The sequence below is a fragment of the Anolis carolinensis genome, chromosome 1 (assembly GCF_035594765.1).
Source record: "Anolis carolinensis isolate JA03-04 chromosome 1, rAnoCar3.1.pri, whole genome shotgun sequence".
Classification (NCBI taxonomy): domain Eukaryota; kingdom Metazoa; phylum Chordata; class Lepidosauria; order Squamata; family Dactyloidae; genus Anolis; species Anolis carolinensis.
Genome location: NC_085841.1, coordinates 2233819 through 2292565, shown reverse-complemented (window position 1 = coordinate 2292565; position 58747 = coordinate 2233819). Strand labels below are relative to the sequence as shown.

The 58747-nt window shown below is 42.1% G+C and overlaps 1 protein-coding gene and 1 long non-coding RNA gene across 3 annotated transcripts; both read left to right on the top strand.

Moving 5' to 3' along the window:
• The first annotated feature begins 7722 nt into the window (after nucleotides 1–7722).
• LOC103281302 (oocyte zinc finger protein XlCOF6) lies at nucleotides 7723–29306 on the top strand. Its single transcript, XM_062968775.1, has 3 exons — nucleotides 7723–12788; nucleotides 20175–22331; nucleotides 26541–29306. Exon 3 carries the CDS (start codon nucleotides 26596–26598, stop codon nucleotides 28414–28416), a length of 1821 nt encoding a protein of 606 aa, XP_062824845.1. The 5' UTR covers nucleotides 7723–12788; nucleotides 20175–22331; nucleotides 26541–26595; the 3' UTR covers nucleotides 28417–29306.
• LOC100555632 (zinc finger protein 239) lies at nucleotides 28432–57114 on the top strand. 2 transcript variants are annotated; one of them, XR_010002282.1, is made up of 3 exons: nucleotides 28432–28620; nucleotides 33416–33685; nucleotides 55803–57114. It is a non-coding gene; the product is annotated as a zinc finger protein 239 (long non-coding RNA). The 2 variants fall into 2 exon arrangements; XR_010002283.1 differs by lacking the exon at nucleotides 55803–57114 and adding an exon at nucleotides 34002–34534 and having other exon boundaries at nucleotides 28493–28620.
• Nucleotides 57115–58747: the final 1633 nt, after the last annotated feature.

The window sequence follows — 58747 nt, the reverse complement described above, 5'->3', positions numbered from 1 at the left end:
TCCTCAGAGGTTATCATTCCTCACAACCTCTGAGGATGCCTGCCATAGATGCGGGCAAAATGTCAGGAGAGAATACTTCTGGAACATGGCCACACAGCCCGAAAGACATACAACAACCCTATGATCCCGGCCATGAAAGCCTTCGACAACATATATCACTATTATTTTATGTTCTTGAGTACTATGTTTTATTTGATTTATGTCGTTTTGTTTGTTTATTTATTTATTTCCAACATTTATATCCCGCCCTTCTTACCCGAAGGGACTCGGGGCACTTGCACTTTATAGCATTGAATGGTTGCCACCATTTGTTATGAACCTCTCTGAATCCCCACAGGTAGATAGGGCGGGATATAAATAAAGTTTTATTATAATATTATAGATACGTTTCATATAATCGGTCTTGTATAAACGATGTGTTGTTGAAGGCTTTCATGGCCGGAATTGCAGGGTCGTTGTGTGTTTTCCGGGTTGTATGGCCATGTTCCAGAAGTTTTCTCTCCTGATGTTTCACCCACATCTATGGCAGGCATCCTCTGAGGTTGTGAAGTATGGAGAAACGAAGCAAGGAAGGTTTATATATCTGTGGAAAGTCCAGGGTGGGGGAAAGAACTCTTGTCAGTTGGAGGCCATTGTGAATGTTGTAATGAATCACTTTGATTATCATTGAATAGCCTAGCAGGCTTAATCTCCTGGCTTCTTCCTCCCTGGGGGAATCCTTTGTTCAGAGTTGTTATCTGCTTCTGATTGATTCATGTCTGGAATTCCTCTGTTTTAGAGTGTTGTTCCTTAATTCCTGTTTTAATTTTTGAGTTTTTAAATACCAGTAGCCAGATTTTGTTCATTTTCATGATTTCCTCTTTTCTGTTGAAATTTTCCACATGTGGGTGGATTTCAGTGGCCTCTCTGTATAGTCTGACATAATAGTTGTGAGAGTGGTCCAGCATTTCTGTGTTCTTAATATACTGTGTCCAGGTTGGTTCATTAAGTGCTCTGCTATGGCTGAATTCTCTGGTTTAGTTAGTCTGCAGTGCAGCCAGCTGCTCCTCAGAGGGATCCATCCGTGGTCCCTTCTCTGGACCCCTTCCATCTTGTCCAGCTCTTTTTTGAACTGTTTTGCCCAGAACTGGACACAAGGTTATTTTGGGTGAGGTCCGACCACAAGTGGGGAACCATTGATCTATCCTATGCATCTATCCTTTGCATCTATCCAATAACAACAACAACAACAACAACTTTATTTCTATATCCCACCACCATCTCTGCGCAGGGACTCGGGGCAGCTTACATGGGGCGAGGCTCCAATCAACACAATTAAAATAGGTAAACAAAAGATATAATATACAAAGCAACAGTATAAAATAGATAAAAACAGGAATACAATGTAAAACAGGAATATCCATCTATCCTAGAGAGAGAGTCTTCTTGGTGGTGGCTCCCCAGCTTTGGAATGCCCTCTAAAGAGATTAGGCATTTATTTATCGTGTCAGAATAGAACCGAGGGTACAAATTATAATGTACTAGCTGTGCCCGGCCACGCGTTGCTGTGGCGAAGTATGGTGGTATGGGAAATAAAGTATTGAGGAATTAGTGGTAGTTAAGGTCAAGGGTAAAGGTTTTCCCCAGACATTAAGTCCAGTCGTGTCTTACTCTGGAGGTTGGTGCTCATCTCCATTTCTAAGCCGAAGAGCCGGTGTTGTCCATAGACTCCTCCAAGGTCATGTGGGATGACTACATGGAGCGGCGATACCTTCCCGCCGGAGCAGTACCTATTGATGCACTCACATTTGCATGTTTTCGAACTTCTGGGTTGGCAGAAGCTGGAGCTAACAGTGGGGGCTCTCTCCGCTCCCCCAATTCAAACCTGTGGCCTTTCAGTCCAGAAGTTCAGCAGCTCAGCGCTTTAACACGCTGCGCCATCAGGGGATATTATTTCCTAAAGGTTGTGAATATACAATATTTCTGATTGGTTTTTTTTGTTTGTTGGAGGCAAGTATGAATGCTGCAATTAGGAAAAATGATTAGGATGTAATGGCCTTGCAGCTTTAAAGCCTGGCTGTTTCCTCCCTGAGTGAATTTTTTTGTTGGGAGGTGTTTGCTGGCCCTGATTGTTTCCTGTCTGGAATTCCCTTGTTTTCAGAGTGGTGTTGTTTGCGATATTTTATGTGCTTCTACTGTCTGTGGCCCTGAGAAAACAGAGGATTTTCCAGACTTTGATGATGGGAATACTTTGTTGGGAGGTGTTAGCTGACCCTGATTGTTTCCTGTCTGGAATACCCTTGTTTTCAGAGTGATGTTGTTTGCGATATTTTATGTGCTTCTACTGTCTGTGGCCCTGAGAAAACAGGAGTTGCCAGACTTTGATGATGGGAATACTTTGTTGGGAGGTGTTAGCTGGCCCTGATTGTTTCCTGTGTGGAATTCCCCTGTTTATTTACTGTCCTGGTTTTAGAGATTATGTTGTTCTGCATTATTCTATCCCAGTAATTATTTCATATTAAAGAAGAATCTCACTTATCCAACATTCGCTTATACAGTGTTCTGGATTATCCAACGCAGTCTGCCTTTTCATAATCAATGCTTTTGTAGTCAGTGTTTTAAATTCATTGTGATATTTTAGTGGTAAATTTGTAAATACAGTACAGTAGAGTCTCACTTATCCAACATAAACGGGCCGGCAGAACGTTGTATAAGCGAATATGTTGGATAATGAGGAATTAAGGATAACCCTATTAAACATCAAATTAAGTTATGATTTTACAAATTAAGCACCAAAACATCATGTTAGACAACAAATTTGTCAGAAAAAGTAGTTCAGTACACAGTAATGCTATATAGTAATTACTGTATTTATGAATTTAGCACCAAAATATCACGATATATTGAAAGCATTGACTACAAAAATGTGTTGGATAATCCAGAATGTTGGATAAGCGAGTGTTGGATAAGTGAGACTCTACTGTAAATACTACAGAGCATTACTGCGCATGGAACTACTTTTTCTGTCAAATTTGTTGTATAATATGATGTTTTGGTGCTTAATTTGTATAACGATTACCCAATTTGATGTTTAATTGGCTTTTCCTGAATCCCTTCTTATTATCCAACATATTCACTTATCCTGCCGGCCTGTTTACGTTGGATAAGTGAGACTCTACTGTATATTGATAATCTTAAATTATCTGCTTAGAACTGGATTATCTGAGGCCCCTTCTTCACAGCTGTATAAAATGCACACTGAAGTGGATTATATGGCAGTGTGGAGTCCAGATAATCCAAAGCAGATAATAAAAGATTATAAATGGGTTATATAGCTGTGTAGAAGGGCCTTGGGTCTACACTGCCATATAATCCAGTGCAAATTAGATAATCTGTGGAAGAAGCCTCAGTGAGGCCTAAATCTGCCTGTCCCCTAACTGAAACCTGGCTGTCCCTTGGTTGCTAGGCAACGAAGTGGGCAGAGATTAGCCCTCTAAACTGGCAGCAATTGGATAAAAAAAATTATTGCTCTCCCTCTAATTAGGACTTTATTTTTCTTTTCTTTTTGTTGTATCAACCTTGAGGCGTGGATGATGGGTTGTGTTGTCAAATTTTGAGGTTGGGGGGCCTGTACTTTTGTTGTTTTGTGAATTGCCGTGATGCCATCACTCTTTTATATATATAGATTTGAATACAAGTTAAAAAAAAAAACCCATGCCATTATACCAAATGTCTTTTGCCCAGTAGTTGGCCACTTGGAGTGCTTCTGGTGTGGCAGGGTTCACGCTGCATTGGAGCCAGTGGTCTGTCGTTTGCTCTTCTCCACACTCACATATTGTGAACTCCACTTTGTGGCCCCATTTCCTAAGGTTGGCTTTGCATCTCGAGATGCCAGAGCGGAACCTGTTCAGCACTTTCCAAGTTGCCCAGCCTTCTGTGTGCCCAGGAGGGAGTTTCTCATCCAGCGTCAATCAATGATTGAGGTTTTGGGTCTTAGCCTGCCACATTTGGATTTTATTGCTGAGGTGTTACTGCGAATATCTTGTAGTTCATAGAAAACTATTTCTTGATTTAAGGCTGATATCTGAACAGAGGATGGGCCTTGGTCCTTTCATTGCTGGCTGCTACTTCCTGGCTGATGTCAGGTGGTTCAATACTCGCTAAACAGTGGTGTAGGGCATAGACATCCTGTGATAATATGGCATGGCTCATTCAGAGCCACATTCACTGTTTTAACGTGGTGAGTTGTGTTCCACACTGGGCATGCGTATTCAGCAGCAGAGTAGCCAAGCGCAAGGGCATATGTCTTCGCTGTCTCTGGTTTTGACCCTCAGCTTTCGTATAATGTTATTTATCGCATCCACTTTTTGCTTGATAGTCAAGCAGTGCTTCTTGTAAGTCAGAGCACGGTCCAGGGTAACTCCCAAGTATTTTGGTGTGCTCAGTGTGCTGCAATGTTCCAGTGGGATTCCTTCCTAGGTGATCCTCAAGAGCTTGAGATGCTTGTCTGTTCTTAAGGTGGAAAGCACACATCTGCGTTTTAGATGGATTAGGGATCAGCTGGTTTTCCCTGTAATAGGCAGTAAGAGCACCTAAAGCTTCAGAGAGCTTCTGTTCAACCAGATCAAAGCTCCCCGTGTGGGCGGTAATGGCACGATCGTCAGCATAGATGAAATCCTGTCCCTTCTGGTAGTGACTGGTCATTTGTGTAAATGTTAAACATTGATGGAGCAAGCATGCTCCCCTGAGGCAGGCCGTTCTTCTGTTTTCACCATAGCCCCCACTCTCCAAGCCTTTTGTTCTAGCCTAAAAACATGGCTTTTTAAACGGGCATTTGACCATGAGTAGACGATAATGGTGGCATGGGAGGACTGATTGCTCACTCCGGCATTTTAGCTAGTTTATTGAAGACAGACAATTTCATCTGCGGCCAGTAGCCTGCATCCAATCCCTGGGCTTTAGTTTGCCCATGCCTGATCTATCCTATCCTGTCTCTCTGCCTGTCTCTTATCTGTTTATCCTATCTGTCTATGCTATCCATCTATTCTATCCATTTATCCTATCCATCTATCAAAAGACAACCTGGCAAAATGGCCCTACCTAGAAGAATCCTCCACCTGGTGTACCTGTGGAGCAGAACAAACAACTCCTGCTTCTTCCAGGGGGTTGGACTGAATGGCCCGTGAGGTCTCTTCCAACTCTACGATTCTATGATTCCAACTCTGCCCACCATGCCCTGCCTCATGCACAGAAGAAGAAAATGTTAACGCTATAGACAATGTGGCTGCTGTTGCCCGTATTTGGTCTAAAATTATTTAGCTGCTCTCTTTATTTTATCAATTTTATATCTATTTATGTATGCAATGCTTTTAACATGTAATAAAAAAATCTATCTGTCTATTCTATCCATCTATCCAGGTTGCTAACTAGGGAGTGGACAACACCCCTATTAAAACAGCTCCACTGGTTGCTGATAAGTTTCCGGTCCCAATTCAAAGTGCAGGTTGTGACCTACGAAGCCCTAAACGGTTTGGGCCCTACCTACCTTTACTACCTTTAAGATTTGCCGGGGAGTGAACTCAGCACTTTACTCCGGCCCCAGCACTCTTGGCACAAACCCATGCCCAGCCTTCTCCAGTTTCTGATCTTGCCCAATCTGGTTGTTGATATTTGTTTTGATTCATTTTAATGGTTGTTTTTACATTCTGCTGTTTTAAATTGTTTAAAAACAATGTGTGCATTAAATGTGTTATTAAATGTATTTTTAGTTCGTAAACTTTCTTGTGCTGGGTTTGGTCCTGCTTGTAAGCCGCCCTGAGTCCCTTTGGGGAGATGGTAGCGGGATATAAAAATAAAGTTATTATTATTTATCCGTCTATCCTGTCCTATCAGTCCATCCATCCTATCTATCCATCTACCCTATCTATCCTATCCTATAATGTATCCATCCATCCTATCTATCCATCCATCCACCCTCTCCATCCATCCTGTGCATCTATCCTATTTAACCTAGTTACCTCTCCTATCATATCCACCTATTCTATCTATCTATCCCATCCATCTTTCCTATTTACCTATCCTTTATTTATTTCGTGTCAAAAACATTGCATAATAAATGTTTAAAAGTGGTAAGATAAAGGAATCACAAACAGCTAAATAGTTTTGGACCAAAAGCAGGCAACAGCAATCGCTGTTACCTATCCTATCCTATCTATCTATGTTTGTTTATTTATTTATTTATTTACAGCATTTATATTCTGCCCTTCTTTCTCACCCCGAAGGGGACTCAGGGCGGATCACAATACACATAGAAGGCAAACATTCAATGCCTTTTAACATAGAAGAAAGACAGACAAACGCAGCTCCAAGCTGGCCTCGAACTCATGACCTCTTGGTCATAGTGATTTGTTGCAGCTGGCTGCAACTGACTGCTTATCAGCCTGCGCCATAGCCCGGGCTATGTTATCTATCTATCCTATTCATCTATCACATATTTTATCATTGCTTGTATTTTGATTTTGCTGTAAGCCGCCCCGAGTCCCCTTCGGGGGAAATGGAGGCGGGATATAAATAAACATTATTATTATTATTATTATTATTATTATTATTATTATTACTGTATTATCTATCCCAGGGGTCCCCAAACTAAGGCCCGGGGGCCGGATGTGGCCCTCCAAGGTCATTTACCTGGCCCCCGCCCTCATTTATAATAGAATATTTTTATATCATTTTAAATAATATAATATATTGTATATACATATAATATTAATAATAATATTATGTTATACAATATAATACTAATAATAATACCATATAATAATATTAATTATATGTTATATATTACATATACAGTAGAGTCTCACTTATCCAACACTTGCTTATCCAACGTTCTGGATTATCCAACACATTTTTGTAGTCAATGTTTTCAATATATCGTGATATTTTGGTGCTAAATTCGTAAATACAGTAATTACTACATAGCATTACTGCGTATTGAACTACTTTTTCTACCAAATTTGTTGTCTAACATGATGTTTTGGTGCTTCATTTGTAAAATCATAACCTAATTTGATGTTTAATAGGTTTTTCCTTAATGCCTCCTTATTATCCAACATATTCGTTTATCCAACATTCTGCTGGTCCGTTTATGTTGAATAAGTGAGACTCTACTGTAATATTACAGTATAGTGGTATAGTTCAATATAGTAATATATAATGCTAATATTGTGATATGCTAATAATATATTGTATGTACATACAGTTGATCTGGAGTGAGAAGGTGAGAAGGGCAGGATATAAATGTAATAAATAATGTAGTAAATGAATAAATAAATAATTTTAGACTTAGGCTCGCCCAAAGTCTGAAATGACTTGAAGTCACACAACAACAACAATCCTAATTAACTTGACTATCCCATTGGCCAGAAGCAGGCCCACATTTCCCATTGAAATCTTGATAGGTTTATGTTGTTTACTATTATTTTCATTTTTAAATATTGTATTGTTCTTTTGTTGTTGTTGTTTTGCACTACAAATAAGACATGTACAGTGTGCATCAGAATTTGTTTGTATTTTTTTTTCAAATGATAATCCGGCCCCTCCACAGTCTGAAGGATTGTGGACCGGCCCTCGGCTTAAAAAGTTTGAGGACCCCTGATCTATCCTATCCACCTAGCCTGTCCATCTATCCTTTCTATCCATCTATGCGATCCATCCTATCTGTCTATTATATCTATCCTATTTATCATATCCATCTATCCCAAACAATAATAACAACACCTTATCCATCTATCCATCTATCTTATATGTTATGGTTGAGCCTTCTGGCTCCGGTACTACGAGACATGGTCGTAAGACTCCTCGAGAGTCAGACTCTTTTGAGGAGCGTGAAAGGAAGCGGCTCCGGGACTTATTTGCAGAACCAACAGATGAAGACTCATTTGAGGGTTTTACTGAGGGAATGGAGGAAGAGATGGTTAGCTCAGAGGAGGATGACATGGAGTGGACTCGTGTGAGGGAGGATTTGGGTGTCACCGGCAATGATAGCATGGGAGGCGATTGGCAGGTTGCAGAATCAGACCCATGGACGGGCTGGAGGGATGGAGCGGGATCCACAGCTGGGGATGCTGTGGGGCGTAGTCAAAGGTGTTTTAGCTCTGATGAGGATGATGAGGAGGCACCTGGAATTAGGATAGCAGCTGACAGCGATGAGGAGTTATGAACTGGGATAAAATGGGGTTTAGGATCAATGGCTAATTGCGTTGGGCAAGGTAATCTGGACGAACGCTTGGGCTCTTGTTGGGGAACTTCCTGAAGACGGGTGTGATTCGTTGCTGGATACGTAAGTTACCAAGGACACTGGGCATAGACGGCGGGAGGTACTGTGTGGGGTTTTTCTGTGCAACTTGTGTTTAATCTTGATAGCTTGGACCTCCGTCGTCTTTTTGACGGACATTAATTACCTACTCTGGACTGACGCTGGACTGACTGACTGACTACGACCCTGGACTATCCCTTCTGTGGCTATCGGTGGAACCTGTGGACGTCTGCACTTGGCTTTCGACCTTGGACCGGATTGAGACCCATGCTGACCGTCGTTACCCTGATTGATGTGCCTGGACCCGGATTTCGCTTGTTGCACGGAGGAGTAAACAGCCGGAGTTACTCATCTGTAGCTTTTGAGTAGCAGAGAGGAATCTGCTGCCAGCTTTTGTGTTCATTTTGACCTCTGCTTTCCACCTTTTGTTTGTTTAAATTGTTAAGCTGAAGTAAGCACTTTTTCTTTAACCCGGATTAAATTCCTGTTTAATCCGGTTAATTCTTTGGAACCGTTTTAATTTAAACGGAGCTGTTTTTTGTTACTTTTCACATCAAAGGCAAGTGTTTGCCTAGTCTTTTGTTTTCTACGGGCATTTCTCAGTTCTGTAACTTTAATAAACTGTGTTGTACCCTATTTGGTGGCGTTCTGTCTATGACATTATACATCTATCTTTTGCTGGGACTTTTAAGTATGTCATTTCTAAGTGAGTGTAAGTAATTGTAAGAATCAGACCCAAGTATGCTGTAGGTAATAAAAATCAAGTTTCAAGTTTATTCGATGCTTAGTGTTATGGTTGAGCCTTCTGGCTCCGGTACTACGAGACGTGGTCGTAAGACTCCTCGAGAGTCAGACTCTTTTGAGGAGCGTGAAAGGAAACGGCTCCGGGACTTATTTGCAGAACCAACAGATGAAGACTCATTTGAGGGTTTTACTGAGGGAATGGAGGAAGAGATGGTTAGCTCAGAGGAGGATGATATGGAGTGGACTCGTGTGAGGGAGGATTTGGGTGTCACCGGCAATGATAGCATGGGAGGCGATTGGCAGGTTGCAGAATCAGACCCATGGACGGGCTGGAGGGATGGAGCGGGATCCACAGCTGGGGATGCTGTGGGGCGTAGTCAAAGGTGTTTTAGCTCTGATGAGGATGAGGATGAGGAGGCACCTGGAATTAGGATAGCAGCTGACAGCGATGAGGAGTTATGAACTGGGATAAAATGGGGTTTAGGATCAATGGCTAATTGCGTTGGGCAAGGTAATCTGGACGAACGCTTGGGCTCTTGTTGGGGAACTTCCTGAAGACGGGTGTGATTCGTTGCTGGATACGTAAGTTACCAAGGACACTGGGCATAGACGGCGGGAGGAACTGTGTGGGGTTTTTCTGTGCAACTTGTGTTTAATCTTGATAGCTTGGACCTCCGTCGTCTTTTTGATGGACATTAATTACCTACTCTGGACTGACTGACTGACTACGACCCTGGACTATCCCTTCTGTGGCTATCGGTGGAACCTGTGGACGTCTGCACTTGGCTTTCGACCTTGGACCGGATTGAGACCCATGCTGACCGTCGTTACCCTGATTGATGTGCCTGGACCCGGATTTCGCTCGTTGCACGGAGGAGTAAACAGCCGGAGTTACTCATCTGTAGCTTTTGAGTAGCAGAGAGGAATCTGCTGCCAGCTTTTGTGTTCATTTTGACCTCTGCTTTCCACCTTTTGTTTAAATTGTTAAGCTGAAGTAAGCACTTTTGTTTTAACCCGGATTAAATTCCTGTTTAATCCGGTTAATTCTTTGGAACCGTTTTAATTCAAACGGTGCTGTTTTTTGTTACTTTTCACACCAAAGACAAGTGTTTGCCTAGTCTTTTGTTTTCTATGGGCATTTCTCAGTTCTGTAACTTTAATAAACTGTGTTGTATCCTATTTGGTGGCATTCTGTCTATGACACTTAGACAATAGGTCTTTCACATGCAAGGCAAACAAACAAATACATGAAGACCAGAATTATTAAATACAATATAAAACACAGCAAGACTAATTTCTGATATTGCAGCCGATTGTGCTGGAGATGCTTTTAACTAATAGTAATGAAAATCAATCCACCTGGTTCGTCTAATGCAATGAGCAGCCAAAGTTGAGTAGTTGTAGAACTACTAAAGAAGTGCAAGGTTTCTATGTTGTTTGAGGGTTGGTTCTGGAGGTTCTGTGTTTGTTGGAGGCGTGTGCTTACGCTGCAAAGTTCCAGAAGAAGGAGGAGGAAGAAGGAGAAGAAAGCTTTTGCAAGCAAGAAGGCTTCAACTGCTTGGGAGTTGCTGGCAGAAAGGTTGGAGAAGAGTTCCTATATTGTAAATATTCCTTTGTATACAGTCCTTTTCTACTACAAAGACATTTGGTGTATGTCGTCTACTTAAACCAGTGAGAGAGAGCTTCTTCTGAGAAGGGTGTGTTTCTATTGCCTCATACAGATCCCTTGTAATTACATGGTGACGTCTATCACATCTATCCTATCTACCTATTTTATCCATCTGTCCGTCCGTCCTATCCAACCATCTTTCCTTTCTACCTATCCTGTCCTATCCACTACCATATATCTATCCATCCATCTATCTATATCATTTATCTATCTAATCTATGTGCCCTATCTAGCCTATATATCTGTCTATCCTATCCAATCCATCCTATCTATCCTATCATCTATCCTATCTATCCATCCTGTGCATCTATCCCATCTAACCTACTTATCTCTCCTATCCTATCCACCTATTCTATTAATCTATCCCATCCATCTTTCCTATCTACTTACCCTATGTACCTATCTTATCCATCTATCCTATCCACTTATCCTGTCCTGTCTGTCCCATCCTGTCCCATAATAACACCCTTTCCCATCTGTCCCATCCAACAATAACAACACTCTATCTATCCCATCCGTCCCATCTATCCCGTCCAATAATAACACCCTATCCATCTATCCCAAACAATAACACCCTATCCTATCGCATCCAATCACAACACCATATCCATCTATGCCATGCATCCCATCCAATAATAACACCCTATCCATCCCATCCATCTAATAACACCCTATCCATCAGTCCCATACAATAATAACACCATATCCGTCTATCCCATCCATCCCATCCAATAATAACACCCTATCAGTCTATCCCAAACAATAACACCGTATCCATCTATGCCATGCATCCCATCCAATAATAACACCCTATCAATCTATCCCATCCAATAATAACACCCTATCAGTCTATTCCAAACAATAACACCATATCCGTCTATCCCATCCATCCCATCCAATAATAACACCCTATCAGTCTATCCCAAACAATAACACCGTATCCATCTATGCCATGCATCCCATCCAATAATAACACCCTGTCAATCTATCCCATCCAATAATAACACCCTATCAGTCTATTCCAAACAATAACACCATATCCGTCTATCCCATCCATCCCATCCAATAATAACACCCTATCCATCTATCCCAAACAATAACACCGTATCCTATCGCATCCAATCACAACACCATATCCATCTATGCCATGCATCCCATCCAATAATAACACCCTATCCATCCCATCCATCTAATAACACCCTATCCATCTGTCCCATACAATAACACCATATCCGTCTATCCCATCCATCCCATCCAATAATAACACCCTATCAGTCTATCCCAAACAATAACACCGTATCCATCTATACCATGCATCCCATCCAATAATAACACCCTATCAATCTATCCCATCCAATAATAACACCCTATCAGTCTATTCCAAACAATAACACCCTATCCATCTATCCCATCCATCCCATCCAATAATGACACCCTATCCATCTATCTTATACATTTATCTATTGTTGAAACTTAAGTATGTCATTTCTTAAGTGAATGTAAGTAATTGTAAGAATCAGACCCAAGCATGCTATAGGTAATGAAAATCAATTCACCTGGTTCGTCTAATGCAATTAGTAGCCCAGGTGGAGTAGTTGTAGAACTACTAAAGGAGTGAAAGGTTTCTATGTTGTTTGAGGGTTGGTTCTGTGTTTGCTGGAGGAGTGTGCTTATGCTGCAAAGTTCCTGAAGAAGAAGGAGGAGGAGGAGGAGGAGGAGAAGAAAGCTTTTGCAAGCAGGAAGGCTTACACCTGCTTGGGAGTTGCTGGCAGAAAGGTTGGAGAATTGTCCCTGTATTGTAAATATTCCTTTGTATACAGTCCTTTTCCTACTACAAAGACATTTGGTGCGTGTCTACTCCTTAAACCAGAGGGAGAGCTTCTTCTGAGAAGGGTGCGTTTCTATTGCCGCATACAGAACCCTTTTAATTGCATGGTGACGTCTATTCTATCTATCCTAGGCATACTCTGAGGCCCCGCCCCCTTTGCGCCAGTGAGTTGCTACGTCACTCAGGCCCCGCCCCCTTCGTCGCCGCCATTTCTGTGAAGAAGAAAAGAAGGAAGGAAGAAGAACGACAAGGTGAGGGTTTTGAGCGGGGTCTCTCGTCGCTTTTCCCTTTCTCTCTCTCCCCCTCCGCTTGCGCTGGTTTCCATCCGGGACCCAAAGGGATTTCTGGCCCTCTTGGCTTCCTTGGTGCTGCAGGCAGATCAAACGGGAGGAGGGAGTGAGGCCTTTCTTTCCCTCAGCCGCGGCCTCCTCGTTCCTGAGAGATTTCCTTCCTGGAGACCAGACCTCGAGAGACAGACCCAGGCGCCTCTGGAGTCTTCTTGCAGAGGCCGCATTCAACTTCCCGTCTAATTTTGAGCACGGATTTTAAACCTTCATGGTTAAGGGATCGTCCTGTTGTTCTAGGTCAGTGGTTCCCAAACTTATCAGGCCTGCCGCCCCCTTTCCAGAAAAAAATCTGACTCAGCGCCACCTAGAAAGGGGGTGTAGCTTAGAGGGGATGGGCGTGGTTCCTGCTCAAGATACAGGGCTGTGAGGAGAGGTGGGCGGGGCCACAAATGGACTGGGATGGGCGGAGTTATGAGCTCTGAGGTAGGGCTGAGCTTTTATCCCTGTCCTGTGGCACCTGCCAGGACATAGGGGGCGGGGCTAAAAGAGGGGCGGGGCCTCTTCCCAAGTGCCTGATGGGGCTAAACCTCTGAACCTGGCCGGAATCGTGAAGCTGGAAAAATGTTAAAAATGCCTCTGAGTCTGTCCAATGTATGTTGTTTGTCTGTTGGCATTGAATGTTTGCCATATATGTGTTCATTGTAATCCGCCCTGAGTCCCCTTCGAGGTGAGAAGGGCGGAATATAAATACTGTAAATAAATAAAAATATATCCCGCCCCTGTGTTCTAACAAGTGCCTCAGGGGAGGTATATAGAGGCTCAGCCCTGTCTTGTGCTCTTGGGAAGAGCCCTGTCCCTTCCCCTAGCCCCGCCCTTTAGTCCTACCATAAAAGGCCTCTCAGGAGAGGTATAGAGGCTCAGCCCTGTCTCGGGCTCTTGGAAGGAGGTCCCGCCCTCAGTGCCCCAACAAGCAACTCAGGAGAGGTATAGATTCTCAGCCCTGTCTTGGGCTCTTGAGAAGAAACCACGCCCACTCCTTTAGCTCCGCCCCCTGTGTGTCCTAACAGGCACCTCAGGTGCTCAGCCCTGTCTCCGGCACTTGGGAAGAGGCCTGCCCCTCCTCTGGCCCCGCCCCCATGTCCTCATAGGTGCCTTCACCGCCCCACTGGATCGCCCCAGCGCCCACTGGGGGCGGTAGCGTCCACTTTCGGAATTTTTTTTTTTGTCAGGAGCAACCGGAGTTGCTTCTGGAGTGAGAGAATTGGCCGTCTGCAAGGACGTTGCCCAGGGGGACGCCTGGATGTTTTGATATTTTACCATCCTTGTGGGAGGCTTCTCTCATGTCCCCGCATGGAGCTGGAGCTGATAGAGGGAGCTCATCCGCGCTCTCCCCGGGTGGGATTCGAACCTGGCAGCCTTCAGGTCAGCAACCCAACCTTCAAGTCACAAGGCTTTTATCCCCTAGGCCACCGGAGGCTCCACTTTGGGAATCACTGTTATAGGTCCTTTGCTGCACTTTATTCCATTCCTCAGTTGAATGTAGATTCTGGCTCACGCCTTCCCAAGCACCTTATCTGGATAACAGTTCTGGGTATCTACCTCTCCTGTAGTTTATGTACCTTCCCTGGCCCCGTTTATTTTTAGGAGGCTACCCAGGTTTTTATCTAAGTATGTTCTATTGCGAAGGTGATTTTAATATGTTTTAGTGATTTGTTTTTTATTGTTGTGTTGTTTTATATTGTTTGTATTCTCCTGATCCTATGTAAGCTGCCCCGAGGTCCTTCGGGCAGATGGAGGCGGGGTATAAAAATAAAATAGTTATTATTATTATTGTGTTTTACTCTCTGTTCCGTGTATTTTAATATGTATTTTATAGAAACGCGTTTTTGTATTTGTCTTTTATAGAACTACATTTTGATATGTATACATTTGTCGAGTTTTTATAATATTTATAATGCTTTAATTATGCTGTCACCCACCTCAAGGCCCAAGGAGAGGCGAGCAACAAATCCAGTTATTTCTTGTGCCAAATAAGTTTTATTTTGTTTTTAAAACAAAGAAAAAATAACTCAAACAGTCAAAAAAAGGGGAAAGAAGGGAAAGGCGGGGATCATGAAAGGCTCTAGTATGTAAGTTAAGGAGCCATTCCCAGAGGTGGTGCTGGGAGTCTCCTGTTCAAATTTATTTATTTACAGTATTCAAACCCCTGGCAGTTGTCCTGTCAGGTTCCTCAGGATTCCGTTTTGTCCTCCATACTGTTTAACATATACATAAACCCCCTGGGAAGAGTCATCACGCACACACATACACACACACACACACACTGGCTTGGGTACCCGGCGATGCCCGGGTTATTTGAAAAGGTCCTTATTTGTTTTTTAGTGTTAGGTAATATTAGTTTGGTCATATGTTATGCTATTTCTTAGGAAAAAAACTCAGTCTTTGCTTTTATTTTTTTATTAATGTTCCTATTAGAAAATGCTTAAGGATGTGGGTGAAGCCTTGGTTATTTATTTATCATATCATAAGCAAACCGAGGTTGCAGTTGTAATGTATTCAGAAACAAAGAATTAAAACTTGGTGTTATACAAAACCAGACCAGAAGGTGGCCACTTGGGGTGCCTCTGGTGTTGTTATAAGAAAGTCCTCCATTATGCATGTGGCAGGGCTCAGGCTGCATTGTAATAGGTGGTCTGTGGTTTGCTCTTTTCCACACTTGCATGTCGTGGACTCCACTTTGTGGCCCCATTTCTTAAGGTTGGCCCAGCATCTCATGATGCGCAGTCTGTCCAGCGCCTTCCAAGTTGCCCAGTCTTCTGTGTGCCCAGGGGGGAGTCTCTTATCCGATCTCAGCCATGGCTTGAGGTTTTGAGTTTTAGCTTGCCACTTTTGGACTCTCGCTTGCTGAGGTGTTCCTGCGAGTATCTCTGTAATTCTAGTAAACTATGATTTAAGGCATTGGCGTGCTGGCTGATATCCGAATGGGTGATGAACCAGAGATGTCACTACCTTGGTCCTTTCATTATTTGCTGCTACTTGCCAGTGGATGTCAGGTGGCGCAATTCCGGCTAAACAGTATAATTTCTCCAGTGGTGTGGGGCATAGACATCCTGTGAGAATGAGGCATGTCTCACTAAGAGCCATGCCCACTGTTTCAACATGGCGAGATATATTCCACACTGGGCATGAGTATTGAGCAGCAGAGTGGCAAAGTGCAAGGGCAGATGTCTTCATTGTGTCCGGTTGTGATCCCTAGGTTGTGCAAGTCAGCTTTTGTATGATATTGTTTCTAGCACCCATTTTGGCTTGATATTCAAGCAATCCTTTTTCTAAGTCAGAGCCCGGACCAGGGTACTCCCTAGTATTTTGGTGTGCTGCACTTTTCTAGTGGGATTCCTTCCCAGGTAATCCTAAGATTAAGGTGAAAAGCACACGTCTGTGTTTTAGATGGATTAGGAATCAGCTGATTTTTCCTGTAATAGGCAGTAAGAGCACTGAAAACTTCGGAGAGCTTCTGTTCAACCCTTTCAAAGCTCTCTGCTTGGGCGGTGATGGAACGATCGTCAGCATAGATGGAACTCTATTCGTTCTGGCAGTGGCTGATCATTTATGTAAATGTTAAACATTGATGGAATGAGCATGCTCCCCTGAGGCAGGCTGTTCTTCTGTTTTGCCATCTGCTTCTCTGGCCCCGGAATTCAACAAAAAAGCTCCTGTGATATAGCAGATTTCCTAAGAAGCAGGTGAGGTGGTCGTCTTTTGCGATATTATAACTTTTTCTCGGGAGAAGGCGATGATTTACATTGTTATAAACTGCTGACAGGTCTATAAAGGCAGCTGTAATCTGCTGCTTTTCAAAACCATCTTCTATGTCAATGTATGGGATTATTGTTTCAGTATTGTTCGTTTTTCTATTTTTGTGCCTGTTCTCATTATTTTCTTTTTAATTTGCTGACTCCAACCTTGAAAAATTCATAAAGATTAATTAGAAAGTCAAAATAAAAGCAAGGTGCCACTCTCCCAGCATCCCAGGTATAGAACATTGGCTTTTGGAAACCCAGCATTCATTAATAATAATAAGAAGAAAACTTTATTTATACCCCGCCACCATCTCCCCGCGGGGACTCGGGTGGCTTACATGGGGCAGCGGCCCAAACAACGTAAGGACAAAATATAAGCAACATAATACAAATCACAATATAAAAAAGATAAAGCAGTAATATAATATATCAATTAAAACAACAATACAGGATAAAAAATTACATTTAAAACACATAAATGGTAAGACCGTAATAAATACAGGATAGATTATTAAAAACCCTCTGGGGCTGACTAATTAATGACTGTATCTCCGAAGGCCTGCCAAAACATCCAAGTCTTCATTTATTTCCTGAAGGAAGGTAGAGATTCATTTATTCGATCTTTTTTCCCTCCCCCTCACAGCTTTCCCCTTTCATTTTCCTTCCTTCCCTCATTTTTCTTTCTTCCCTATCCCTCTCTTTCTTCTCCTTTCCTTTCCTTCTTTTTCCCCTTCCTTCCTTCAGTCCTCCCTCCCTCCCTCCTCTCATACTCATGTCACCATTCTTTCCCATTGACATCACAGAGGGCCACTTAACCTGGCTACAGCCTTGGCCACAAATGGACAAACATGCAGACGTACTTTGATTTTTATGTCTGTAAATATATGCTAGTTTTCTGCTCCATGTACAAACAAATCTACAACCTGCTTTCAATTAATTCCTACTTCAAGAAGCTGTCTGTTTAATTGCCTTAGGAAGGGGTGGCCCCAGTGGGGTATGCTGGGAGCGACAGTCTAAAAAGGCTTCCTTTGGAAGATCTGGCCTGCAGTGGCCAAGTACAGCTGGTGGGAACGAGGGACGGTGCCTTCTTGGTGGTAGGTCCCTGGCTGGGGAACACCCACCCTAGAGACATCTGACAAGCCCCAACCCTTCTGGCCTTCAGAAAAGCTGTAAAAACATGGTTGTGTGCCCAAGCTTTTAATGAGTAAATGTCAAAGTCGACACAGTCCGATTTAAGGCTGAAGCATGATGTTTTTGGACAAATGGATCTAATTACATATGTTTTTAAATTTTATAATGTATTTTAATAGTTTTATTAATCGATTGTATGTATTGTTTTGATTTATTACTGTGTTTTAGGCATTAAATTTTGCCAATTGTTGTAAGCCGCCCCGAGTCCCCTCGGGTGAGAAGGGTGGGGTATAAATGCTGGAAATAAATAAATAAATAAAAGGGAGAAAAGGGGGGTCTTTTCATCTTGGATGGTTTTTCTTGGGCTGGAACCAATCTGGGGCTCTTGGTGGCCTCCCATCCAAGTCCGCATCATAATATAATCCCATATTTGGTAGTGCCAGTCCACCTCTATCTTTTGAGTCTTGCAAATATTTCATTTTAATTATAGGTTTGACATTTTGTTATTTATTTATTCCAGTATTTGAAGAGTTCTTCTTTCGAGACAGTTGTTATTGTTGAAATAAATTCAACATTTTAGGCATTACATTCAGTTTAATTGTTGATATTCTTCCCAATAGGGACAAGTCTAGTTTATTCCATTTTTGTGAGTTTTTTTGTATTCCTTTCCATGCTTGCTCATAATGATTTTTTAAATACAGTAGAGTCTCACTTATCCAACACTCGCTTATCCAATGTTCTGGATTATCCAACGCATTTCTGTAGTCAATGTTTTCAATATATCATGATATTTTGGTGTGAAATTAGTAAATACAGTAATTACTACATACCATTACTGTGTATTGAACTACTTTTTCTGCCAGATTTGTTGTATAACATGATGTTTTGGTGCTTAATTTGTAAAATCATAACCTAATTTGATGTTTAGTAGGCTTCTCCTTACTCTCTCCTTATTATCCAACATATTCGCTTATCCAACGTTCTGCCGGCCCATTTATGTTGGATAAGTGAGACTCTACTGTAGTTCTGAATTATTGTTCGTCAAGTGGATTCCTAGATATTTTACTTGGATGTTTTACTGTTTACAGACTTGGCATTTAGCACTGTGTCTTTGTAGTGGTTCCCCAAATGATCGTAGAGACTATTATTCTGGATCTGCATGGTCTTTCTTCCAGAAGTGGACAAACATTTCCAGATGAAAAGGAGTCCCAATGTGTTAGAAATGACAACCTTCATCAAGGCATCTCTAGCAATCTGTTTGTTTATAATCTTGTTGCTTACTGTTTACTGTATGTATGTTCTGGTGTGCTGCTTCCTTTACTCTATGGTTTTCTGAGAAGTTATAAAAGGGGTTACAGACCACATACACATTCTCTCTCTCTCTTTCTCTTTCCTTTTGACTATGTGACCTGTTGATGGCTGTTTTTGTTACAAGAGAGATGCCCTGGCTGGCTCATCCAGTAACAGCCACTGATTAAGGTCCTGGGTTTTAGCCTGCCACTTTTGGACTCTCCCTTGCTTAGGTGTTCCTGCAAGTATCTCTGTAGATCTTAGGAAGCTGTTTCTTGATTTAAGAAACATGGCATGCTGGCTGATATCTGAATGGGATGGGCCAGAGATGTCAATGCCTTGGTCCTTTCATTACTAGTTAGCACTTCCCGATGGATGTCAGGTGGTGAAATACCGGCTAAACAGTATAATTTCTCCAGCAGTGTTGGGCATAGACATCCTGTGATAATGCGGCATGTCTCATTAAGAGCCACATCCACTGTTTCAACGTGGGGAGATATATTCCACACTGGGCATGCATATTCAGCAGTGTATGGTGAACATATGAAAGTTGTGAGTAAACAAAATGTTATTTCCATCGAAGTCTACTTCATTTTTGTCTGTTGAGTGCATGATATGAGACAAGTTGTTTTATAGGAAAGTACGTTTTTGGGCACTGAATAAAAACACTTCTAAAGCTCTGTTGTTTTTATACACTGGTAAATGTCTGTTTTTGACTGCTTTCTCTTCAAGACTGAAGCAAGTTGGACTGAGTGGCCCCTGGGGTTGCTTCTATTATTATTATTATTATTATTATTATTATTATTATTGCAAAGATTGAGTGGCCTCTGGGGTTTTCCAGTGAAATACTGTTAAGTTTATGTTGGTTAAAATTGTTAATTTTAAATATTGTTCTATCTTTTTTTTTTTACTAAAAACAAAATATGTGTAGTGTGCATAGGAATTTGTTCATGGTTTTTTCAATTAGTTTACACAAACATTCTCCATCCATCTGCCAGTGCCACAGATGAGGAGGCAGGGTCATGCTATTTTGATTTGCAACATGACCCATGAAGGCAAAGGGGGGAAATCCTGGAGGTAAAGAAGGTTTCTCATTTTCATTATTGATTTTTGCTTCTTTTTTGACCAGGGAGATGAGGAGTTTATCTTTGGGTGCGGGAAGGAAACCAATAATATAGGAAGAAGAAATCCTCTCAAGGTGATGATCTTGTTGAATTCTTGACCTAACTTAAAGATTTAAAAAAGGAAAAAAAAGAGTCAAGGCTCTGTCTTGCAATTCAACACCCATATCACTGTTGACATGAAGGGGAAAGCATCTAAATGCCTGGAGTGTGGAGAGAGTTTCACTGGGAGGAATCATCTGCAGCAACATGAAAGGACTCACACTGGAGAGGAACCCTATACATGCCTGGAATGTGAACAGAGATTTTCTTATAGTTCAAGTGTACATAGACATCAATGGACTAACATTGGGGAGAAAGCCTATGAATGCCTGGAGTGTGGACAGAGCTTTGGTCATAGCTCGAGTTTATGTTCACATCAAAGGACTCACACTGAGAAAAACCCCTATAAATGCCTGGAGTGTATACAGAGCTTAACTCAGAACGCAAATCTATGTTCGCATCAAACAACTCACACTGGGGAGAAACCCTACAAATGCCTGGAGTGTGGAGAGAGCTTCACTAAGAGTTCAGGCCTACGTTCACATACAAGGACTCACACTGGGGAAAAACCCTACAAATGCTTGGAGTGTGGAAAGAGCTTTGCTAAGAGTGACAATCTACGTTCACATCAAAGGACTCACAGTAAGGAGAAACCCTATACATGTCTGGAATGTGGAAAGAGCTTCACTAAGAATGTCAATCTATGTTCGCATCAAAGGACTCACACTGGGGAGAAGCCCTATACATGCCTGGAGTGTGGACATAGCTTCACTCAGAGTTCAAGTCTACATGCACATCATAGAATTCACACTGGGGAGAAACCCTATATATGCCTGGAGTGTGGAAAGAGCTTCAATCATATTTCAGGTCTACGTTCACATCAAAGGACTCACACTGGAGAGGAACTCTATAAATGCTTGGAGTGTGGACAGAGCTTCACTCATAATAGAAGTCTACGTTCACATCAAAGGACTCACACTGGAGACTTAACCCTAGAAATGCATGGAGTGTGGGAAAAGCTTTTCTGAGAGTTCAAATCTACATATACTGTACATAGAATTCACATTGTAAAGAACAGTGGTATTTGAGACTCTCTAACATAGAGCTTTCCAAACTTTTCATGTTGGTGACACACTTTTGCAACATAGTAATTCAGTTTAACTAGCAAACCAGAGGTTAAACCCCTTATAAGATTTTGAATTTCTATAAATAATATAATAATATATAGTGATTCATATCAAATAATCTTTACTGTATAAACAATGTATGTGCCATTTCCTCTAGCTGATCCGTGTGCTTAATCACAAACATCATTATCAACAAATTTTATTTTCTTAATTACAGATGTATGTATTTTGTGGTAATGTGCAAATAACAAAAGTTATAACAGTACCCCAGTGAAGTATATTATGCTTGGGAATCTGGTGTGTCCTCTGGATGGCTTTGAGCTGAGCTTTGATGGTTGTCTGTTGGGAGGGCTTTGACTGTGCCTTCCTATCTGGCTGAAGGGGGTTGGACTGGATGCCCTTTGGAGATCTCTTCCAATGGAGGCAGAGGAGGAATCGTTTTACATGCAACGTGCCTGTGTACTACAACCAACGCACTAGTGTGTCATGACACACAGTTTGGAATGCTCTGATCTAATACATGCGAAGGCAATGCTTATTAATGCTGAAAAATGAGAGCACATTGTTGTGATATTTTTATCATGTTGTGATGCTTTTGCAGAAAGGCCCGGAAATATTGGGATCAAATGCATATGATGCTGGATGGTTATTGATAAGGTTAGATTTACAATGAGAAAGATGCCAAGAGTATATGATAACTTCATCAAGCATTGTCTATCCTCAAAGATGGGAGGAAGTCGTTATCCCACACAAGAAGAATGACTGATCAAAATCCGCAAGCTCTCAGAAATTGACAAGGTGACTTTGCCAATTAAAAAGAAATCTTTGAGCAACTTCAAGAAATATTGGGATTTATTTATTACTTTTCACAACAACAACAGGTGCGGTTGGCAGGGACGAGAGACGGGGTCTTCTCAGTGGTGGCCCTGCGGCTGTGGAACTCGCTCCCCAGTGACATCAGAATAACCCCCTCGCTCTAAAGCTTCAGGAAAAATCGTAAGACCTGGCTATTTAAGCAAGCTTTTGAGGATTAATATGACCCATAAATATGATGGAGAACAGTGGAGCAATTGATTCAGTGTTTACAAAGCTCAGTTGGTGCTTGGGACTTCTTTATCACTTTTTCACTACAACAACAAAAACAACAGGGGCAAATGTCAGTTGTCAGATTTATGAATTTTAAAGGAGTGTTACCAAAAGCAGAAGTGTACTTACATAGGATTATCTAATGGGAGTAGAATAATAAGGGATACAATCAACTCAGTGTGAAGTTCTTAGAATTAGACCCAGGTCTGTTTCTGTTTGCTTGTTAATATACTTTATGTATCTATATAGGGTTGTTTTATTGCTGTGTTTTTTCTGATTTATTTTTGTAGTTTTTTGTGGTAACCACTCGGTGAGCTGTACAATTATATATATAATATATATATACTAGCTTTGCCCGGCCACGCGTTGCTGTGGCTTATGGGAATCCTTTGTTGCCCAGGTGGAATAGCAGTGAATAGCCTTGCAGTCGCAAAGCCTGGCCATTTTCTGGAGTAGCTGGAGCTTTTTGTTGTATGAACGTAGAGGCATGGATGAGCGGTTGTGCTGCCAAGTTTAGTGTTTCTGGGATGTGTAGTTTTGTTGTTTTGTCCTAGGCCAAAATTTCATTACCCTTTTATATATATAGATATATAAATACACACACACACACACACACACACGTGTGTGTGTGTGTGTGTGTGTGTGTGTGTGTACGTGTATGTGTGTGTATATATATATATATATATATATATATATATATATATATATATAAAGGGTAATGAAATTTTGGCCTAGGACAAAACAACAAAACTACACATCCCAGAAACACTAAACTTGGCAGCACAACCGCTCATCCATGCCTCTACGTTCATACAACAAAAAGCTCCAGCTACTCCAGAAAATGGCCACACTGTGTGTGTGTGTATTGTTCTCCTTTTCTTAATAAAAAAACAGTTTCTGTGTAAAGGGATTTTAGAAGGGTCTAAATGTCAGAGACTCAACAGGCTGATAAAGCTGAGGTTTAATACATCATTCAGAATCCTGCCGCTCCCGGGGTTTGAACCTGCGACCTTTCGGTCTGCAAGTTCAGCAGCTCAGTGCTTTAACACACTTCGCCACCGGGGTTCCTTTTCCCCAATAAGCCTGCACCAATTCACATGACCACCACACATGGAAGAAGGCCCCTTTGTTTTACACCTCCAACAGAATCCCAATTGCAAATTATCTATTTTGGCAAGGAAAGCTGGGGTTGTATGGCACCTGTAGAACATTTTATATAAATTGTCGCTAATTGAAACCACAACTGAAAATTTGAAACCTTTGTTCCACAGGAATTACCATTTATCTAGATCTTTTGCCCATGAAATCATGGAGGTTTTTACTCAGTTGTCTTCTAGGTTATAGCACAAGATATATTTATACAATCTGGTTATTCAACCTTCCCCCCCCCCCTTTTTTTTTCTAATAGAGTTTCAAGTTCAGATTTTTTTGATGCAACCTCCCCCCTTTGTTATTTTTTAACGTTTTGCATAATTGGTGATATCGGAACCCGTCTTTAATGCCCAGTCCGTCTTTCCCCCTCGGTGCCCATTGGCCGTTGAGTCTGATAAGAAATTCACCATATGTCCTTATTTCATCCTTGGATGTGGATTTCGCAATGGCTTCTACTGGTTCTATGCCTAACTTGTACCTGTTCCAGACATCTGTAAGGCTTCCTCTAATTATATGTTTGTTAAAATAATAATAATAATAATAATAAAACTTTATGTATACCCCGCCACCATCTCCCCAACGGGGACTCGGGGCGGCTAACATGGGGCCACGCCCAGAACAGTACAATATAATAAAATATGAAAACAGTATACCATAGCACAATTAAAAGCAATACAATAGATGATAATAAACATTACATCACAAAATCAGAAAACAGTAAAACAGGGCAGGCCGCATGGACACAAGGATAAAACTCAGAGTGAGAGGAACAGAGGAGTACTCCACTGTGGACAGGGACAAAATCCTTATTTAGTCTCTCTCCTTTGTACCAGAGGTATGCGTGCCACCCAAAGCTTAGTCCGTATCCTTCTAAATTAAGTAAATGTACTTTCTTTAGTTGTATCCAATCTCTAAGCTAGCTCATACAAGCGGCTTCGTAGTAGGTTTTTAAGTCTGATAAATTTAGTCGCCCCTCTCTCTTTGGCATCAATTAAGTTCTTGTATGCAATTCTAGCCTTTTTCCCTGTCCAAACAAATTTCATTATGTCCCTTTTCCATAATTAAAGGTTTTGGTACCTTTAATGATGGGTATATTCTGAAATAAAAAAATCATTTTGGGGAGTATCATCATCTTGATTATTGCTCTCATGCCCAGCCATGTTAATGGTAGCTTCTGCCAATGAACCACGTTTTTTCTAATTTCAGACCACACCTTTTCATAGTTGTCTTGGAATAAGTTAATGTTTTTGCTCGTAATCGTGATACCTTTAGGACTACCATACATTCAGCTGCCTCTTTTAATTTCCTAATCATGTTGGCATTTATATTTTTTTAAAATAAATTTGGATTTATCTTTGTTTATTTTAAATCCCAATACCTCATCGTACAATTTGACTACCTCTAATATTTTTGGAATGCTCTGTCTTTGAGTTGGATAGAATACAAACCATATCTGCATATGTTTGAGTTTTGATTTCCTGGCCCCTTACTTTGAATCCTTTAATTTGCTTGGTCTCTCTGATTCCCAAAAATAAATCGCAATGGCAAAAGTGGACAACCTTGTCTGGTCCCTTTCTGTATATCTACAGTCTTGGTCAATTGTCCATTTATTTTTAGCTTAGCATTTTGCATAGAGTATATTGCCCCCACTGCTTTCTTAAAACGGTAACACACCTCGTACGATTCTAAAACTTTCTCCAAGTAACCCCATCTAACATAATCAAAGGCTTTTTCCGCATCCAGGAAGAATAATACCAGATCTTTATTGGAGTCACTCTCTGCTACCTCCAGCACATTCAAAAGTATTTTGATATTCTGACTCTAATGTCTGTATGGTAGGAATCCTGCTTGGTCCTTTTGAATAATCTTTGCTAGCATTTATTTGCCAGAATAGTGAAAAAGGTCTGCATTTTTTCCATCTATCAGATTTGAAAATGCAATGTGACTCCATGTCCAAAGATTTCTTGCAGTTCCGTGGGAAACTTTTCCTTTAAAAAGGGCTCTACAGTTTTTAAAGTTTTGCCCATGCTTTGTGAGGTATTTGTGAGGGGGTTTCTATGGGAGGATTGCTCAGAGTAGATGCCTGTTCTTCTCTGGGTCAGGATTTAATGTGCTAGTCAATGCAAATACATTGCTAGGAAGGACCCTGTATAAAAAGCCTGTGTTTCTCTAGCTCGCCTTAACCTGTTGAAAATCGTTCCCTGAACAAAGGACGAGAAAGGAATGGGTCAAGTGGGCAAAGGTCAAAGAGGCTGGCATGGGGAAAAGACATTGTGGATGGTGCTGTGCTTGTCTTTGCATCCAAGGGCGTGAATGGCCCAAAGCGAACTTTGTTCAACAGAGACTCGTTGTCAACCTTCCAAGAAGACTCAATGTGGTTTTGAATTAGATGGGTTGGGAGGCAGGGTCATGGTTAGCTTTAGGATTCCTTTGGAGAAAGACAGGAATTTTGGTGGCAGCAGGCATCTAATTTGGGATGCTCAGGAAGCAGACCTTGGACCCACGTGGGATATGGGATAGAAGGCGTCCCAGTAGTCTTTGTGTCCCTCAGCATTTAGCACATTCCAGTAGTTCAGGGAATCCCATTATCCAATGGTGATGCCCTTCAATTTAGGAAATAATTGTTTCTTTTTACCTGCCTGCCTGCCTGCCTTCTGTTCCTTCAGCCATATTTGTGTTCAACCCAATGAAATCAATGTGATACTCCAGTATTAGAAGGAGTTCTCCTTTCCTCCTGTCATTCATTCTTTTCTTCTTCCCTCCTTTCTTCTTTCTTTCTGGATTAATTCCCTACTTTTTAAAGAATTAGTGATTGCCTTTGCTTGTATCTGTGTTTGTGCTTGAGGCCTTGATGTCTACACTTCATGATATTTTATTTTCCAATATGAACCATGAAATGGGGTAAATCTTGGAGGTAAAGAAGATTTCTGGCTTTCATTATTGATTTCTTGCTTCTTTCTTGACCAGGAAATGAGGATTCTGTGGAGCCACCTCTTGGATGCAGTAAGGAAACAAACAATATATGAAGAAGAAATCCTGTCAAGATGGCGATCTTGCTGAGTTCTTGACCTCACTTACAGAGAAGAAAGAAAAAAAGAAGAGCCAATTATCTGTATTGGAATTCAACACCCATATCACTGTTGACATGACTGAGAAAGCATCTAAATTTCTGGAGTGTGAAAAGAGTTTTACTCAGAATGTGAATCTATGTTCACATGAAAGGACACACACTGGGGAGAAACCCTATACGTGCCTGGAGTGTGGAAAGTGCTTCACTCAAAATGGACACTTACGTTCGCATCAAAGGATTCACACTGGGGAGAAACCCTATACATGCCTGGAGTGTGGAAAGAGTTTCACTGCAAGTGGACATCTACGTTCACATGAAAGGACTCACACTGGGGAGAAACCCTATACATGCCTGTTGTGTGGACAGAGCTTCACTCAGAGTGCAAATCTACGTAGACATCAAAAGACTCACACTGGTGAGAAACCCTATACATGCCTGGAATGTGGAAAGCGCTTCACTGAGTGTGGAAATCTACGTTCACATCAAAGGATTCACACTGGGGAGAAGCCCTATATGTGCCTGCAGTGTGGACAGAGCTTCACTAATCATTCGAGTCTACGTTTGCATCAAAGGACCCACACCGGGGAGAAACCGTATAAATGCGTAGAGTGTGGAAAGAGCTTCACTCAGAGTGCAGATCTACGTTCACATCAAAGAATCCACACTGGAGAGAAACCCTTTACATGCCTGGAGTGTGGACAAAGCTTCACTCATCATTCGAGTCTACATTCGCATCAAAGGAGCCACACTGGGGAGAAACCCTACACATGCCTGGAGTGTGGGAAAAGCTTTACTAAGAGTACAAATCTACATTTTCATCAAAGGACTCACACTGGTGAGAAACCCTATACATGCCTGGAGTGTGGAAAGACATTCACCCGTAGTGGATATCTGTGTTCGCATCAAAGGACTCACACTGGGGAAAAACCCTATAAATGCTTGGAGTGTGGACAGAACTTCACTAAGAATATAAATCTACGTTTGCATGAAAGGACCCACACTGGAGAGAAACCCTATACATGCCTGGAGTGTGGACAGAGCTTTAGTTGTATTTCAGGTTTACATTCCCATCAGATGACTCACACTGGGGAAAAACCTTATGAATGTCTGGAGTGTGGAAAGTGCTTCACTCAAAGTGCAAATCTACATAGACATCAATGGACTCACATTCGGGAGAAATCCTATGCATGCTTGGAATGTGGACAGAGCTTCACTCAAATTTCAGCTCTACGTTCACATCAAACGATTCACACTGGGGAGAAACCCTATAAATGCTTGGAGTGTGGACAGAGCTTTACTAATCATTCGAGTTTACGTTTGCATCAAAGGACCCACACTGGGGAGAAACCCTATACATGCCTAGAGTGTGGAAAGAGCTTCACTCAAAGTGCACACCTGCATAGACATCAATGGACTCACACTCGCCAGAAACCTTATGTATGCCTGGAGTGTGGACAGAGCTTCACTCAGAATTCAGGCCTACGTTCACATCAAAGGACTCACACTGGTGAGAAACCCTTTACATGCCTGGAGTGTGGAAAGACCTTCACTCAGCGTGCAAACTTACATAGACATCAAAGGATTCACACTGGGGAGAAACCTTATGCATGCCTGGAGTGTGGACAGAGCTTCATTCAGAATTCAGATCTACATTCACATCAAAGGACTCACACTGGGGAGAAACCTTATGCATGCCTGGAGTGTGGAAAGAGCTTCACTCAGAGTGCAAATCTACATAGACATCAACGGACGCACACTGTAGAAAAATCCTAACAAAGCTTGGAGTGTGGACAGAGCTTCAGTAAGAGTGTAAATCTGTGTTCGCATCAAAGGACCCACACTGGGGAGAAACCCTATACATGCCTGGAGTGTGGACAGAAAAATGGAAATATACATAGACATCAAAGGACTCACACTTGGGAGAAGCCCTAGAAATAGCCTTGCAGCTTCAAAACCTGGATGCAATTACACTATGATGTATGTATCCCCTAGTAATTTGTTTGTATATGATTTTGAAAGTATTATACAGTGTGCAATACTTTGTTCTCAGAGCACATGCAGTAGAGTCTCACTTATCCAACATAAACGGGCCGGCAGAACGTTGGATAAGCGAATATGTTGGATGGGGGGTTAAAGAAAAGCCTATTAAACATCAAATTACATTATGATTTTACAAATTAAGCACCAAAACATCATAGACTGTTACCTGTCCAACACCATAGTCATTGGCAGCCTTCTGCATCATCTCTCCTTTATCCAATCTCTTGATTGGCTCAAGTTTTTGTTCCATTGATACAACAATCTTCTTTCTTTTAGTTGCCAAAAGGACATGCATAGATTGGTGGCGGGAGGGGTCTACCACTTGTTTGGAAGCGTGGCTGCACTTGTGTTATTGTCGGGTGTGTTGTTGTTTTTCTAGGCAGCAAAACAAATGATGTTTTTAGTTGTTTGTAATTTGTGTAGTTCTTTGATTTCATTAAAATATAAGTGATCGTCTCTGCAATGTGAAAAGAACAGAATGTGCTGTCATTGTATACTGTAAATAGAAGTGATTTGATCATGTTCACATTACACTCCTGGAGGGTGGCATTTCCCTATTCCCGTTTAGGGCCTCTGGAAGTGTAAGGAGTCCGATATGGAGAAATAAAGCAGCATTAACTCAACAGTTTTGTGAGCATACTGTAGTTTTAATCTCATCTGCTTTCCCGCTGCCCTGGGGTACTTGAGTGCTTAGGATATGAATGCCTGACCATAAAGTAGAACCAAAATAAAGGACAGGTATTATTTCTCTAAAAGGGAGAGAAGCAATATTATGTGAACACCAGAGTGGGAACAGCTATCCCTTCCTATAAGATGAATGCAATAATGTTTTGTAGCTCATTCCCTTCCCCCATGCCAGAAATAACACTGAAATACCTAATTCCTCTTGTTCCTATCTTTCTTTCTTACTTATTTACTTACTTCCTCCTCTCTTTTAGGCAGCATCTCAAAGGGACAAACTGAGTATGCTCAGAAACTTCTCAGGTCTCGCGTTAATACAGAGCGAGGCTGAGATTTCCAGGAGAGGAGGATTTCTTCCAACAAATAATGCGGGGGGAGGGATGGTGGGCGGGCCTCAGATCTGTACTGTGGTGAGAAATTTACTCAGATTGTGGAGAACATACTAAGTTGCATGGAAGTGTGGTAAAGGTAAGGAATTCATCCGTTTAATAAAAAAATTGAACTCTACTGAGCTTTACTGAGCAAAACATTTTCATCAATTTCATTGCCTTAATTGTGATCAAGTCCTCAGACTGACTGTGCTGGGCCCTCTTCACCAATGCTGCCATATGAACTTCTCTGGTCTGATCCTCCTTAAGAGTGACGGGCTTTGGCGCAGGCTGTTGAGCAAGCCTGCTGCAATAAATCACTCTGACCATGAGGTCATGAGTTTGAGGCCAGCCCGTGGCGGGGTGAGCACCCGTCAATTAAAAATTAAAAAATAGCCCCTGTTCGTTGCTGACCTAGCAACCCAAAAGATAGTTGCATCTATCAAGTAGGAGATAAGGTACCACTTATGAAAAAAAAAGTGGGGAGGCAAGTTTAACTAATTTACGACTTGGAATGAGGAAGTGCCGTCAGAGTGGATGATGAAGCAGCTGCTCCCCCCTGTGGCCAGAATCGAACATCCCCTCAGGAGAAGGTTAAATTGCCTCTGCGTCTGTCTGTTTCTGTTTGATGTGTTCATGGGCATTGAATGTTTGCCCTATGTGTGTATAATGTGATCCGCCCTGAGTCCCCTTCGAGGTGAGAAGGGCGGAATATAAATACTGTAAATAAATAAATACAGTAGAGTCTCACTAATCCAAGCCTCGCTTATCTAAGTCTCTGGATAATCCAAGCCATTTTTGTAGTCAATGTTTTCAATATATCGTAATATTTTGGTGCTAAATTCATAAATACAGTAATTACAACATAACATTACTGTGTATTGAACTACTTTTTCTGTCAAATTTGTTGTATAACATGATGTTTTGGTGCTTAATTTGTAAAATCATAACCTAATTTGATGTTTAATAGGCTTTTCCTTAATCCCTCCTTATTATCCAAGATATTCGCTTATCCAAGCTTCTGCCGGCCCGTTTAGCTTGGATAAGTGAGACTCTACTGTAAATAAAACTGACCACTAGCTCCCCATGGTCTCCATTTATGACCAAGGGCTATGTATCTGGTCTGTGCCTTTTATAGTCCACTATGAGCTGCTGGGTCTTATTGATGTTAAGAACCAGATTATTGTCCCTGCACCACGAGAGCAGCCGGTCCACCTTATCCAGATAGGCAGGCTCTTCCCTTCAGAGACAAACCCCACCATGGTTGTATCATCTGTTAATTTGGCAATGATATTACTATGCTGAATTGGAGTACAATCATATGAGTACAAAGTATAAAGCACAGGACTCCACGCACAGCCCTGTGGCGTCCCAGTGTTGAGAGTGAGATTAACTGAAGAAGTATGATGACCTGACTTAACCCACTGGGAAGGTCCAGACAAGAACAGATTGAATCCAAGATCCAGGAACAGATTGAATCCAAGCTCTGTAAGTTTAGACACCAGCCTTTATGGGACGATTGTGTTAAAAACGGAAGTAAAGTCTGCAAAAAGCAACCTCATATAATAATAAGTTTATTTATATCCCGCCTCCATCTCCCCCGAAGGGGACTCGGGGCGGCTTACAGCAAAATCAAAATACAAGCAATGATAAAATATAAAACATCAAAGGACAAAAACAAAAACCAATAAAAATATACACAATAAGTTAAAAAACACAACACAGAATTAAAACATCAGGTTAAAAACAATGAGGTTGCAATAGTGGATAAGCAAAGTACGGTGCACATTATGGGTAACAAATTCATAAATAGATAAAAGTGCATTAGAATTATTTAAGATCACATTAGGGTACGGTAGGGAGGAGTCCTGAGTAATACCACTCAATCAGGAATCGGGAAGAGCGACCAGTGCAAAAGGTCGAGGAGCATAATAATGGTGATGGAAAAAAGATGATCTTAACCAAAGGCCTGGGTGAAAAGACAAGTTTTCAGGCTCTTCCGAAATGCCATCAAGGTGGCATTTCCACTGTCGTTCCAGGTGGGTCCGAGCAGGGTGGAGGGTGATGGCAATGGCATCCTCTATCCATCTGTTGCCTCTATATACAAACTGATGTTTGCCCAATGTGTGTGGAAGGCAAGAAATTATATGCCTGCAGACCAGTTTTTCGAGGCACTTCATGATGATGGAAGTCAGTGCCACTGGTCTGTAGTTCTGAAAATTATCGGTAGGGATACCGGAACAGTAATGGAGGCCTTCAAACAAGATCCTTAATCCCTCCTTATTATCCAAGGTATTCGCTTATCCAAGCTTCTGCTGGCCCGTTTAGCTTGGATAAGTGAGACTCTACTGTATATTGTTACATTATTACTACATTATTCTATGCTATTTTCATATTGTATTCTTTATTATATTATTTTGTTCTATTCTATTAATATGTTTTTATTATTATTATTATACATTATTGTAGTATTATAATATTCTATTCTTCATTATATTATTGTTATTTTCCATTACATTCTTTTGTTCTATTAATCTCTTCTTCTTCTTCTTCTTCTTCTTCTTCTTCTTATTATTATTATTATTATTATTATTGTATATTACTATATTATTACAATATTGTATTCTTCATTATATTATATTATTATTATTTCCAATTACTTTTTTGTTCTATTAATCTATTTTTATTATTATTGTATATAACTATATTATTACAATATTATATTCTTCATTATATTATTATTATTTCCAATTACATTTTTGTTCTATTAATATTTTTTATTTCTATTGTATATTACTATATTATTACAATACTGTATTCTTCATTATATTATTATCGTTTTCAATTGTTATTCTGTTCTGTTCTATTAATATATTTTATTGTATATTACTATATTATTACATTATATTATTGTATCTTACTATATTATATTGTATTATATTATATATTATTTTGAATATAATTGTATTATATTGTATATTACTATATTATTACATTATATTATTGTATATTACTGTATTATATTGTATTATATTATATATTATTTTGTATATACAGTAATTATATTATATTGTATATTACTATATATATTGTATATTACTACAGTAGAGTTTCACTTATCCAACATAAACGGGCCGGCAGAACGTTGGATAAGCAAATATGTTGGATAATAAGGAGAGATTAAGGAAAAGCCTATTAAACATCAAATTAGGTTATGATTTTACAAATTAAGCACCAAAACATCATGTTATACAACAAATTTGACAGAAAAAGTAGTTCATTACGCATTAATGCTATGTTGTAATTACTGTATTTACGAATTTAGCACCAAAATATCGTGATATATTGAAAACATTGACTACAAAAATGCGTTGGATAATCCAGAATGTTGGATAAGTGAGACTCTATATTATTACATTATATTATTGTATATTACTATATTATTACATTATATTACTACAATATTGTATTCATCATTATATTATTTTCCATTACGTTATTTCATGCTAAACTATTAATACGTTTTTATTATTATTTATTGCATATTATTATATTATAATATTCTATTCTTCATTCTGTCCCTATTATTTTATTCTACTATGGCATTGATATTTTTCATATCGTTATTATATTATGTTCTTATTCTATTTCCATAGTATTGTTACTCTGCTTTCTTTTTCTAGGGAGAGGATTCCCAGCAGGGAGGGAGCGAGGGCGGGCGGAAGTCCCGCCTCCCCAGCTTCGGGCGCCATCTTGGGGCCGGGCGGAAGTGTAGCGAGGGCGGGAGTGAGGCGCCGCGCACAACTCCTGCGGAGGGGGCGGGGCCACTTCCGGGAGGGCGTTCCTCGATGGCGGCGGCGAGGGGAGAGGAGAGCCGCGCTGAGGAGAGAGAAAGAGCGAGGAAGGGAGGAAGGCGGAGATGGATGGATGTTTATTTTCCCTCCGGGAGCGAGGTGAGCCCACCCGGGAAGGAAGGAAGGAAAGGAGGGAGGGAGCGAGGGTCTCCTGTCCTGAGGGAACGGGCCCATTGCCGGCCTGCCTGCCTGAGAGGAGGAGGAGGTGCCCGGATGTTAGGGGGGCCATCCTGAGGGAGAGGGAGGCCTTTCTGCGCATGCTCACGAATTTCGCGCGCGGAGGCAGGAATGGGGCGCAGCTGGAGCTGACGGGCAGGCCGGGGGGGAGCTCACTCTCTGCTCTCTCCCCCCCTCTCTCTCTCTCTCTTTCCGGATTCGAACTCCCGACCTGTCTGTCTGTCCGCCTGTCGGTCAGCACTCCTGCCGGGTGCACATGGCGCCGAATGCAAACGCAAGAGGCCACTATAACCAGTAATAATAATAATAATACTATTATTGTTACTGGAAAATGAGCACGTAAAGATACTGTGGGACTTCTGAATCCAGACTGACAAAGTTCTGGAACACAACACACCAGACATCACAGTTGTGGAAAGGAAAAAGGTTTGGATCATTGATCTGTCCATTCCATAATAGTCCCATTGTTGTTGTCTTGCCATTTTATACCGCACTTTATTGTCCAACTATGAAATTTCCTTTTCCCATTTCGTATCACTCTGCATTTCGCCTGGGATCAACGAAGTAGTCTCCTGTTTTTAACACTGTATCCTGCTTGTTGATTTTAATGATTGTTTTTATTGATATTGATGTTTTTTACTGGGATAATTGTTTTATTGCTTTGTTACTGTTTTTTTTTTTTGTTTTATCGGGCCTGGCCCCATGTAAGCCGCCCCGAGTCCGTTCGGGGAGATGGGGCGGGGTATAAAAATAAAGTTATTATTATTATTATTATTATTATTATTATTATTATTATTATTGATGTTGCCATCCCAGGTGACAGTCGCATTGACAAAAAACAACAGGAAAAACTCAGCCGCTATCAGGACCTCAAGATTGAACTTCAAAGACTCTGGCAGAAACCAGGGCAGGTGGCCCCGGTGGTGATGGGCACATTGGTTGCCGTGCCAAAAGATCTCAGCCGGCATTTGGAAACAATAGACATTGACAAAATTACGATCTGCCAACTGCAAAAGGCCACCCTACTGGGATCTGCACGCATCATCCGAAAATACATCACACAGTCCTAGACACTTGGACTGTGATTTTGTGATATGAAATCTAGCATATCTGTCTTGTTTGCTGTGTCATAATTAACAATAATAATAATAATAATTTTATTCTTATACTCAGGGGCGGCTTACATGGGGCCAAGCCCAGTCAACAGCAATAAAATAACACCATAAAACAGATTAAAAACATTGAAAACCAGTCGTAAAAATTCACATATACGGACAAAAGGTAAAATCTAGATAAAATCAGGAGAAACCTGGGCCAAAGTGCTAATTATGTCGAAATCATCAGGAGAGGGTGGATTGTCCAAATTGTCGTCACCTTCAAGGTGCTGGAAGAGGCGTAAACACAGGACTATAATTGGAAAAAACAACTGGTCGGACTTACCAAATCAGTTATTGAAGGCCTGCTGGAAGAGCCATGTTTTCAGGCTTTTCCGGAATGAGAGAAGGGTAAGGATCTGCCTGATCTCCCTGGGGAGCGAGTTCCAAAGCCGGGGGGACATGAGAGAAAAGGCCCTCTCCCTCGTCCCCACCAATCACACCTGCGAGGGTGGTGGGAGCGAGAGAAGGGCCTCCCCCGACGAGCAAAGGGATCCTGCATTTTCATAGGGGGAAATACGGTCACAAAGGTAGGTGGGTCCCAAACCGTTTAGGGCTTTGTAGGTAATAACCTGCACCTTGAATTGGGCTCGGAAAATAAACGGCAGCCAATGGAGCTCCTTGAACAGGGGGGTAATGTAATCTGATAATATAAACCAGGGGTCCCCAGACTTTTTAAAGAGGGGGGCCAGTTCATGGTCTCTCAGATCGTTGGAGGGCCCCACTAGAGTAAAAAAAACAAAACCAACTATAAACAAATTCCTATGCACACTGCACATCGTATTTTGAAGTAAAAAAAACCCAAACGGGAATGAATACAGCCTCAATGTTAATAACAGACATAATCATAATAATCGTTAGCAGTGGTCTTGATGAAGACCTTTGGTATTCATCCATTCATCCAATGGTTTTGGGGTTGGAAAGATTGGCCACTTACAAGAATTGTTGCCCAGGGGACGCCCGACTGAATTTACTCAATCTTTATTTATTTATTTTTGGTCTAAAACTATTTAGTTGCTTGTGATTTCCTTTTTTTCAGAATTTTAAAATGTATTTGTTATGCAATGCTTTTGACACGAAATAAATAAATAATCATAATAAAAAATAATAAAGAAGGTTGGAAGAGACCCCTTAGGCCATTTATTCCAACCCACTTCTACCTTTGTGCACCAAAAGCACAAGCAGAGCACCCCTGACAGATGGCCACCCAGCCTCAATGTTGTTAATAATAATAATAACAACAACATTGGGTGTTGTGCCAAAAGATCTCAGCCGGCATTTGGAAACAATAGACATTGACAAAATTACGATCTGCCAACTGCAAAAGGCCACCCGACTGGGATCTGTGCGCATCATCCGAAAGTACATCACACAGTCCTAGACACTTGGGAAGTGTTCGACTTGTGATTCTGTGAAACGAAATCCAGCATATCTATCTTGTTTGCTGTGTCATACAACAACAACAACAATAATACATCACATAGCCCTAAACGCTTGGGAACTTGTGATTTTGTGATACAAAATCCAGCATATATATCTCGTTTGCTGTGTTATACTGTGTCTTTGTGTCAACAATAATAATAATAAAGAAGATTGGAAGAGACCCCTTGCACCATTTAGTCCAGCCCCCTTCTGCCTTTTTGCACCAAAAGCACTAGCAAAGCACCCCCCTTGATAATTAATTTTTAATTAAATAATAATTCAAATACTATTATAAACAAAAACTCTGGAAGGCACGCACCGGGCGAGGAAGGGGGTGGGGCCAGATAAATGGCTTTGCATGTGGCTCCCGGCCTTAGTTTTGGGACCGCTGATATAATCTATAAGACAGTATTTCCTATATATGCTATAGTCGTAGAACATTCAATGTACAGACAGGGATTATAGCGGTTCAAAATATATTAAATGCTTCAAAATACACGTCTAAACCAAAATATAATCAATGTGTTACCAACACGCATACATTCATAGAAAGCAGAACTCTTATATTAAGGGTTTGTGGATCCAATGACAACCAGAATTCATGTTCCACATGGAGGACTGTGTAAATCACTAATTGTAAATCCAAACCTATAAGTCCAAGTTAGTAAATCCTTTTTTGATCCAATGTTTTAAACAAATCCAAGGTTTGTCACCATCCACGACTGGTTTTGATTGTGTAGTCTTCCTCAGGTGGTGGTTTATGAAGGTATGGAAAACCTAGAATAGTCAATTTTCAAATACTGTCTTATAGTTTATACTAGCTGTGCCCGGCCACGCGTTGCTGTGGCAAAGTGGTGGTGGTATTGGTTAAAAATTGTTGTGTAATTTTTATTTGACTTTATTTGCATTTTTTATTAATTTTATTGTAAGTTATATTTTTATTTATTATATTTTATTATTTTCTTGTATTATTTTTAGTTATTTTCTGTTATTATAGTATTTTATTGTATTAATTTTTTAGTGTTTTTATTATTTTTTATTGGGTTGCTAGGAGACCAAGTTGGAGGAGCTTAGCCTTCTAACTGGCAGCAATTGTATTAAAGCAATTATTCCTCTCTCTCTAATTAGGACTTTATTTTTCTTTTCTTTTTGTTGTATCAACCTAGAGGCGTGGATGATGGGCTGTGTCGTCAAATTTCGAGGTTGGGGGGCCTGAAGTTTTGTTGTTTTGTGGGTCGCCGTGATGCCATCACTCTTTTATATATATAGAAGATTATCAGATAACATTTCTGGTTATAGTGGCCTCTTGCCTTTGCCCATGGTGCCACCCACCCACCCATGCACCCAACAGGGACATTCAATATAGATATATGACATTATAATATAATATAAAAGTATAATAATAATGAATAATAATAATAATAATATAATGGTACAACAATAACAGCAGATAATACAGTAGTCTCACTTATCCAAGCTTCACTTATCCACTGTTCTGAATTATCAAAAGGGAGTCTGCCTTTACTTATTTATTTTTATTTATTTATTTACAACATTTATCTCCCGCCCTTTTCACCCGAGGGGACTCAGGGTGGCTTACAGAAATTGGCAATATTTAATGCCCAAAGAATACAATCATAAAAGCAAAACAATACATATCGATCCATTAATAACATTGTTAAAATACATTATAAAAACCTTAAAAACATATATATAATTAATTCCATTTGTCCAAGAACCTCATGCTTCATCCTTAAATCAAGCCATGTCGACTTTGTTGTTTGGGCACACAACCATGTTTTTATGGCCCTTCTGAAACCCAAAAGGGTTGGAGCCTGTCGGATATCTCTAGGGAGAGCGTTACACAGTCGGGGAGCCACCACCGAGAAGGCCCTGTCCCTCGTTCCCACCAGCCGCGCCTGCGAGTCAGGTAGGACCAAGAGCAGGGCCTCTCCAGGGCCTCCTTTAGTAGTCAATGTTTTCGTAGTAAATGTTGCAATGTTTTGGTGCTAAATTCGTAAATACAGTAATTACTACATAACATTACTGTGTATTGATGCTCAATTTGTAAAATCATAATATAATTTTATGTTTTATAGGCTTTTTTTCTTAATCCCCCCTTATTATCCAACATTTTAGCTTATCCAATATTCTGCCGGCCCATTTATCTTGGATAAGTGAGACTCTACTGTAATAATAATAATAATAATAATAATAATAGTAATAGTAATAGAATAATATGAGAATGACATAATATAATAAATATAAATGCTGTAAATAAATAAATAAATAAATAAATAATAAAATAATACAAAAAGGATACAACAATAGTGACTCATACTTACTTAGGAGATCCCCCGTAGTTCGAGGACGATTGTCTTCCATCTCTGGTGTCTTGGGGGTGGGTTCTTAGGTGGCTGAAGAGACCTATTCTTGATGTGCATGTTCTCCCGCAGTGAGGACATCGGTTTCCAGGTGGAGGCGGGTCTCGGTCAGGGTTAGCTTGATGCGCCTTCCTCTTGGGACGTTTCTCCTTTAAGCCCTCCATTTGTGCCTCTTCGAACTCCGCAGCACTGCTGGTCACAGCTGACCTCCAATTAGAGCACTCAAGGGCCAGGGCTTCCCAGGTCTCAGTGTCTAGGCCACAGTTTTTAAGGTTGGCTTTAAGCCATCTTTAAATCTCTTTTCCTGCCCACCAACATTACGTTTCCCATTCTTGAGTTCGGAGTAGAGTGGCTGTTTTGGAAGACGGTGATCGGGCATTCGGACAACGTGGCATTCAGTCCAGCGGAGTTGATGGCGTAGGAGCATCGCTTCAATGCTGGTGGTCTTTGCTTCTTCCAGCTCGCTGGCATTTGTCCGCCTGTCTTCCCAAGAGATTTGCAGGATTTTCCTGAGGCTTTGAAAAATCCCTGAGCGTCATGGGTATCTGCAAGGTGTTGGATTTCTTCAGCCTTCTTTGTCCACCAGATGTTCTTGAGTTCTCTGGTCCTTCTTTGGACCTCAGCTTTTGCACTGGAATAGATCTTTTTCTTGGCAGCACAGTTGGTGTCTCTCTGCCATGTTTGGAAGGCTTTCCTTTTGTTATCAATTAGCTGTTGGATCTCTTTGTCGTTATCATCAAACCAGTCTTGATGTTTCTTAGTTTGGTATCCAATGGTTTCTTCGCAGGTTGTGATGATGGAGGTTTTCAGTTTGTTCCAATGTTCCTCAATATTTTCAGGGTGTTCTGTGGGTAGATGATCCTTGAGTGTTGTTTGGAGAAGGGCTTGTTTGGAGGGCTCCTGAAGGGCTTGGGTGTTCATTTTGCGCCTTGTTTTTCTTCCTTGGAGTCTGCGTTTGGGGACGATCTTGATAGCCATCGTGGATCGGATTAACCTGTGGTCCGTCCAGCAGTCATCAGCACCTGTCATGGCTCTTGTGAGAAGCACATTGTGGCGGTGTCTGGCACGTGTAATAACATAGTCCAAGAGGTGCCAATGCTTTGACCGGGGGTGCTTCCATGATGTCTTGAGTTTGTTTTTCTGGTGGAAGAGCGTGTTGGTGATGACAAGGTTGTGCTCTCCACATTTGGTGAGAAGCAAGATGCCATTCAAGTTGCTGTTTCCGACCCCGTCTTTTCCTATGATCCCTGGCCACAGGTCGGAGTCCCTTCCGACTCTTGCATTAAAGTCCCCCAGGAGGATGATTTTGTCCTCCTTAGGTATCTCCGATAGGATGGTGTCCAGCTGACAATAAAAATTTTCCTTGATGTCTTCGTCAGCATCTAGAGTTGGTGCATAATAATAATCTTATAAGAATAATATGAGAATGACATAAAATATTATAATAAAATGATACAACAATAGTGACTTAATAATATAAGAATAATAGAATGGGTTGTTGTATGTCTTTCGGGCTGTGTGGCCATGTTCCAGAAGCATTCTCTCCTGACGTTTCGCCCACATCTATGGCAGGCATCCTCAGAGGTTGTGAGGTACCTCACAACCTCTGAGGATGCCTGCCATAGATGTGGGCGAAACGTCAGGAGAGAATGCTTCTGGAACATGGCCACACAGCCCGAAAGACATACAACCCTGTGATCCCGGCCATGAAAGCCTTCGACAACACAATAATAGAATGATATAAATAATATACAGTAGAGTCTCACTTATCCAACATTCTGGATTATCCAACGCAATTTTGTAGTCAATGTTTTCAATATATCATGATATTTTGGTGCTAAATTTGTAAATACAGTAATTACTACATAGCATTACTGCGTATTGAACTACTTTTTCTGTCAAATTTGTTGTATAACATGATGTTTTGGTGCTTAATTTGTAAAATCATAACCTACTTTGATGTTTAATAGACTTTTCCTTAATCTCTTCTTACTATCCAACATATTCGCTTATCCAACATTCTGCTGGCCCATTTATGTTGGATAAATGAGACTCTACTGTAGTAATAAAATAATACAAAAAGGATGCAACAATAGTGACATATTAATCATATAAGAATAATATGAGAATGACATAAAATATAATAATAAAATAATACAAAAAGGATACAATAGTGACTTATAATCTACTAGCTTTGCTCGGCCACGCGTTGCTGTGGCTTATTGGAATTATTTATTGGCCAGGTGGAATAGGAGTGAATAGCCTTGCAGTCTGAAAGTGAGGTCCAGAGTGCTCTCTGATTGTGGGTGAACTATAAATCCCAGTACCTACAACGGCTATAAATCAAGGTGAATTCCCCCAGAAACCTCTCTAGTATTTTTGTTTGGTCATGAGGGTTCTGTGTGCCAATTGTGGTCCAGGTCCGTTGTCAGTGGGGGTCACAGTGCTGTGCCTTGATGCAGGGTGAATTACAACTCCCATCATGTGGAGTCATTCACAAACTGTAACCTCATCTAGCACAGACCGTTTTGTGGAGTGGTTGGAATAGCAGCGTGAATGAAAGAGGCGCTTTGAAGCCTGGTTATTTGCTTAGTAGGGGAATCCTTGTTTGACTAGATTGAATGGCACTGAATAGCTTTGTAGGTGAAAAGGCTGGTCGGTTTGTATATAGGGTATTCTTGGTAGGCCAGGTTGAATGGGATAGAGTAGTGTTGTGGTTTCAGAGTTTGGGGGTTTTGTATGTAGGGGAAATGTTGGTTGGGGTGGTTGAAAAGTACTGAATAGCCTTGATGGTTTGCAAGGCTGGGCGGTTTGTATCTTACGGAATTTTTGGTTGGCCAGTTTGAATAGCAATTAATAGTGTCGGTGTGGGAGGTTTGAATGGTGGAATTAGCGACCTTGATTAGTATTTAATGGTCTTGTATGTTGAAAGGTTGTTTGTTTTCTGTGTAGAGGAATCCTTTGTTGGGAAGTGTTAGCTGGTCCTGATTGTTTTGTTTCTGGAATTCCCAATTTGTTTGGTTTCCGAGTCTTGCTATTTATTTAGTGTCCTGGTTTTAGAGATGATATTGTTGTGTATTATTATACCACAGTAACTCTTATATATTATAATTTATAATGTTATATTAGGTTGGTTGTAGATAGTTGTATAAAATGTATACTGAACTGGATTAGATAGCAGTGTAGACTCAAGGCCCTGTCATTGAGAATGGCAAGGTAGATAATCCAGTTTAAAGGAGATATTGGGAGATGTGCCTTGGTATTTTGGGTATATAGCTGTGTGGCAGGAGTTTGAGTGTAGACTGTGACATAATGCAGTTGAAATGAGATAATCTGTATTTTGTAGGTACTATGGATAAGGCCTAAATGTAGTTTGCCTGTGGTCTGGGATACAGGCGTGGGGCAAGTTGGGTCCTCCCTACAATGATATAAAATGTAATAATAATGACATATAATAATATAATAATGATACAACTATAACAACATATAATAATAATATAAGAATAACATAAAATAATAATACAATAATAATGACTTAATGATATAATATTATAATAATAATATAAAATATGACAATAATGGCATCAAATAATAATATAATAATGACATAATGTAAAAATATAATCTATCTATATATATAAAAGGGTAATGGAATCACGGCCTAGGAGTAAACAACTAAACTAAACACCCCAGAACCACGAACAACCCACCATCCTTGCCCCTAGGTTCCCACAACAAAAAGAAAAGAAAAATAAAGTCCTAATTAGAGGGAGAGGAATAATTGTTTTTATCCAACTGCTGCCAGTTAGAAGGCTAAGCTCTGCCCACTTGGTCTGGTGCCAGTTAGAAGGCTAAGCTCCGCCCACTTGTTCTGCTGCAAGTTAAAGGCTAAGCTCCGCCCACTTGGTCTCCTAGCAACCCACTCAGCCCAGGGCCTCTTCAACCAGCCTTCCACACTGCCTAGAAAATACAGATTGTCTGATTTGAACTGGATTATCTGGCAGTGAAGACTCAAGGCCCTTCCACACAGCTTTTGCACTTTTTACCTATGTCAACTTGATAAAGACACAGGGTCTATTCCCATCCCAATTTGCACTTCCAAGAATTTGCAGCACTTTATCAGTCACCTCGTGTTTACAATATTTATATGGTGCACCTTACCCAGTCTACTTTTACAACCTCTCCGTTTTAATCCATGTTTTTATTAGTTCTTGTCATTTGTTTTTACTGGCTAATGTTTAAATTTTTATAATTGTGCATGTTTTTTTGTCTATTGTTGTGTTTTATATTGCTATTGTTTTTATTCGGGCTTGGCCCCATGTAAGCCGCCCTGAGTCCTCTTTGGGGAGATAGAGGCGGGGTATAAAAATAAAGTTATTATTATTATATAACCCATTTATAATCTTATATTATCTGTTTTGAACTGGATTATCTTGAGTCCACACTGCCATATAATCCAGTTCTAAGAAGATAATATAAGATGATAAATATACAGTAGAGTCTCACTTATCCAACATAAACAGGCGGCCAGAACGTTGGATAAGTGAATATGTTGGATAATAAGAAGGAATTCAGGAAAAGCCGATTAAACATCAAATTAGGTAATCATTATATAAATTAAGCACCAAAACATCATGTTATACAACATATTTGACAGAAAAAGTAGTTCAATGAGCAGTAATGCTATGTAGTAATTACTGTATTTACAAATTTACCACCAAAATATCACAATGAATTTAAAACATTGACTACAAAAACATTGTCTCCTAAAAGGCACACTGCGTTGGAAAATCCAGAACATTGGACAAGCGAATGTTGGATAAGTGAGATTCTCTTCGCTCGTTGGGGGAGGCCCTTCTCTCGCTCCCACCACCCTCGCAGTCGCGATTGGTGGGGACGAGAGAGAGGGCCTTCTCCGTCGTGGCCCCCCAGCTTTGGAACTCGCTCCCTAGAGAGATCAGGCAGGCCCCTACCCTCCTCTCCTTCCGTAGGAGCTTAAAAACCTGGCTCTTTCAAAAGGCCTTTGATACTTAATTTGGTGTCGGACTGATCTATCTGCCCATTTTATAATAGCCCCATTCTCGAGGTGTTGCCAATGCTATATTGCACTTTGTCCATTTCAACTGTGAAATTACCTTCCCCATTTCAGCACATGTTGCAAATTGCCTGGGTTCTATGAATTAGTCTCCAGTGTTAATATTGTATGTTTTATGTTGATTTTAATGATTGTTTTTACTGTAATTGATGTTTTTATTGGATAACTGTTTTATTGCTGTGTTTTGATATTTGATTGTTTTATCGGGCAAGGCCCCATGTAAGCCGCCCCGAGTCCCTTCAGGGAGATGGGGCGGGGTATAAAAATAAAGTTATTATTATTATTATTATTCTACTGTAATATGAAATAATTACTATGGTATAATAATACAGAACAATATAAACTCTAAAACCAGGACAGTAAATAAAGAGCAACACTCTGAAAGCAGGGAAATTGGGAATTCCACAAAGGGAATAATCAGGGCCAGCTAACACCTCCCAAGAAAGGATTTTTCGAGAAAGGAAGCTGAGAAGGGAGTGAAGGAGTGTGTATTACCAAAGTCATTATTATTACTATCATTACTTTATTGTATGACACAGCAAACAATATAGATATGGTGGATTTCGTATCACAAAATCACAAGTCGAACACTTCCCAAGTGTGTAGGACTGTGTGATGTATTTTCGGATGATGCGTGCAAATCCTAGTAGGGTGGCCTTTTGCAGTTGGCAGATCGTAATTTTGTCAATGTCTATTGTTTCCAAACGCCAGCTGAGATCTTTTGGCATGGTACCCAATGTGCCAATCAACACTGGGACCACCTGAACTGGTTTCTGCCAGAGTCTGAAGTTCAATCTTGAGGTCCTGATAGTGGCTGAGTTTTTCCTGTTGTTTTTCATCAATGCAACTGTCACCTGGGATGGCAACATCAATGATCCAAACCTTTTTCTTTTCCATAACTGTGATGTTTGGTGTGTTGTGTTCCAGAACTTTGTCAGTCTGGATTCGGAAGTCCCACAGTATCTTTGCGTGCTCATTTTCCAATACTTTTGCAGGTTTGTGATCCCACCAGTTCTTTACTGCAGGGAGGTGGTACTTGAGGCATAAGTTCCAATGAATCATTTGGCCCACATAGTTGTGCCTCTGTTTGTAGTCTGTCTGTGCGATTTTCTTACAGCAGCTGAGGATATGATAAATGGTTTAGTCGGTTTCCTTGCACAGTCTGCATTTTGGGTCATCAGCTGATTTTTCGATCTTGGCCTTAATTGCATTTGTTCTGATGGCTTGTGCCTGGGCTGCAAGGATCAGGCCTTCTGTCTCCTTCTTCAGTGTCCCATTTGTGAGCCATAGCCAGATCTTCTCCTTATCAGCTTTTCCTTCAATTTTGTCAAGGAACTTTCCATGAAATGTTTTGTTGTGCCAGCTGTCAGCTCTAGTTTGTAGTGTGGTTTTCTTATACTGGTTTTTTGTCTGCTGTGCTTTGAGGAGTTTCTGATTTTTGACTTCAATCAAAGCAGGGTCTTCACTTTGCTTTACATATTCTGGCAGGGCATGTTCTTCTTCTTTGACTGCTTGCTTTACTTGTAAGAGTCCTCTGCCACCCGATCTTCTAGGCAGATATAGCCGGTCAACATCACTGCAAGGGTGCAGTGAATGATGGATGGTCATGAGTTTTCTTGTTTTTCTGTCCAAATTGTCCAGTTCCACCTGTGTCCAGTTTATAATGCCATCAGTATATCTTATGACAGGTATGGCCCAGGTGTTTATGGCCTTGATGGTGTTGCCTCCATTGAGCTTGCTTTTGAGAATTTTTCTGACCCTTTGTGTGTATTCTTTGCTGACCACAGTTTTCACATGTTCATGCTTGATGTTGTCCAGCTGTAGTATGCCCATATATTTATAGGCCTCTGGCGGGTAACACTTTATTGTTTGGACATTAGGCATATTTATGCCCTCACTTTCAATGATTTTTCCCTTCTTCAATGCCACTGTCTGTGATGACCCATGGGCCTTGTAGTCCTGCTCAGGACATTGTAATTCCTGATGAAGATGAAAACTTGGGTTTTTTACCTTCCCAGTCTGAACTGGATTCTTCTCAGCCAGATCTTTCCCAGGCAGATCTGGGAACCTTGCACCTGCAAGAAAGTTGTCTCCCAGAAGTATGTCAAACAAGCCCAGAGCCTACTTCTCCCGTGTTCTTGCGCCGGGAGTTTTGTAAACAACAGAGAAGTTTGGAATCAGCTTCGCGCAGGAGTGCGAGGATTGCAGCTAAGAATGTGGCCAATTAAGACTGCTTCTCGTGAGAATCTTTGGGGAGTCTCACATCTGGTCTCAGAGTTTAGCTTTCGGTTCTGATTCCCAGAGAACTGCTTCGGCGGGAAAGTTAGACTCTATTTAGGTGTTTTACCCGCGTAGTAACTTCGCGGAGTCAATTCGTCAGCCTACGGAGCGAGTGGTGTCTGGACAGCGCGCTCCGATTCAAGCCTCGCTCCTGCTCAAGCCTTGCCTAGCTATCCAGCCTTCGCCTTGCTTCCCAGCCTTTGTTTATCTACGGACTTTGCCTTGTTTCCCAGGATCAATCCTTGCCTTGTTCCACGGATTTATCAAGTTATTCCACGGACCTTGTTCTTGTTCTTAGTTACCTTGTTCCACGTTCTAGCCTTGTTTCAAGTATCAAGTTATTTCCTAGCCTCGCTCAAGTTTCATGGACTAAAGGACCTTGTCATCTCCCCTCACTTTGCTTGGCAAAGTGAGTGTTTCGGTTATTGGATTACAACTTTGGACCTTAATATTTCTTATTGGACATTGCTTTTTTGGACTAATACTGACCTTTCCTGAAAGGTCTAATTCTGGACTATTTTCTACACTTGTTTTTATTAACTTTATATATTCCTTCAATAAAGATATTAGATAGATTCTGGCCTCTGTGTATGGTTATTGGTGCTCTGCAGCCAGGGTCTTGACAGTTTGACTCCGCCACCCTAAGCACCAATTAACCTCGGCCAGAATGTCTACCGGAGTCGTACCTGGGCCGAGCGGCCAGCCGATTACCTACACCATCGACAAGGATGAGGTGGACCGAATCCGTGATAAGCTCAATGCACAGGATGGAGAAATAAGGGGTTTGAAGGAACGCGGAATTCGTCTTCCGGCCATGGCGTTGCCAACCAAGTTTACTGGAGAAGCTTCTAAGGTTCATGTCTTCCGTCGCCAATGTCAAGCTTATCTAGAGGCCCGTGCTGCCGAGTTTCCCCAAGAAGACATCAAAGTGGCATGGGTTTACAGTCTTCTAGACGGGCCAGCGGCCAGCTGGGCGACGGCACTGTACGACCAAGCCTCTCCACACCTAAGATCAGCGCAACGCTTCTTGGACCACCTCAAGGAGACTTGGGGAATCGAGGACAATTTGGAGGCAGCCGGTCACAAACTCCGTCGCCTTTTCCAAGGAGACAGACCTATGTCTCAGTATATAGCCGAGTTCCGAGTGCTGGCCCACAACACCGGCTGGAACGATGTAGCCCTCAGGGGACAATTCCGGGAGGGTCTCAACATTGAAATGCTGGAAGAAATCTCCAAGGTGGATCCTCCCCAGACCCTCGAGGCACTCATTGATCAATGTTTACGGGCTGAAGTCATGATTGCCAACAGGAAACAGTGGGTTCGAGGCCAGGGCGGTAGAGCCGGGGCAAAACCCCCCGCTCCCGCCAGCGTTCAGCCACGTCCGGTCTGGAGACCCCCACCGCCAACCCCATACCCCAGAGGAGGCGAGGAGGTGCCGATGCAGTTGGGCAATGTGCGTCCCAGACTAGATGCCGCCGAGAAGGCCCGTCGTCAACGCTTAAACCTCTGCTGGTACTGCGGGAACGGGGGCCACTTCGCCAGAGAGTGCCCAGCCAAAGGGAAGCCTGCCGCCCGTCTTGCGGCGGCGTCCTCCACGGAGACGAAGGCGTCTGAGCCGACTGGCACACAGCCGGCGGGGGAAGCCAACGACCGGGTGTAGAGAGGCTCGCCAACCCGGTCAAAAAATCCATCCAAGAGCCGCCAACCGGGGTCCTGTTCCTTCTCGTGGTCACATTATGGTCAGCAAAAAGGGGACCCGTCATGATCCACGCCATGATAGACTCTGGAGCTACCAACAATTTCATCGATAGAGAGTATGCCGACTCTCTGGGATTACAATATCATGATTTCAAGAATGCCCGTGTGGTGCAAGCCATAGACGGCCGCCCCCTCAAGACGGGCCCCGTAAGTCAGTGGTCGGAACCCACCAGGATGTGGATAAGGGAACATATGGAAGAGATTTCCTTCTTTGTTACCGAGGTCCCCCATTTCCCTGTGATTTTGGGAATTCCATGGCTGACTCTCCACGACCCTAACATCTCCTGGTCCAACAGAGAACTGCAGTTTGCTTCACCGTACTGCCAAAACCATTGCCTCGTAGCCAAGGTATGCCACGCCACAGACACCGAGCCCATCATCACCTTGCCAAAGAAGTACTCCGAGTATTGGGATGTATTCAATGAGAAAGAAGCCGAAAAATTACCCCCACATAGACCTTATGACTGTGCCATTGACTTGGTGGAGGGGGCCCCGATCCCGCGAGGGCATCTCTACTCCCTGACTGAACCAGAGCAAGAAGCTCTCAGGGAATTCTTAGAGACAAACCTTCGCAAGGGATTCATCAGACCCTCTCAATCCCCAGCCGCCTCCCCAGTGATGTTTGTGAAGAAGAAGTCAGGGGAACTACGCTTGGTGGTGGACTACAGAGCATTGAACAATATCACCAAGCGGAACAGCTATCCCCTGCCCTTAATCTCGGATCTACTGGATCGGCTTCGAGGAGCCAAGGTTTACACCAAGCTGGATCTTCGGGGGGCTTACAACTTAGTTCGCATCAGGGAAGGGGACGAGTGGAAGACCGCCTTCCAGACCAAATTCGGATTATTCGAGTCCCGAGTTATGAATTTCGGTTTATGCGGAGCCCCCGCAACGTTCCAGCATTTTGTCAATGACATTTTTCAGGACTATCTAGACAGGTTCTTGATAATCTACCTGGACGATTTTTTGGTGTTTTCTAGATCACAATCAGAACATGAGAACCACGTCAAAATGGTGTTACAACGATTGCGGGATCATGGACTTTATGCCAAGCTGGAAAAATGCGCCTTTGATCTACAAGAGGTAGATTTCCTTGGTTACCGCATCTCGCCTCTAGGGCTTTCCATGGATCCAGCCAAGGTTTCAGCAGTATTGGAATGGCGGGCGCCAACTAACAAGAAAGAGGTGCAGCGTTTCTTGGGGTTCGCGAACTATTACCGCAAGTTCATTCCAGATTTTGCCCGCTGGTCCGACCCCATCACTAGCTGCATCCGTGGAAAGCAGCCTTTCCGCTGGACTGATCAAGCAGAGAAAGGGTTCCAGCAACTAAAGAAACTATTCACCTCCCAGCCAATTCTACAGCACCCAAATCCTGGAACCCCTTTTGTGGTGCAAGCGGACGCCTCTGATGTGGCAATTGGGGCTGTACTCTTACAACCGGTGGGAGATCACCTCCATCCCTGTGCCTTTTATTCTCGTCAACTAACCACACCAGAGAGGAATTACACCATTTGGGAAAAAGAACTACTGGCCATAAAGGCAGCCTTTGAAACTTGGAGACATTGGCTAGAAGGGGCCAAATTTCCCATTGAAGTCCACACAGATCATCGTAATCTAGAACATCTAAGAACTGCCCGCAAACTAAATCAGAGGCAGCAACGTTGGGCTTTATTCTTTGAACGTTTCAACTTCCAGATCCATTATGTGACCCCAGCCCAAACCAAGCAAGCAGACGCCCTGTCACGTAAACCGGAATACGCTGCAGGACGCAAGGAGACCTTTGAATCCCAACTGCTACAACCCGAGAACTTTGCCACGCTCACGGTGGGGAACACCAAATCCATTCCCATTGGTTCAACTTCCCCTACTCCAGGACTCATCTGTGCTCAAGAAATCAGGGCTAGTCAGCAAGCAGATGCCTGGGCGCAGGACCAACTTCGCCAAGGTCTGCACTTTCCCTTTTCGCTTAAAGATGGGCTGCTCTGCTATAGAAATCATGTTTATATCCCACCCGGACCGGGCAGGGAGAAAGCGCTTCGTCTGTGTCATGACTGCAAACCAGCAGGACACTTCGGACTATTTAAAACTATGCATTTGATCCTAAGGGATTTTTGGTGGCCCAAGATCCGCAAGGATGTGGAAAAATATGTCAACACCTGCCCAGTATGCCAGCGCTCCAAGATACGAAGGGAGAAGCCCTCAGGGCTTTTACACCCCCTTCCTACCCCATCTCGCCCATGGGAAATAATTTCCGCGGATTTCATCACTGACCTACCACCTTCCTGTGGATTCACCACGATCTTGGTGGTGGTGGACCTTTTCACCAAGTTAGCCCATTTCATTCCCTGTGAAGGCCTCCCCACGGCCAAAGAAACTGCGGATCTATTTCTTCAACATGTTTTCAGACTACATGGATTGCCCAAGAGTTTAGTCACAGACCGTGGATCTCAATTCACCTCTCGTTTTTGGAAGGCACTACAAAAACTATTGGGCATAGACTCTCGCTTATCTTCAGCTCATCATCCCCAAACAGATGGGCAAACGGAGCGCACCAATGCCACTTTGGAGCAGTATCTTCGCTGTTATGTAAACTACCAACAGGACAATTGGGCTTCTCTGTTACCACTGTCTGAGTTTGCCTACAACAATGGAGTTCAAGCTTCTACAAAAGAAACGCCGTTCTTTGCAAACTACGGCTTCCATCCACGTTTCTTCCCCCCTGTCATTGAAACTTCAGAAGTTCCCGCAGCAGAGGATTGGCTGCAGGAACTCACAGCGGTGCAACAACTTTTGCTCCAGCAACTGGACCAAGCCAAGGAGGACTATAAACGCCACGCTGACAAACATCGCCAGCCGGGCCCCGAAATCAAGGTAGGAGATCGGGTTTTTCTGTCCACTCGCTTCCTGCCCTCCCACCGCCCTTGCCGGAAGTTAGATGCCCGTTTCATTGGCCCCTATCCAGTGGTGGCGCAATTAAACCCCGTGACTTTCAAACTCCAACTTCCGCGTTCAATGCGCATTCACCCAGTGTTTCACCGTTCCCTGCTCCTTCCGGCGGATGGAGTGCGACCTGATACAGACCAACCAGCCCCCCCTCCTGTTTTGATGAATGGGGAGGAGGAGTTCGAGGTTGAGGACATTTTGGATTCTCGCTTTCACCGCCGCCGCCTACAATATCTCATTGACTGGGTGGGTTTTGGCCCTGAGGAACGCTCTTGGGAAGACGCCTCCACAGTCCATGCTCCTGATCTAACCCGTCGCTTTCATCAGACCTATCCCACCAAACCGCGACCTCGCGCCTCGGGGAGAGGGCCCCAGTTTGGGAGGGGCCTTGAGGAGGGGGATAGTGTGATGACCCATGGGCCTTGTAGTCCTGCTCAGGACATTGTAATTCCTGATGAAGATGAAAACTTGGGTTTTTTACCTTCCCAGTCTGAACTGGATTCTTCTCAGCCAGATCTTTCCCAGGCAGATCTGGGAACCTTGCACCTGCAAGAAAGTTGTCTCCCAGAAGTATGTCAAACAAGCCCAGAGCCTACTTCTCCCGTGTTCTTGCGCCGGGAGTTTTGTAAACAACAGAGAAGTTTGGAATCAGCTTCGCGCAGGAGTGCGAGGATTGCAGCTAAGAATGTGGCCAATTAAGACTGCTTCTCGTGAGAATCTTTGGGGAGTCTCACATCTGGTCTCAGAGTTTAGCTTTCGGTTCTGATTCCCAGAGAACTGCTTCGGCGGGAAAGTTAGACTCTATTTAGGTGTTTTACCCGCGTAGTAACTTCGCGGAGTCAATTCGTCAGCCTACGGAGCGAGTGGTGTCTGGACAGCGCGCTCCGATTCAAGCCTCGCTCCTGCTCAAGCCTTGCCTAGCTATCCAGCCTTCGCCTTGCTTCCCAGCCTTTGTTTATCTACGGACTTTGCCTTGTTTCCCAGGATCAATCCTTGCCTTGTTCCACAGATTTATCAAGTTATTCCACGGACCTTGTTCTTGTTCTTAGTTACCTTGTTCCACGTTCTAGCCTTGTTTCAAGTATCAAGTTATTTCCTAGCCTCGCTCAAGTTTCATGGACTAAAGGACCTTGTCATCTCCCCTCACTTTGCTTGGCAAAGTGAGTGTTTCGGTTATTGGATTACAACTTTGGACCTTAATATTTCTTATTGGACATTGCTTTTTTGGACTAATACTGACCTTTCCTGAAAGGTCTAATTCTGGACTATTTTCTACACTTGTTTTTATTAACTTTATATATTCCTTCAATAAAGATATTAGATAGATTCTGGCCTCTGTGTATGGTTATTGGTGCTCTGCAGCCAGGGTCTTGACACTGTCGAACATTTGTCCAAACCAAACTCCATGCTGATATCAGTGCTAAAAATTCGGACGGTGTTAGTCAGAGACTGGATTTCAGTTTCCGTTTTCCCATACAGCTTCAGGTCATTCATGTACATTAAATGCGAAATGTTGTGAGATTTCTTAGATGTTTGATAGCCAAGATTTGTTTTTTGTAAGATTGTTGACAGAGGGATCATGGTAATATTGAAAAGCAAAGGGGACAATGAGTCTCCCTGGAAAATTCCTCTTCTGATGTTGACAAGTCCATAGCTTTCATTTCCAACAAACAGTTCAGTTTTCCAGTGCTCCATCATTTTTTCAATAAAGGTGCCAACGTTTTTACTAATCACGATGGCGTCCAGGCACTTGATGATCCAGCTGTGTGGGAGTGAGTCAAAGGTCTTTTTGTAGTCAATCCACGTCATGTGAAGATTAGCTTTTTGGCTTTTACAGTTCTCCAGAATCATTTTGTCAATTAATAACTGGTCTTTTGTGCCCCTGCTTTTCCGTTTGTTGCCTTTCTGTTCATCTGGCAAGAGGTTTTTTTCTTCAAGATAGTCTTGAATTTTGTCAGCTATGATGCCAGTCAGTAGTTTAAACATAGTGGGCAGACACATTATTTGCCTGTAGTTTCCTGGTGCTGCTCCTTTTGCTGGATCCTTTTGTATCAGGTATGTTCTTCCAGTTGTTAGCCATTCACTGATACTTCCTTTCTGAAACATCTCATTGAATTGTTGGGCCGTTTTTCCATGTCGATTTTCTTTGGGGCTGCCTTGGTTGTAGGAGCCCAAGCTCTTCTGTTACTATCACTGCTGTACTGTAGGCATACTGGTTTGTTTGTTCAATTGATGTTATTTAGATAGTGGAAAGTACTGTATTCACATCTTTCATGACAGGTGTCTCTTTAGCATTGTTTTTAGAGTTGGGAGCTGTTTTGTTACTGCATTTGCTGCAGCATGAGCCATGATCTTATCCCTGAGCTCTTGTTGTCTTGCTGTCAAGGTTCCTGGTGGTTCAACAGGTGTTTCAAGTGCTGGTTCTTCAAATTCTTGCAAAAGCTCCACACTTTCTTCTTGGTTCAATCTGTTCCACCATTCCAAGTGTTGCTGGAGTCTCTGCTGCTGTCTGTGCTGTGGTGTGATGGTAATTTGCTTTACAGATTTTCTGGATTTCTTTGAGTTCAACGTCACTGAACACTTTGTTTCTGATTATGAATCTTTGTTGGTCAGCCAGTCGGGGTTCTGTTGTCTGTGAGTCCGGGTACTCTTGTTTCTTGCATCCTTTTTTGGTAGCCACTCTTTTAAGGTTCAGATTTGTAATAGCATTTCATAACTGTGCGGTTTTCTGGCATTGTATATTTCTGCCGCTTCTGTGACTGTTCATTTGGGTTTTGATGATTCCATAGCCCACTTGTTGATGGATGTCCAGAATCAGCAGCATCCACCGCGGTCCTTTTTATCCTGGGCGATGACCGAGCCAGTATAGACTTTGTTTTGGTTTGATTCTCCATAATGTTAATGGGTTAGGTGCTCTTAGTTCCACTCCTCAGCTGAGACCTCTCTGGCTTGGTTGGACCTCTCTGGCTTGGTAGTTACACTACCGCCAGCACAGCTCTCATCATCATTGGAGCAGTTAAGCCCCCCCCGCCCCCCCCACGACAAGGTGGCACCTACGGGGGGGGGGGGGTATTATTATCATTATTATTATTATGTACATACAATATATAGGTGCCAATATCTATATTTTCCCATTCCCGAGCCTTCCCTTCCTTCCTTTCTTCTCTCCCTTCCTTCCTGCCTTCTTCCTTCCCTTTCTCCCTTCCTTCCTTCCCCCCTCCCTCACCTCCCTCTATTCTTCCTTCCCTTCCTTCCTCCTCTCTTCTTCTTATTTATTTAGGTAACTATAAAAGTTTCCCCCAGTGGCTCAGCGGGTTGCTTAGTAGGGGCTATTTTTTATTTTAATTGTTGGGTGCTCACCCCGACACGGGCTGGCCTCAAACTCATGACCTTTTAGTCAGAGTGATTTAATGCAGCTGGCTGCCAACAAGCCTGCGCCACAGCCCAGCCCTCTTCCCTCTTAATTCTTTTTAAACATTTAGTGCAGAATTGCCTAACGTTATTACTGTCGTTAAAGGGGATAATAATCCCTGGCCTCAGTTTTATTCTTTCCAAATTTCCAAAAATATTTTTTAGAACTAACTGGTGCTGATTAGAGGGACCATACCATGCCCCTATGAAAATAGCTTCACTGGCTTCCAACAAGTTTCCAGGCCCAATTCAAGGTGCAGGTGATTACTGGCGGATGCGCCAAGGGAGAAGTGCCTGGCTCCTCCTCTTCATCAGGCTCAACAGCGCCTCCTTCTCCTGCCTCAGGTGAGTGGCCGGACGGCAAGGGGGAGGCTGGGGCGGAGGGGGAGTCGGGCACTTTTCCCTTAGCACATCCACCAGTGGTGAAGCATGGGGACCTCTTCGCCCTCCCTCAGGGAGGCACCCGCTTTCATTCAGTCACAAGGACTGCAAACGGTGACGGCTGCCCCTCAGCAACACCCGCCTCCCTCCTTCACCGGAGTATAAGCCAAGAGGGGCTGTTTCAGCATTAAAAACATGCTGAAAAAGCTGGCTTATACTTGAATGTATAGGGTATTTGCTTGTAGCTCTATCGTTACCATTAGAAACCTTCCTTCTATATCTGCCTTAACCATTTGAGGGTGCCAGAGTTTGGGGAGATAGAATACCAGGCCATTTCTTTTGGAAGTTCCCTCTGAAGCCAGTTCTTCTCCCAGTCATTTTTGTTTTCAGCCTTACAGAATCAAGGGATAACATTTTAGGCCATCTGGAGACCCTTTGAAGGCTTCTTCCAAAAAGCATCCAGGGGAGACTGTTTCACTCTGTGGCCTCCAGTTTTCTTAGAATTTCCTTGAGTCTAGCTAGTTCTTCTTCTGTTGCTGAAAATCTTCCCCTTGATGGAGGAAAAAGAAGAAAAGAGGGAAGTGGGCAAAGGTGAAAGGAGTTGGCAGGAAGGAGGCTTTGTGGCTGGAGCTGTGCCTGTCTTTGCATCTCATTATGGGCTGTATCGAGGGAACGAATGGCCTGAATGGAACGTAGTTCAGCATAGACTCATTTTGTCATAATTCCAACAAATCTCAGCGTGGCTTTGAATTAGCCAATTGGGAATGCAGGTCCTTGTTAGTTTGGAAGATTCATTTGGGAAATGTGGCAGGAATGACCCTTTGAGATGCTGAGGAAGCAGAGTTGGGAGTCCCTGTGACATGAGAGGTAATGGCATAATCAATAACAAAATCCTTGTTCCTTTGAGCATTTAGCATAATTCTGGTATGATCCAGAATATATGACACTCTTGAATGTTGGAAGGAGTTCTGCCTGCCTGCCTTCTGTTCCTTTAACCACATTTGGGTCTGACCCAATGAGATTGGTGAGGCCCTCCAATATGGGGAAAAGGTTCAGTTCCTTCCTTCCATGATTCCTTCCTTCTCTTATCCTGTCCTTCTGTGTTTCCTCCGTTCCATCTTTCCTTTCTTCTTTCCTTTCTTGCTTTGTTTGCCTTGAGCCAGAGGTATGCGGCTTCATGTCTAACCTTTTGCTTCTTCTTTCTTGACCAGGACGTGAGTTCTCTGGAGCCACCCCTGCCGTGATGGGAAACGAACCAGCTTCTAGTAGATATTAAGGCATTTGGAAACCAAAGTGCAGTAAGGAAACCAGTCCTCTAGGAAAAAGGAATTCCTTCATTCACTTTGGATTATAGAGTATAACCATAGAGTCAGAAGAGACTGCTTGAGGCACCTAATCCAGGCCTCTGCCGTGCAGGAAAAGCACAAAGTACCCCTGACAGATAAACATCTAGCCTCTGTTTAAAAGATTCCAAAGGAGCATCCACTACATTTTGAGGCAGAGTGTTCCACCGCTGAACAGCTCTTACAATCAGGAAGTTCTTCTTAATGTTCAGATGGAAACTACTTTGCTGCAATTTGAACCCACTGCTGTGAGTAATCGGACAGGGAAAAACAAGAATCAGGTGTCCAAATTGGAATTAAATGTACATAACGCTTTTGACATGGAGGAGAAAGCATATAAATGTATCGAATGTGGAAAGAGCTTTAGTCAGCACGGAAAGCTGAAGGCACATCAAAGGACTCACACTGGGGAGAAACCCTATAACTGCCTGGAGTGTGGACAGAGCTTTACTCAGAAGGGACACTTACATTTACATCAAAGAACTCACACTGGGGAGAAACCTTATAAATGCCTGGAGTGTGGAATGAGCTTCACTAATAGTGGAAATCTACGTAGACATCAAAGGACTCACACTGGAGAGAAACCCTATAAATGTCTGGAGTGTGGAATGAGCTTCACTGATAGTGGAAATCTACATAGACATCAAATGACTCACACTGGAGAGAAACCCTATAAATGTCTGGAGTGTGGAATGAGCTTCACTAATAGTGGAAATCTACGTTTACATCAAAGGACTCATACTGGAGAGAAACCCTATACATGCTGGGAGTGTGGACAGAGTTTTGCTCAGAGTGGAAACCTGAGTTCACATAAAAGGACTCACACTGGGGAGAAACCCTATAAATGCCTCGAGTGTGGAATAAGCTTCAGTCAGAATCAAACTCTACGTTCACATCAAAGGACTCACACTGGGGAGCAACCGTAGAAATGGCATGGAGTGTGGACAGAGCTTTTCAAGGAATAACATTATATGTAGATATCATAGAATTCACCCTGGAGGGAATGGTGTTAATTGACACCAGAGTGTCATTCTAACATGTACAAAAGCAATTCTTGCAAATTTTGGAAATGCAGGCTCAAAGTTGGGACATTTCAGAACATGTGGTGTATTGTAGAAAGATTGAACTAACATATGTTCCATTCTGGAAGTAATCAAGATTAAATGAAATTAGAGTTTAATATTTTGAGAATATTGGATGATCAATGGGAGTGAAAACATGGGTAGTTACTTCTTGTTTCCTACGAAAATGTAGACATGTGTTTTGTGTAGATGAACGGTCGAAACAAAATGATAGCACAAAGGAAAATAAGGAAATGTTTTTGCGCACATCTCTAATAGTCACTGTGAGATACTAAAGTAAGAATTGACTATATACTGGGATGGAAGGAATGTTTTATTCCAAAGCAAAAAGAATGGCTTATGAAAACCTGCAAATTAGCTAAAACAGACAAACTGACAGCAATATGGACAAATGTCAGTTGTAATATTAGTTGGAAGAATGTTACCAGAAATAGAAAGTGTGGTTATATTATATTACTAGCTTGGGGAGCCGGCAGTGCTGGGGTTATTTGAAAAAGGCATGATTTGCCTTTGAATGTTAAGTATTCTCAGTTTGGATTGGGTGAACTACAATTCCCAGAATCGTGCATCAATCTTCCCCAAACCCTACCAGTATTCAAAGTTGGCCATTTTGGGTCTGTGTACCAAGTGTGGTCCAGATCTGTCATTGGCGGGTCATTGCCTGGCTGCAGTGCTCTCTGGATGGAGGTGAACTACTGCAACTCCCAGATTCCCAGGGCAATTGTCCCAAAACATGTCAGTATTCACAGCAGGATATGTTGTGTCTGTGTGCCAAGTGTGGTCCAGAACCATCATTGGCTGGGTTCAGTGGTCTTTGGATACAGGTGAACTAAAAGGTTAAAGGTAAAGGTTTTCCCCTGATGTTAAGTCCAGTCGTGACTGACTCTGGGGGTTGGTGCTCATCTCCTTTTCTTTTTTTGTTTTGTTTTATACATTATTATTTTTTTCCAATTTTCTAAACATGTACAGCGAAAGAGTGAGAACATATTCTGATAGGAAAGCAAAGAGAAAGAACAAGAGAATTCCCAATCTCCCTCCCTACCCTCCCATAGAGGAATATATGAGGAAAAACAAAAATTAAAAAAGGAGAGAAATATAAAATAGTTGAATTCCGTTCATTTTCCTTTATCCCATCGTCCAGTTGCTATACATCTCAAAAAAAAAGTAAAAAAAAAAACTTTTCTATCTTCTAAAGTCTGTTCTTCCTGTTTTCTTTCATTTATTTTGCATTAGTCTTTATATAACTCTCAAACATTGTCCAATCCGTCATCTTAACTCCTTTTCCATTACTCTGTTTTAACATATATGTCTGTTTGTCCATGTCTTTTATTTCCATAATTTTGTCTATCCATTGTATCTTAGTGGGGATTATATCTTGTTTCCAAAACTTGGCAAACACAATTCGGGCAGACGTCGTAAAAAATGTAAATAGCTTGTCTGTGTTCAAATCATCTCCATTTCTAAGCCGAAGAGCCGGCGTTGTCCATAGACACCTCCAAGGTCATGTGGCCGGCATGACTGCATGGAGCGCCGTTACCTTCCTGCCAGAGCGGTACCTATTGATCTACTCACATTTGTATGTTTTCGAACTGCTAGGTTGGCAGGAGCTGGGGCTAACAGCGGGCGCTCATTCCACTCCTGGGATTTGAACCTGGGACCTTTTGGTCCGCAAGCTGCTCAGCTCAGCGCTTTAACGCACTGTGCCACCAGGGTGAACTACAACTCCCTAAA

Coding starts and splice junctions, on each gene's coding strand:
- LOC103281302 (XM_062968775.1), top strand. CDS start 26,596: ATGAAGAAGAAATCCTGTCAAGATGGCGATCTTGCTGAGTTCTTGACC.